Here is a 64311-nt window from a genome sequence, read left to right as displayed (position 1 = left end):
CTGATAACCAAATCTATAAATTTATGATGCCGCCAAGTACCAAAGTCTGCTGTTTATGTTAATTTGATAAAGGTACTGGAGGGCATATTTAATGATTTTAGCTTAGAAAAATACACTTTGAACCTGCTGTGTTTGGAGTATTTAAAAGGATACACGATATTCGTATTCCAACGGCAAAAGCAAAATTGTTTAGAATCTGTCCCCCAGGTAGTAAGAACGTAGCTATAAATAGTTAATGATTTTCTGTGTCAAAAGAATAATTAAATTAGACAGAAATACTGTAAGCCAAAATAGTTCTATCTCAATGTAAAATTTCAAAGAGGATTCAATTGTAAAATATAATTTATAATACTCCTGATACAACAAAATCAGACCATAATATACTATTTTTATCATTCTTGTGTAACATAAATTTGTCTGAGTGTTACTTATACATTTTGAATTTTGGTTTTGTTGCCTATTTGTGTGTTTTTGTGTGTTTTGGTTTTAATTTCACATTGAGTAGTTTTTCTATTTGGTCAGAATGAGTGACCATTTGACTGGTTTTATTCCTTAAACTAGGTTGTTTGCATTATGAAGAGTATACATACGTAAGAAAAGTTGTATACCTTAATCGGAATATAGTGCCCATATTAAACAAATTTGAATAAAGAAACAAACCATAAAATATGTCGGTAGTTAACCTGTCAAATGTTATATCAGTAGTACATGTAGTACATTTTTGTAAATAACTATGAGTGAATAAATAAAAACCAAAAATATGGCATTTACACTGTGTTTGTGTTCTTCTTTAGTTAATAGTCATATATCAAGCCGGCATCTGCCTCATACTTTGAATATTGGAATATAATCAATATAGTGAACAAAAACAATAACATTGGGGTCAGAATACTAAAAAAATTAAGTTTATCCTTCACATTTCTTCATTTGGCCTTTCAAACTTTGTTTTATTGTAACGTCATTGATCATTCGTTTGTATACGAAACGCACATCTGGATGTCTGGAGGACACAATTCTAATAATTGGATCAATGATGAGTGTATTGACTATAGCTATAGTTTATTGTCATAATACCGCTGTCATGGCCAATCAGATAGGTCATATATACTGCATTTAAATACCCCTCTACAGAAATGCAACTTGATATCCACAAAGATATACCTGTATATCCGGCGTCAAAATCTAACAAACAATCATGTACTAGATTAAAGATGTTACAGTGTCACCCTCATGAGAGATAAAAGTAATGATATTAATGAAAACTGAATGAGAAAATTAATTGATAAATTATGAAGTGCAACTATTTGAAGATCATGATCAGTAATCTTTAAAAAGCGTTTCTGCGAACGAACAAATACTTCAATTCAATCTAGTTTCACGACGTTGAAATGTGTGCTTAGTTTGAAATGCTTAATGCAATCTCAGTTTCGCTTTGAACACGAATAAACATAAAAATGTGAACTTCGGTTTATCTGTGTCGCCTTACTTTATAAGACCAAGGAATTATATAAGACTGAAACGGGTTGTACGATGAAAATGAAACGACCTGCTTCATTTACAAAACAAAAAACAAAACAAAAAACAAATATGAAGAAATTGACTGTTGACAACAAATGAAATATAGTTTTCAAACGTCATACCCAATGTGGTGGGTTAAAACATGGTAGGGACCTTTATGAGATGTTGATTTTTCCATTTGTGAAGGGGCTTTCGTTTTGAATTTTCCTTGGAGGTTGGTATATTTGTTGTTTTACTTTTTTTTTTATTATATCAACAACGTGTGGCAGTGATGTCATAGCATTAAACACACAACATGTTAGCATCAGTTGAATTTATTGAAAAGTTTTGACTCATCAGACATGTCAGATAGGCATTAAGGACATAACAACTAATAAAAAAAATAGACAAACAGTTATCGTCTAAGAAAACTCAGCCTCAAAGTTATCATCTAAGAATCTACTCAAAATTATTTAAACATGTTAAGAGACAATAACAATACAAAGAAAGATCATGTATCCAGATTCGTCTTTTATCAGTGACTGTCACATGCTCCTTTAATGAAGTGAAAAGGAAACAGTTCATACAAGCATTTATAAATATTTCGGATAACATGCATCATTTATCGGTATGATTACGGCATGAAACGAAACATATCAACCTATTCTGATATAACTAAAACAATCTTTAACGTTATACTAATTCAAACACGAGTCACGCTTGTATGATTTTACACAGTTTACGTATTCAAAACAGAGACTGCATAGATATGCCTCCCAATAGAACAATCCTTTTGGAAATGAGCTGGTACAATTTCAAAATTTTACAGCAGGGGAAAGTTAATTATAACAACATAGACTGCTGAGACATACATTATCAAATACATGCACTGTACGATAAGAACTGGTATAATTCTACATTTTTAAAGTTGACCAAGTTTAAGTGATTATTATAGAGGCTAGATATCTATATACCCTACATCCGTAATGAATATAGAAATAAGAAGATTTTGTATTTTTTCCAATGAGACAAATCTCAATAGAAGACCAAATGACACAGACATTAGCAAATATAGGTCACCGTACGACCTTCAGCAATGAGCTAAATCGAAATTGTGTAGCACTGCTAGACGTAAAGTTAGACAATGTTTTAACATGTTTCAAGTTTAAAAGTTTATTAATTACATGAGAGGCTGATGCTGAGTATGTTTACATTCAAAATGGATAGCAATCTGCGATATGAAGTAATATAAATGTAAAATTTCAGAGAACGAAGTTAAAAATTGTCAACAGAGACATTTAAGTATGCATAGCACTGAACCATTTAATTCATCCCATTTGGTGCAAAGTTTTAAATTTTTGTTTTCCTATTTTTCATCTATATTTTTTATCTTAATTTTCTTATCCAAAATCTATTCCGAGTGATTGTCTCCTATTTAGACCAGGTGTGTTTTTGTTGTAGTCTATAATGATTGGAACATTCAGTCGATTGAGACCAGCCTTAGTGTTGCAAACTCATTTGTTGTCTAAGAGGAAAGTCCGGCTTACATTCATAATTATTACGTTTATACGATGGCGAAATGGCTGTTATGACTCGCATATATACTGTTTATCAATAGACTTAATTGTGTTTTGAATACCGTATAGCTGTTTATTTAACGGGGTGTAAATTTTCGCTTAATTTTGCGAATAGAACAAAATCACCAAAATTAATTCTGCCAATTTAGAACGGAACATGCTAAGGTATTGATAAATATTTTGAATCCGCCAAAATCATAACCGCCAAAATATTTCGTATACCTTATTCAATGAAAATTGCAAAATTTTACACCCGCGAAAAAAACTGTTATACGGTATTTTCTGTTTGTACAATACATTCATCTCCTCTAAAAAAGCTTTTGTGTAGCCTGCTGATTATTGTTTGATAACCAAATGCATAAATAAATAAATTCACAATGCATGCTAGATATATATGTGATCCGATGGATACATCTGTTGTAAGGTTGTCACTGACTCAGACGTACTTATGAATATAAATATTTTCTGTGACTGTATCTTACATTAATTTGTAGGATCCTTTACTATAGATAATTTAGCTGATCTGTAACAATAACATCTTCATGCCTTATATATCATGTACTGTAGTACGCCGCTAGATTAAAACTGACGTGGAAAGGTAACACATGGCCAGCGAAAGCTCTTTTTTTGAGAGCCCAGGTGGTCGTGTGGTCTAGCGGGACGGCTGCAGTGCAGGCGATTTCGTGTCACGATATCACAGTAGCATGGATTCGAATCCCGGCGAGGGAAGAACCAAAAATTTGCGAAAGCAAATTAACAGATCTAACATTGTTGGGTTGATGTTTAGACGAGTTGTATATACATTATGTACACAGCCATTTATCACCATCAGTGATGGCGATCCGATGGATACATCTGTTGTAGGGTTGTCACTGACTCAGACGTACTTATGAATATAATTATTTTCTGTGACTGTATCTTACATTAATTTGTAGGATCCTTTACTATAGATAATTTAGCTGATCTGTAACCATAACATCTTCATGCCTAATATATCATGTACTGTAGTACGCCGTTATTAAAACTGACGTGGAAAGGTAACATATGGCCACCGAAAGCTCTTTTTTTGAGAGCCCAGGTGGTCGTGTGGTCTAGCGGGACGGCTGCAGTGCAGGCGATTTGGTGTCACGATATCACAGTAGCATGGGTATCGAATCCCGGCGAGGGAAGAACCAAAAATTTGCGAAAGCAAATTTACAGATCTAACATTGTTGGGTTGATGTTTAGAAGAGTCGTTTATATATATATATATATATATAAACGAGTCTAAATTGAAAACTACGTTCAAACCTATGATTGCGTTGGATAAAAACCGCAATTTTTATACGTGTGCATGTCAAACAAATTTCGTTGTAGAAGGGTCTAAAAACAGCACAAACAACATTTTCCAAAAGACCAAAAAAGTGAAAAAGTATATTTAAACAAAACGCATTTGACTAACAGGTCGAACAACTGATGTTCTTTAACCCTGCTGACTGCCATTGACGATTGCCAAATACAATTGATCACAAGATGTAACTAACTGGATCTGAATATAAATTTGATACGTCACAGAAATTTTTTTTTTGTAAACTTGTGGCTACGATGTATTGCCACACACATTCGGTGTCAACATTTCTTTAGTACACCAGATCTAGATTTCGACAATATATGTCTCTTAAGTGATGTTAGGGATCGAAATGGTATTTGGAAGGCCATATAATTTACTCTCAATTTAAGATTGACTCTTGAATTTTAAGAGACAATATATAGGATGAACGGATCATATAAACCGGAGGGAAAACATGATACATGCCCAAACAAAAAAATATAAACGAGTCTAAATTGAAAACTACGTTCAAACCTATGATTGCGTTGGATAAAAACCGCAATTTTTATACGTGTGCATGTCAAACAAATTTCGTTGTAGAAGGGTCTAAAAACAGCACAAACAACATTTTCCAAAAGACCAAAAAAGTGAAAAAGTATATTTAAACAAAACGCATTTGACTAACAGGTCGAACAACTGATGTTCTTTAACCCTGCTGACTGCCATTGACGATTGCCAAATACAATTGATCACAAGATGTAACTAACTGGATCTGAATATAAATTTGATACGTCACAGAAATTTTTTTTTTGTAAACTTGTGGCTACGATGTATTGCCACACACATTCGGTGTCAACATTTCTTTAGTACACCAGATCTAGATTTCGACAATATATGTCTCTTAAGTGATGTTAGGGATCGAAATGGTATTTGGAAGGCCATATAATTTACTCTCAATTTAAGATTGACTCTTGAATTTTAAGAGACAATATATAGGATGAACGGATCATATAAACCGGAGGGAAAACATGATACATGCCCAAACAAAAAAATATAAACGAGTCTAAATTGAAAACTACGTTCAAACCTATGATTGCGTTGGATAAAAACCGCAATTTTTATACGTGTGCATGTCAAACAAATTTCGTTGTAGAAGGGTCTAAAAACAGCACAAACAACATTTTCCAAAAGACCAAAAAAGTGAAAAAGTATATTTAAACAAAACGCATTTGACTAACAGGTCGAACAACTGATGTTCTTAATCAACATATATATATATATGTTGATTAAGAGTACTGAATGATATGGTAAGGTTGGAAACTAAAAGTCAAATTGAAAGAGTAGGTATTGCTTTGCTTCATAAAAAAGTCCAACGTAGTTACGATTTCTTGTTTAAGGGAGGGACAAATCCTACTTTGTAAAGAATCACTATAATTCAAGCAAAACATTCTCTGAAACTGGCATTATCAAGATGTTTGATTTCTTGATTGACAACCATATTTAGTACGTGATGATTGCTTTTTTTTTTCTACAGACTGTCGGCAAATGTGCTCCATTTTTTGCCTCCTTGTTCCTTTATTATTATGAGGCAGTCTTCATACAGGAGTTTCTCAGGACGAAAGATGAGAATTAGTCAATATCCTTTAACTTAACTTTCCGCTATAAAGATGATGTTCACTCACTAAATTACTCCTAAGACAATAACAATCAAAACCAACGAGTAAACAAAGTCTCATAAAACCAAAAGACATTTACATCATCAGTTACAAATAATAAAGAAGAAACAACACGAACTCCGCTAACAACTGGGAATGCAATTGACGACTTTGTTGACGCATCTATCCCGTTGAACTAAGGATAAGAATACAACAGATACAGTTAAATCTGCTTCATATCTTGACTTACATCTAGAAATTGACAATGAGGGTCGGTTGAAAGCAAATTTAACGACAAAAAAGATGATTGCAGCTTCCAAATTGTGAACTTTTGATTTCTATATAGCAACATTCCAACAGCACCTGCATACAGAGTATATATATATCCCAGTTGATACGATAATTCATGGCTTGTATTTCCTATCATGATATCCTTGATAAATGCTTGCTGCTCAAAAGAAAGCTATTAAACCGAGAGTTCATTCCTTCGTTTGTTTTATGGACGCCATCACGAGTTCATTGACCGTTATGGAATAACCGTTTCGCTGATGATATCAGATATGTTCCTTATATTGTAACTACTATCCCATTTCCTTTTTAAGAATGTGCCCTACCAAATTTAGACTACTAACCGGGTTTGTGATCATATGAGCAACACGGCAAGTGCCACATGTGGAGCAGTAGGATATGCTTACCTTTCCAGAACACATGCTAACAGCACCAGTTTTTGATTCGGTTCGTATTATTTAGTCTTAATTTTCTATGCTCTGTCTTATGTACTATTATTTGTCTGTTTGTCTTTTTTTCTTTTTTAGCCTTGGCGTTGTCATTATTTTTATATATGAGTTAGGCTGTCCCTTTGGAATCTATCGTCCCTCATTTCAGGCAAAAGAAATAAGTATAACATAAACTTATTTAAGACCCTTTTACTAATATTCAAGTTTCGAATGAAGGTATAAACATAGTTTCGTTTAGAACACAAGTTATCATAATCATACAGCATAAACATCAATCGAATGTTTAGAAATGTTTTATGCATTCAAAGCTGTAATCCTCAAATAAAATTTATGTAAGAATTTTGGAATAATTTAGTTGTTGACATATCCAAAAACAGGACACAATGATTCAATGAATATACCCATTTCTACATTAATATAAACCGCTAACAAATCCCAGCAGAAACATAGAGGTAAATCAAAGAATAATTGATCATAAAAAAGTGAAAACAACCAGTGAAAAATCCGTTATAAGCAAAAAAATAAAATTAAGACACTGACATCTTTGAACGAATTCTTCAGGCGGGGTATACGAGTAAGATCAAGAACAAAATAAAGTCAGCCAATTGAGAATACTATCTAACCAACGTCGTTGCAATTTATTTATATGATGTTAGTTGCCAGGACTGAGTTGCTAAGGGATGAAATTTTCTACATTGGTTAATTATTATTGCTCAAAACATATACGTTGGCTAAATATCAATATCCACTGTATATATCTAACCAACACAAATCAACCAGCTAATTCTAATCCATTGGATAAATACAATAATGGCTGCAAGGTTAATTGATAATATAGTCATATGACGCGACAAGCAAATGGTTTATCGCCATTTATATTTAGAGTATGATGCCAGGGAGTTTAGAGATAGATGAAGGTTTATGAAAGAGAGTGTGTAATACCTACCAATACTTTTGAGCCACACTTATGCAGAACAACATGATAAATTTCGTATGCTATACCTGCAGAAATCAAAACCCAGTTGGCTTTGCAGTATTATGCAACTAATAGTCCAATGACAATTGATGGTGATCCAGTGGGATACCATATATCTGGTTGTAAACGATGTTTTCACTTTTCACATTGCTAAAAATTACACAAAACTGACTTCTCCTGGCGGGGAGGAATGTAGAATCAAAGAGGGGTTTTACGAGGTAGCACACCTTTCAGATGTTATTGGTATATTTTATTGCACGCATAGAAAAATCCAACCAACAACCGGTGAAAATAATTATGCCTATGTCAATAGAAAAACTAAAGGGGGCCATTTCATCAATGTTCAAGCTATTTGTGATAAAACAGGTACATTTAATAAGGTTTTTTTGTATTAACAATTGACAGTTGGTTGGTCTCTATATGTATATTAATATTCATACATTAAAGTTTATGTAAGCGTTTATTCCTTGCAAATTCCTTGCAGATGCCATTTGTGTACTTTTATTACTTCATCTTGACTTATTTGGAATTCTGAGAATTGTTTTACTGCACTTTTGTATAGACTATTTTGTTTGATATAACAGACATTTCAATCTCAAATTACTCCTCCCATACATTTTCTAGGGCAAATCAGAAAGTCAGATAATTTGCAGTTGTATTTTTGTGTATGGATTTTATTTCAATGTAATAACTGTATTTTTTTGGTAATGGCTTCAAAAAACAAAAATCCACTGCCGTTGTCGATTCAAAAATGCAATAAAATAATAACACAGAGGATATTTGAATTCGTATTGTTCTACCCTTCCGGAGCACATGCGATCATCCCCAGTTTTTGTGGGGTTCCTGTTGCTTAGTCTTCAGTTTTCTATGTTGTGTCTCGGGTACTATGTTTTGTCTTTTCCATTTTAAGCAATGACATTGTCAGTTTATTTTCGATCTATGAGCTTTTGCTATACGCTGAATGACGTATGTTGACTTATAATAGCTTACTTTTATACTCGGTCTCTGGGATAGAGCTGTCTCATTGGAGGTATACGACATCTTCTTAATCTATATTGATAAAACGTAGACATTAAATATGAGTTTTATCTACTCTAAAGCATATAATTTTTTACATTCGACATTTGAAGCAACCCATTTTCGATTGTAACGTGTTGTCGATACGAACCACGAAATCAAACCTATGAGAGTGGTTTGAATGATATGGATCTTTTCTATATATCATCGGAGTAGTACATTTTTCTTGTTACAGGAGTTTACATGTAGAAAATATATTTGTAAATCAGAGTATATTCCAGATTTCAGTATATTTATTTCCCGTTAAATGATTCAGAGCCAAACCCCTTTCTCTTAATCGTAGAGAACGTAAACATGAACATAAGCTTTTTGTAGACAAGACCATATATCATGTGTCTTATCAGTAGCGGATACATGATTTTCAAAAACATAAGACGACCCCAAGCAAGTCAATATTTGAAGAAATTTTTGTAAAAAGTAATGCATTTATCAAATATTTAACTCCATATAAGGGGTCCTGCAACCCTAATCCACATCTGCTTATTAATTTCCAAATTAAGTTCATTGAAGGCAAACCATCGACTAACAAACCAGAATAAAACGTTTAACTTGGCTGTGATATTATATATTTGATATGGATTTAATATTTCATCACATATTTGAAATATTTCAGTTCTTTCGGTATTTTGGATTGAGAAAGAAACTGCTCACATATCACATGTCTTAAACAAATCTGTTGTTGTCGAATTCCTCCTTAAAAAACTCTAATACCAAAGCACCAATATAATTCCGTATTGAAGCGTTGAATGCATACTAACCAAATAAATATAATCTCAAATAAATCACCTTAGCCATCGTCTGTTTGGTAGTATTGACAAAATCAATTATAAATGATGTACTGAAATAAAAACAAATAGTACGGTTTAATCAAGTTTATTCTTGCCAATGCACAATTTTACGATGAAAGCAAGCATTTAATTAATTGTTATTTGGATGGAGAGTTGGCTCATTGACACTCACACTTCATCTTCCTATATCTATTTAATAAAATTGAGAATGGAAATGGGGAATGTGTCAAAGAGACAACAACCCCACCATAGAACAGACAACAGCAGAAGGTTACAAACATGTCTTCAATGCAGCGAGAAATTCCCCCACCCGGAGTCGTCCTTCAGCTTGCCCCTAAGCAAATATATATACTAGTTCAGTGATAATGAACGCCATACTAAACTCCAAATTGTACACAAGAAACTAAAATCAAAAATAATACAAGACTAACAAATGTCTTTTTTGCCATATTTACACTTAAATTCAGTTTGTGCACAGCGTTAACAATGTTATAAGATTTTAAAAAATCCATAATTCTGAACGTCAAGTGAAAACAAACATTGCATTATGATGTCATGCATTAATATGTCATTCCTAAAATTAGATATCTTTAGCACAAATGTTTAGATATTCACATTAGAACTCGTAGACTTTGAAAATTTAAAGAAAACTGAGAACAAGATAATTCATTCGAGGGCCTTCTCCTGTAAACTTGATTTGGCATTGTTATTCGTCTGATTCGAGTGTCATGTGCGTCTGATTTCCTCAATTATTCATAAATACTTGATAAGAAACATTTTTTTTACTGAGATGACAGAGTAAAATTTCTGGTATTTATTCCCATTGTGTAATCTCTGTTCTTTTATCCCAATAAAAATTAACAAATGTTACATGTTGTTAATTGTTAATAAAACAATTATATACTGTGATACGTTTTCACAATTTTACAAACCACCTTATGAATCTTCCAATCATTTTGTTGACATTGTTTGGAACAATACGTGGATATTTTGCAGTTGCTACATTTTTTAAAGTTTTTTTCCTTTACTGAATAACAATGAAAACATAATATGTTGCTCGATGTATTCATTACAAACCACGTTTTATGCAACACAACCAAAGCATGAAGCTTTGCAGCATTGAATTTGTACTGTTTCCGTTTCATTTCCTCTGTTACTATACATAGACATAAATCCAGGGAATTCATGTAGTTCCATGACAATGTTAAAAAATATAATGCTGCTGGAGTTTTAAGAATGGACATATGTATCCAAGCCATCAAGTTAAGAGCTACATCGCGATGCCTGACTTGCTGTCTTGATAACAATAGATTTAACTCGTCATAGATATATGAAATCTTTTCGATCCTCCTGCGTTTGTGTTTAATTAAAAATTTGAGAAATAAGAAATAAAAATTGCAGTCAACAACGGCCCTGTAATGCCATTGGCAAAATGTGTGAGCTCTTTCTTCTTTCGTGACAGATATACCGAAATACCTGAACATCTCATATTTCAATGCATCTGGGGTTATTTGGAGTTCCGCCGACAAAAACGACACACATGTAGACACATATTCCTGTGGTGTTATATTCATACTAGTCTCTAGTACATTATCGTTTAAGATTCTACAACCACAAAAAGATGGGGCATATTTTATATGTCCCTCATCAAGTTGGTCTATGTACCATTCACATTCTTCATATAACCCTAAAGAGTACAGTACGGATATAAATTTCAGTTTTCCAGGTAAATTACCTTTCATAAAGTATGTAAACGATCCGAGTAACAGAAAATCTCTAACCTTGATATTAGTATTCTGAATAGCTATCACAGCAATGCTACTAGCTAAACACGTGTAGAGATGGGGTAACAAAGATGACAGCGATTTTTTTGTTTCTTTTGTTGTGTGTTCAGTAATGGTGCGAGTATCGATAATACGCTTTAACATGCTCCACAGGTCCTGAATGAAAATTAAAACGTCATTATTTGCATGATATATATATCGGTCAAGTATTTTGTGATTGAAAATTTCCAATACTATAACAATGCTATCCCTCCAGCTCTTGTATAGGGCTTTTTTAAATCATGCTCACTATTTGACTGTAGCAGTTTAAAATCTTTAAGCGAGGCTCGTGTCAAATAATATTCGCATATGTTGCCTGCTTTAATTTTAACCAAACAATTTAATCCGTCTTTTAAAATTTCCTTTAGTTTGCTTTCTAATTCAAATTTCTGACTTTCATTAAGCGTTCCAACAAATAAACTGTCATGAGGAATAAATTAATTTGAACAATACTCACTGTTGACCCATGTCAGCATTAACAAGATACAAATATGCATACATACAAATAGTTTTTCCTTTTCCCAAATAATGCTGCTGTTCTGTTCAATCACATAAAAAGACATGTCTTCCAATGGTATGAAGTTATGCAGTCAGATTTTATAATTTCTCGATTAAACATCTTAAGTACAGTGTAAAATTTGTGTTGTACATCTGTAAGACTAAACATGAGTTGTCGTTCTTGCAAAGAAAATGATGCTCTCCATTCTAAATCTTTTTTCTGGTGATAGAGGATGACCTTTTTTGACAACGAAAAATCCAAGTAAAGACAGCTGTTGAACCATACTTTTCGTCGGCCATCCAAACAATCTGTTGCGGGAAATCCATTCCTTTGCAAAAGTAGGCCATGTTTTGAATCGGCAAGCTATATTATTATCTAAAGATGCACCATTATAGTGTTTCGTCTTTATAGCGGGTTTATTTTCTGTTGAATACATAAACGGTGATTCATCTGGCAAATTGAAAATTTCATGAAGAAAAATTCTTTCATGTTTGTCAATTTTACAACTTTTTTTAATAAAGTTTGTCATATCTGAATTTAACGACAACTTGCCTTGCATATCATTTAGTACGAGCTGCAGTTTGACGTATCCAGCAGAGGTTGTTAATTCTCTAATAATTAAAATAATCGTGTCTCTGCCTATTGCATCTCCTTCTATTTTTTCAAAGACAGGATAACTTTGATGATATTCCATTACATCATAGTCATGTTTTTCACCTGTCAATTAAAACATGCTATATTGGTAAATATGTTCGACTTAAAACTACAGGCACAACTAATTATGTCAATTGAAGTAAAATCACCTATTGTTCGAATAAAAAAAAAAGTAATCGGTTAATAGACAATTTCTAGTATGTAAGTTAAGTGTTAATCGAAATGCACATATTTTTGATATCGTTGGTAAGGTTAATTAGAATTTAAAAGAGGGACGAAAGATACCAGAGGGACAGTCAAACTCACAAATCGAAAACAAACTGACAACACCATGGCTAAAAAAATGTAGAAAAAACAGACAAACAATAGTACACATGACACAACATAGAAAACTAAAGAATAAGCAACAAAAACCCCACCAAAAACTATGGGTTTCCATGTTCCATGAAGTATCAATATTCTGCTGGCATACGTTGACAACACCTCGAAATCAAATATCCCCAGTAAGATATTTTCCTCAATGCACTAGAATAGGCATCCACGTTGACAGATGACTCCACAGTAGTTTTTTTATACAACATTTACTAATGAACTCTAAATTCAATGTATATATTTCGATTGCATGTACACCTTGATATAATATAATTAAAGGTTGAGTTGATCAAAATTTCACGTAATGCATATTTCATAGGTAAACAAAGGCAAAATGACTTGGTAAAATATACATCAAAGTATTACAGTTTTGATCCAGTAATGAATACACAAATAGAGAAAAAATTAACAGTTAGGGAAAAACTTCATTTGAATCCGATAAATTCTGATAAGGTCTCACCTGATGAAATTGTGCCTTCAATTGAGCTTCCAATAAAGTAGTAGGTATTTTTAAGGAGGAGAGTCAACAGAATCTCATGCATTATCCATGCTTGTTGACATGCCTTTCTATGTTCCTCGTTAATACCAATAATATCAACGACGTCATAAAACCAAATGACTAATTTCTCGTCGTCTAACAGGTTAGAAACTAATATGTTTGTTGTTTCTGAAATATGCTTAAATATATCATATATACATACTAGTGGTAAACAGAACTTTGTTCATTTAAATTGCAGTAAACATATGGTAAAATTCAAGAATAGTAAAGTAGAAGTAACAAATGTTTTGTATTGCTTCATACAATAGGTTAATTAAAGAATCTTCAATCTTATAAAAAAACACAAATATAAGTATAAATATAACCAGTATGAGTATTATGTTGACTGTAAATTAAATGTTAAGCAAAAGAAAAAGATTTGAAGAATAATTTCTTAAATATCTGGGATTATACAATGTAGGTTTCATTTATTTTAGGTAGTTTTAAATGATGATACATCAAAATAAAATCAGCATATTTTGCACAAATATACACAGCAGGAGAAAAAAGAATATTATAAACAATATTATAAACGTGTACTTGAATATCTTAAAATTAGCTTATAATCAATTTTGGTTAGAATTTTTTTTGAGAAGTTTAAATTACAAGGTCTTTGAATGATCAACTGCAAATGATAAAGTCACGTTTATTTTGCTTGATTTAAATTATACCCATGGAAAAAAGTATTGCAACACCAAATTGAAATTCAAATTAAAAAAACACTTTTAATTTTTTTGTTAAATAATTTGTTGAAATAGAACTAATTAAACATTATTCAAATATCACCTGATTTTAATCAATAAATATCGACTCTATCAGTTCTTATCTGCACATGCAGCTACTGTACTCGTAAACAGCTGTTTTTATCCTCATTGTTTTCAACACTTAAAATAACCAAGTTTATAAATGTATGTGCTTGACAACTTGTAATTGGTCATCAACAACTCATAACTGCAGCAAGATGGCAGATAATCAGCATGAGGGAAGCAGGTACGTCGCTGCGACAATTGCACGTAATGTTGGTCGTCACCCTTCCAGTATAAGTCGTTTTGAGAATAAAAATCAAGCAAGAAGTGATGTTAAAGACCTTCCGTGGTCAAAAAGACCCCCTATAACATCTGTTAGTGAAAATCAAGCATAATGAAGGTTGGTCAGAAGGATATCCATTGCAAACAATACAATCCTAAAGAGAGAGTGATGACCATACAGGAGACTTTAAACAAGAACTATTCGAGATGTCTCATCGCTTCTGGTTATTGTGCGATAATGCGATTTCGGGAACCTTTGCATACGAACAGACATACAGATTACCGTATCTAATATAGTGCATAACTCGCCAAAGTTGGAAATTAGCGTCGTTGAGGAAGATCCATTGTTCCAATGGAATTCGGTTTATCTTCCTTGGCACAATCGTAGTCCGAATTTGAACCATATCGAGCATATATGGGACACGATTGGGCGTAAAGTGCACGAAAGGACACCCCAGTTCGAACACGTCATGAAATAAACAATACCCTTCGTCAAGAATGGTTGCTGCTACCTTAGCAACACATTGGTCGACTTATGGCAGGAATCTAAAGACGTTAAGATGCGGTTAGTCGTTTGAATGGAGGCTGCGCACAAAGTACTAATTCTTTGGCGTATAACGATCAACCATGATGTGAACAATCATCTTAAGATTAATTTTTAAATGTCTGACATTGTAAAGTTCAACTACAGCAATACTTGTAAAATGCATTTTTTTGTACAAAAAACACTTCATTTTGTTATAAAAATTTTGGTTAGATAAAACTTTTTTTTTTTTATGAATTTTTTGTTCGTTTTAATGCTAATGTGATCATTAACTACGTTTCAATATTATTTTACAAATATTTTATCATATTCCATCCAAAATAAGAGAATGATTTTTCAACTTTTAAAAAATCAAGGTGTTGCAATACTTTTTTCCATGTGTATATATTAAATTTTATCAGCATATCAATACGACTTGTTAATACAATGGCGTCTAATCATCCCCTATATTTATTAATTCTGTTTTTTTTTATAAATTTATGTATTCTTCATTGACAAATTGAAAAGTAGGTAGTCAAATACTAAGACATATAAATAGTATCAAATATTCAGTGACATAAATGTTATTGTCATATATGAGTAGGATGTCTTTGATATCCGTACATAAAAGAATACAAAGAAAGAATTAAGTTCGTGTTTGTTTTGAAAAGTATACAAGTTTAAAGCAGATAAATAAAACAGATTACGGCATTTGCTTAATTGATATGTTCAATTGTTAAAACATATTCGCATATTGAAACATTCAATCACGTCTTTGCCTTCTTACTTACAAACCAAAGAATGGAGAGTATATCTCCATTTTCTCTTTTAATTCAAAAAGGGAAGGTGTTGGTATTAACCATACTTCTGTGGAATAACTAAGTTTACGTAGATAAATGTGTATATTCCTCAAGTGTATTACTTTAATACTTAACTGGTTTAAAATTGCATGTTCAGTGACATTTTGAATTCTTATATGACTCAATGGTAAAACGTAAAATCACAACATACTGAACTCTAAGGAAAATTTAAAACGGAAAGTCCCTAATCAAATTGGAAAACCCAAAAGATCAAACACCAAAAACGAATGGATAAAAACGGTCATATTCCTTACTAGGTAAAATGCTGTCATAATAAATGTAAGTTGTATGACCAAAATGAACAAAATACCTTATTGTGGCAATTAAAGTGCTCAAATTTCCAATAAACAAATTTCATCATCTAATGGTGTTGAATATAAACTATTTTCTGAATGTGCTTTCTGGCAATGTCCTTACTAATGGGTTCACACCTAGAGAAACATGAGACAGTTCAACAAAGATATAAAACAATCAAAAGTTCCAGATAATGTAATTTAGTCGGGATTCTTTATCGGAGTCGTTTTACAACTAAGGAACAAATTATTTTCACATTGCTTACCTAAATGTAACCACACTGAAAAATGACCTGAGTTTCTATATTCGTGGATAGAACAAAATCGCCAAAATAAATGCCGCCAATTTAAAACGGCACATGCAAAGATGTTGATAAAAGTTTTGAATCCGTCGATACAAAAACTGCCAAATATTTTCCATACCTTTTTTTAATTAAATCGCGAAATTTTACACCCGCTATACGGTACGTGCTTAGGTTTACCATATGAACAAAGGGTTGGGTGAAAAAGCAACCATTTCAATTAAATAATAATTGAACCATCTCGTTAATAATGAGAGCTACCCAACCAGTTAGCAATTTATTCAGAACGCAATGCCTTGCGGAATGAGCATCACACCTTAACTTAATATAATCACTCTATGTGTAAAATTCATATGTGTTATGTATAACCACAACCTGTAAAGTATGTACCTACCTTCAGCGAAATGTTGTATTAACCATTTGTATAATTGCTGTCTTAAAGGTAAACTTGTTCTGTTTTCAGGGGAAAACATTACTTATGTTATTTCTTCTGATTGAACAGATAACGATTGGCTGACCTCTGCTATGGACATCACACCAAGTCTGCAGTATAAAAGGGTATATGTAGTTCCCGTTAACATGGGTGCCTTTGTGTGATCAACTGATCCTTGTTTGGTGAGATAGTTTTTCTCCTTCTGCCTAATATGTCTGCATGCTCTGAAACGCATAGCGAATTATTATAAATTCACTTGCAAATAAAACATACACAAGATAATGTACAAGGGTATAATTTTTTTCTGTATAAACTGCGCCGGTTGTTGATAACAAATTCTGCTAATCAATTTAGATTTCTTAGTAAAAAGTAAAATCACAAAAATACTGAACTCAGAGGAAAATCAATTTGGAAAGTCCATAATCACATGGCAAAATCAAAAATCCACACTGCAGTTGAGCATAACTACATGTGAATATATAAGATAGTATAAGCATCTGAATATAACGTTGTTGCTATGAATGTTGAGGCTGTCTTACAAAATGACATTATCCCATGTAGAGTTGTTTTTACGTTCAGACTTCCATATTAAAAGAAAACCTGGCAAATAACGATGAGATATTGCGAGTATAAGGCCAATGTTGGTCAAATTCCTACATAGTTCTGACAGTCGTTAACGATAGTTATATTCAATGTGACAATTTTTACGTCAAATGTAATATTTTGAAGATTCCACCATTTAGGAGAAACTCTTCGAAAATTAGTGAAGTTCCAAATTTTGTAAAGTTACATAAAATAATCTCAATACTTAGGTAGAGATATTTGTGAGATCTATAGTCATTGGGTACTTCATAAGACCTTTTGAATTTGCCTTTTGATTACGAACTTTCCGTTTTGAATTTTCTACGGAATTCAGTATGTTTGTGATTTTACTTTTGCTGTTACAGTAGTAACTTTAATTTGTTTAAATATGGTTAATGAAAGTAACGATTCACTTACAATAAAAAAACAAGAATAATTAAACAATTCTAACATATTTCAGGTTAGCCAAATTCTGATCATTAATTCAGAATATATTTGCACTTGTGTCCATTACGTATTCAGTCATTTAAAAAATTTTCTACCGATGTATTGTGTCAAAGTCTTTTGATCGTCTTATTAATGTTATGCCCCTGTATGTAGTTAAATTTAACCAAATAAGACAATTGAGTGTACATATACAATTGACTCAATTCCCAATTAAGTCATAGTAGGTTAACTTAACAATACAAACACGTCAAACGAATTGATAACATTTTATAATGATATTTAAATGATACCAGGTATTCATACAGACAAAAAGACGTATATGTGTCGAAGCAAACAACACAGAACACATCCTTTCTTTATCTGCATCGTCTCGAAATATACAAACATGACATCAATACTACTTGTTATTATGATTGAGAACTACCTGCTATTATAATTAGTTTAAACGTGCGCAAACGCTAGGGTCCATATATATTTCCAGTCTTTGAAATATCACAAGCTGTTATAGACTTTCTCTTTTATAATGAATTTGTGCGGTGAAATGAACCAAGTTAATTTTCAATTCTCAAAAGAAAGAGGTGGTATGTTTTTCACCTTTATGAATTAATAAGCATACACAAATATTAACAATTAATGTATGTTGCATAAGATAGAAATAAAGATAAAAACTATAACAGTACCTTCTTTTGTTTTAAGAGCTTTTTTCTTGAGTGACTAATTCTGAATTTTCTAAGTATCAAAACTTAACATTATTATAAAACGTTAAATGATTGTAGATTCTTCATTTTGGCGGTCTATTGAATATAACAATTATTTTGTAGTTCCTCCAAATGAAAGGTAAGTTATAACACATTTCAACATGAACATAGTATACAGGTAACTTGTTTAAAGTCACGTGACAGTCAATTTATATGTTTAAATTTTTACCCACGTTTAATGGATACATTTTACTATATGATGTTCGTTAAGGTACACGAACGCTATTCATAAAACAAATTGTAAATACACTCTGCATCAATAGCAGGATAATTTAACACAGAAAATAAAGGTACAAATGTGATGATAAAATGCCTTGATTAATATTTGTGTTTTCTTTCTCATGATCAACAGTAAGATTTTTGAGGATAACACACAAAAGAAGGAAAAGGAAATTGATAAAAAAAAAGACAACAACCCGATTAATTAACAAAACAAATAGTCCAACACCACCGATGGGTCCTCAACGCAGTGATATAATCCCACATAGGGTTTTGTGCTTCAGCTGCACGCAACATAAAACCCCAACACACATCGCTGAACAAAAAGAAAAACAAACAGACGAGCCCAACAAGGGTTAGAAGTTCTTGGTAAAAGTCAGCAATAAAAAGCTCCGAAATCACAAATATAAAACAAGAGAAATCTAACGACCTTATTAATGTTAACACAAAGAGAACGCAACACATGTATGTAACACAGCAACAAACGGCAACCACTGAATTATAGACTCCTAATTTAGGACAGGCCAACACATACAGAATGTAGTGGGGTTAAACATGTTAGTGAAATCACAAACCTCCCCTAACCTGGGACAGTAGTGTAACAGTACAACATGTGAACGACATATAGAAATCAGTTGTAAAAGGCTTAGTATTTGTATTTCTATCCATCTGATGAGTTATATGTATGCCTTATTAAACTGATGTTTATAGTTCGTTCTTAGTTTGTACTGTTACACCACTGTTCAAGGTTATGAGAGGGTTGGGATCCCGCTTACATGCATGTTTATCCATTGTACAGTTAGTCGTTTCGGTTAGAAACAGTGACACACTGCTTGTCACATGGAAAGAAAAATGTCATGGTGGTATGCCGTAAATACTTCAAGGATATTCTTAAAAATAAAATTAAAAACTCTTCTACATGCAAGTCTGTGCAATCGACAGAGAATCATAAGGTAAATAATCATATCATAACCATATCAGACCTTAATGCCTCTTCTAACTATTTGAAGGTCCTTACTATGTATTGGTTACCTAAACTATACAAAAACCAGTAAAATATCGTTTCATTTTAACCTCTAGTAAGTTGTATACAGCTAATATTTCAGTGCTTTTAACTAGTACCTTTACTATTATCAAAGAACGTTTCATTAACTTTTGCAATAACACATATTAAAATAGCGGAGTTAACAATTGTTTGGAGTGTAAACAATTTGTTGATGGTCCTTTTGATTCTGGTGACAATTTTGGCAATTCTTCACACTGCACTTTTAGACATACTTATCAAACAACAGTTTTCCTATTTAATTAAATAGTCGTTTGGCAAATCTAAATACAAATATGTTTGCTGCAAGTCATTTGAAACCTTTTTTCTGTAATGAGAGAGGTTAATGTGCGAGACATACTTCTTAGAGGTGCGATAAGGTGATTTAAGCTGTTAATTTTCTGCTTGATTATATTTATGTACGTTAAGGCCATAAACTTTATCAATATGTTGTAGGTATTCCTTTTGGCACCAACTGTAGATATTTTATAGCAGACTTGATCCTCTCTTTCTGGAAAATAAGATCTTAAAGACGCGCATTGTTTTCATAAATATGCCGGTAAAAACCTACCGAAAGAACCACTTATAATCAAAAGAAGCATGACATTCTACTTCAACAAGGAACCAGCTACCTGCTCGGCATGTGACACTGTGTGAATCAATTAAGACAAATTTCAATCATGTCACAATAGCCAGCTGTATAAAATTATAATCCTGGTACTTTTGATAACTATTACTGCCAACTATCCTTCAAATGAGGTATTTGATTGTTTTTTAATAACATATCTGGTCTGAAGAAGACAAAATCAGCTGACTACGTACTTCCATCATAACGTCCACTAAAGTCGTATGTTACCAGTTCTTAAATTTCATTTTCTAATGAAAATAAATGACCTAATCTCAGAAGAGAAACACTCACTCAAAATAGCCGAATTAATTCTCGATCCAACAGACTGAATGTATCAAAATCACGTGAATACTTACGAAGCATCTTTCTCACGTAATACATCGTTAATTGATCGCTCAAACGATCGCGCAGTTCTAGATTTCAATTATTTGAAAATTCAGTTGAAAGAATTGCAACATGTGAAAATTACCACTTGCAGTTATTATACATGTTATATTCACATTATAAGTCATTCACCAATTTAAAATTAAGAACTTGTCTTATTAATAATCAGTTTGAATAGCCAGTATTTGTTGATAACGCAAAAATCAGAATTCAGTTACCTCATTATGCAAATGTCGAAGTCTTGAAACAGTTGTCCAAACGCTCAACAATGAAAAAAAAAAAAGACTTCGTAAAATATCTTCTTCTTCCAAATACTGCCCACATTGAACATTATGAATAGTCTGGCAAGTTGTGAATGATTTAAACCTGGTTATAAACAAATTGTTGAGTTGATTTACTTAGAATGTTTGGTCCATTGAGATTTGGATATCTCAAGAGACTGTGCTGTGACGACACCAGGAGGCAGTTTGTTCCAACCCTTGACGGTGTTTACGTGAATGGACCATTTCCTATAGTATTTAGTGGCTGGCTGTAATATGAATGTATCATTTCTTGTTCGACTAGAGCTTCTTGTTTTTTTTTGTAGGTATTTACTCTTGTTCTATGGCTGCAAGGTCATTTGTTATTTTGTAACACATGATGAGTCGAACTTCTCTTCGTCTAGTTTGTAGGCTTTTCCATCCTAATTAAGGTATAATGTTGCTGACACTTGATCTAGTTCTATGTCTACTGGTTACATTCGGTGCAGCTCGTCTTTGCACTTTTTCAATTTTATCCAAGTGTTTTTGCAAGTACGGGTCCCATACTGTTGTGGCGTATTCTATTTGCGGTCTTACTAACAATTTATTGGTATGCTCTTTAGTCAATTTTGCGCTGATGTTGAGATTTCGATGAAAAAACACAAGGCTTCGGTGGGCTTTTTCTGTGATGGTGTCATAAATGAAGCAATCTGTTTGTTATCAGTATTATTCTTATTTTTCAGCTTATTCTTATTTTTTTTTAATAGCTGAATTTTTCCAATATTTCATTTTTAAATTTTTTAATGCAATGCTTTAAGATTGATTTTTCCATCCATTATTTTTCCAAAAAGACCGCGGTTTTGATAAAAGGAATACTAGAACGGGCTGTTAGTTAAATGTATTTGTAAGTTTTTTTGTTTGTTTTAAAACAGTAGTTTTTGTTTTAATTAATGGTGTATTTTGTGTGCAAATTACATAGTTCTATTTTCAACAACAAACACATTTAGGTACATGCAATATGCACAATATGAAGGGATTCATCTAGATAACCCACAGCACGTTTGCCTGCAGTATTGATTTGTTAATAATTGCATACGATCACCACTTCAGGGCATTAATGTGCATTTGTAATGACAATGAATATAATCTACTCAAGACTGATCAAAGCAATTGCTAAAAGGATGATCTTAAAAAGAACAGTCTGTTCCTTTTGTATATTAATCGTTTAATATGTTATTCTCTCTAAAATAACTACGGCATATTATATAAGAAAAGATTCACAAAATAGTCAAATCACATCAACGACTTAATACAATACTGAAATTTTACTTCATTTATTATTAAAGTTTCATCAGCATTTTCTCTTTTATAAGTATTTTCTCTTTTGTTAGGATTATTTCTTATAAGATTGATGGCAATTGTAAAATGACACATAAACATATTAATAAATCTTATAACTATATAAACGAGCAGATGGTTTTGTGCTATGTTACTGTAACGAAACGGTCCTCTTGGACAAACGCAAAGCTGGAATACATGCAGAGCGTGAACACACGGAAATCCTGAATACATGCAAAAGCTTGTACAAAAGCAAACATTAAACACAGAGGAAGTAACATTATAACTTTCAATGTGTGTGAATTGAAACACAATGTTTCATTTGTCCTTTTTGATAGTTTTTCTTTTCGTGTCGACATTATGTGAAATCATCGTTATCAGAAAACAAAAAGACAAAATATATAGTCGCCACGTGTTGTTTGAGGTATCTATGCCAATGTGGTCATTATGTGCACAACTTTGCTCAAGAATTAAAATATGTAAATCGATCAACTTTATAGCACGGTCTTACACTTGTCAGATAAATGATGCTGAACCCGTAGGAAATAAGGATGAATTCCTTAAGAGTGTTGGAAATAGCTTTGTTGCGGCCTCGAGTCTTCAAAAGGTAAATACGATAAAATAGTTGTTCAACACTATCAAGTGAAAAAAATCACTTACTATCAATATTTGTCAGTTTAAGTTATGCTATACACATCGCAACACCAGATGTATTTTGAATTGGCCTTTTATAATCGAAATGCAGTTTTCCGTAGGTTGTATAGGTATTTTGGATTTTTCTAGCCTAATATATATGTATTTCGCAAAACCAACGTTTTATCATTGTACACACTACATCATTTAATCAAATATACGTTGAGAAAATTTAAATTAAAACTGATACAGCATATATTTATTTTTATCTATACATGGACTCGGACTTCTCTTGAACTGAATTTTAATGTGCGTATTGTTATACGTTTACTTTTCAACATTGGCTAGAGGTATAGGGGGAGGGTTGAGATCTCATAAACATGTTTAACCCCGTCGCAATTTTGAGCCTGTCCCAAGTCAGGAGCCTCTGGCCTTTGTTAGTCTTGTATGATTTTTGATTTTTGATTTTAGTTTCTTGTGTATAATTCGGAGTTTAGTATGAATTCCATTATCACTGTACTAGTATACATATTTTTTAAGGGGCCAGCTGAAGGACACCTACGGGTGCGGGAGTTTCTCGGTACATTGAAGACCCATTGGTGGCCTTCGGCTGTTGTCTGCTCTATGGTCGGATTGTTGTCGCTTTGACACATTCCCCATTTCCTTTCTCAATTTTATGCTACATAGAGCAATCAAATATGAATGTACAAAATTGGCTACGTTTTAAATTGGTCGCTGTTATAATTATTTGTTGATTTTTTTAATGTGACTGACTTTTTACAAGCTATGACTAGTCAAGTTTTAACACCTTAGACTAATTTCAGTGTAAAGGCATTTAGTGTATTACAAGCTCCGTGGAAACCACCTACCGGTCCCATGAGAAGCAAATTCCTCTGTACTATATCCAAATACATATTGTGATCGTCATATAACTAGCACTGTTATTGTATTATCTTTGAAAATTTCAATCTGTTTTACTTCAAAATTATCTTAAGCTTCTCTAATAAAAGGCAATAACGACAAATGTTTCATGGGCACCCTAGTCGGTATCACACATGTATATCAATGAATGTAACTTATTTAGACAAAACAAAATAAATAAAGTATCTATACAATGACAATAATGCGTCATTTGCTATTACTACACCTAATCAATATAAAATAAACCCAAGGTCATTATTGTTTTTATCGTTTAACGATCGAATAACAAGTTTTAAAGGAATATTGGAATATCAGCTGTGTTTCAATAACATTACCTGAATGGTGACATTATTAATATACATGTATGTCTTTTTGTTATATATGTGTCTAGAGACAATCAATACCATTTATTGTTCGACCAATTTAAATTTACTGTGATTCTCAAACATATATCCATTGTGTCTTAATAAAAACTGTTTTTGTGAAAGATATACCATAATAATACTACAAAGTCAAAACAGTTCACCAGTGCTGAAACAATATAAATTTGGGTGGAATAATAAAAATACAAGATAGAAAATATAAGCATTTATGTAATTTTTTTCTTATCATTTTTCAGGATCTAGCTGGTTCGTGCAAAGGCCATGCCTGTACCGTCAGTGAAATATGTATTCCACAAAGTCAGACTTACACATGCGTTCTACTGTTAGAAGTCTTTGTTCAATGGAGAACACGTAGGTTTCATATAAAACTACATATGCACTCAGATAATAGATCAGATTATGTGATAAACATTTACCATAATTCCCTTAAACAAGACCTTTTAGATCATCTTTTAATTTCGATGAAACTATTTTGTTATTATTTTTTTTTTTTAAATCATGTTACAAAACCTATCTTCTCATATTTATTTTTATTTTCATGAACAATCTATACAAATTCGGACATGAACAATCTATACAAATTCGGGCAATTTTGTACGACTTCTAGCTTGATAAATAGCACAGCTACCAATACTTATATTATATTAAAAAAAAAAACATTGAAAATTCTTCATTTTGGCAAAGTATAAAAAACTCTATATGAGGAAATATATACCGATGATCCACCATGATAATAAACTGAACTAGATAGTTACTGTCATAGGAATACAGTTGAACGACGTTAGAAATGATTCAAACCTCTACTGCCCTTGGTGAAGTGCTTGTTTAAGGGCGGGACTTTAACAGCTAATCACAAACCTTTTTTTATCTGGTGATCATTTAAATATACTTCTCCCGAAAGGAGGCAAATTTATGTTCTTTACTAAAAAAAAAAAGACAATAATTATGGAGACTGTTGATATACGTCGATTGGAAAGCACCAGAAAACAAGAACAGTATCAACAGGTTAAAATATGGAAACAACCAGAAAACAAGAACAGTATCAACAGGTTAAAATAGTGAAACAACCAATAAACTTATTCGTTTGTTTTATGTAATTGTTTTAATCGTTATGTGCACTAAATCAAACGAGTAGATCGGAGATATGCTATCTACAACACATGTATTAAAGTACGAAAAATTTCGAACTCACTGAATACAGGTAACAACCTCTGATTGATGGCATATTCTAAAGTGTTGTATAATATGTTTGTCTCGTCAATCATCAGTACCGAGTTGAATATTTCCACGACTGATGTATTGCTGCGCCTGATATTCATTTCATACATATTTTACAAAATAGACACTACATTAAACGTTTAAATCGTGCAGCATGCTCGCACAACTGTAATTCAATGTACAAGACAACATTTTATGTGTGTGTCGCTAATCATTTTGGTAAATGGCTGTCGCTCTTATATGGGAATCTTTTATAAACGCAGTTTTCTTCATAACAATCATGTGCATCTAATTTAGGCTCAGATCGATTAAAAACTGTCCGTGTTGTTTTTGAGTTTACACATAATTGCTCGACATACGATGATATACTTTCTTCGTTGAAGACATCACCGAATCAATTTAACACCAAGGGAGTTTTACTTGTCCTTAGCCATATGACGGATACCACTAGTGGGGTAAGAACTATCTATCCTTCCTGAACACATGAATTTATCCCCGATTAAGAATTGAATTTCGTAGTGCAGTGGTTGATGACTTTTATGGTCTGTCTCTTTATCGATTTTGTTTTGTTTTTATGTTTTCCATCCACTTAGGATTTTTGATTGGTCCATGGTATTCTCTTCGCTTTTTTTGATAAATATATGTTTATATGTCTAATTTGACGTTGTAGTATATTTTTAAACATTTTATTGCAAACGGTACAGTATAGCCTGTTTTCAGCACAAAAAAAGCATTATCATAGGCGATATCATATAATCAAAAATATACGAGTATTTCAAAATACATCTTATTGCATAATTTATAATTACAAATGAAATAATTATCCAATTAGACAGGCTTATAGTTTAACATTTCGCCCTTTTTTATTGGTAATTCAATTTGATTGACATTTTTCAATTTAGTTCGATATCAAGTAAAATCGATATAACATCTAAACATCAATTTTGCAAGATCATTAACATGTACTCAGATGGCTAGTAGTCAATCGTACAATGTAGCTCTGTCGAAATTCAATCAGATAATTGTTATGTTAGTATTTTTAAATGATGTGTAATCATATGTATTGACTATTAATATAGGAAAAGCATCTCTTGTGTCTCAAAACAAAGGAACTGGTCAAAGCACTCCATTTGACTGTCACAACGTTGTCGTGTGCAAACCTGGAGCAGGGGTTGACGGAATTAAAGAATTTAACAACATGTTTCATACAAATACGGAACGCGAACCTTTCTGGTGGGTCAATCTCGGACAAGTGTACAAGATACAGAAAGTGGTCAGCACAAATCGGATACATTGTTGTGGTAAGTAAAACTATTATGTTATAAGACAGGTGTATAAATATAGATATACGTACAACGAGTACAAATAAGTACATACAAATAGCAAACGCGAACCTTTCTGGCGGGTCAATCTGGAACAAGTATACACGGTACAGAAGGTGGTCAGTACAAATCGGTTAGATGCATACGGTTAGTAAACATATCATGACATAAAACAGGTGTATAAATATAAATATACGTACAATAATTTGCAAATGAAAATATTAGGGATGTCAACGAGTACTCGAGTACTCGAGTATCGCTCGGTAGTACCGAGTATCGAATACCAAAAATGATACTCGACTAATCGGTTTCCTGTTAGAATGTTGTTGCCTTCTTAAAGAAATAGTATTTTTTATTAAGAGCACCTCCCGGGGAAATTAAATATTAATCAAAATTAATCAAAATTAAAATCCGTTTCGAATGTTTGCGTTTAATTGTCATTTAAAATTCCTGCGACGTAGGTAGGCTATGAACAAGAGCACCTTACCAAGGCTTACACTTTTAACTTATCGTGTCATACTTAGTCATTCCAGTATATCTGTACCGTCAGAGCAAATATTTTCATCAGCAGGACTGTTAAATACGTAACAAAGTTGAGAAATCGACTCGTCACAGAAAAAGCTTACAGGATTATACCTCAAAAAATGGTTAAAGGCATCAATAAGTTCTAATCAACACCTCTTTGTTGATCATTAAATGTGTTTTTTACGATTCCCATATACTATTGTTTGAGTAATCATTTTTCTATAGATGTTTATTAATTAATTGATCAGATCATTGCCAGTTTACAAAATTGGTACATGTAGTAAATGAACTATTACTTATGGTATAACTTCCTGGGACTATTATTTATTGGGTAATAATGTTAATAGTTTTACGTCCATAAGATAGCGTCCCATAATACGTAAACTGGGTATAATTTTGTGTTTCCATTTTAAAGATGCTTTTCCTAGCGAGTACTCGAGTATAGCTCGGTAAATCCAAAGAGTACTCGATAACCAAATCTTCAACGAGTTGACATCCCTTGAAAATATAAATACTATATCAGATGTGTGCGTCGATACCGCTTTCCTGTTTTTCTCTTTATCAGAAACACTCAAACTGAAGAAAACGAGGACATCCAACTACTCGATTACAACAGGATATAACCAAAATAACCTAAAAATAATAGCCAAATCAATTTTAGGTTAATTTTGCCAGAGGATACTGTAACCTTAATTTTTTATAATTTCTAAATTTGTCAACGGTGTATTAAAAAAAAGAAATGTGTGCTAAAAATTATGTCAGGATCGATAAACTGACTACTGAGCTGATATCTGAAATTTGAAATTAATTTCAATTACAACCTCTTCGCTAACATATTTAATAATACATATCGTGGTTACCCTCTATCGATAATTGTCATGCATAAAATATCCTATTGAACTGAACTTACATACAGCTAATACTAACAATGAACACTGTGCTTTCCAAAATTTATGATAAAAGAGATGATTTTTCATTTACTATTGTTGATTATCCATTTTAAATGTTGACGTTCCCTTGTCAGCATCTTATGGTGTTTATATATCTCAACTTGTTCGATTCGTTCGTGTATGAAACAACGAAACAACGTATTTTTTTTAAACGAAAGAAATCTCTGTAATACTAAAAAAGTATTACAGCAGAGTTTTCGATAGTCAAAACATTTACTAAATTTTATCATCAATACAAGGACATTATTCATAAAACAAATCAACATGCAGATACCTTATACGTTCAAATATTTCACATCCAATCTTTTATGGCATTATTCTATACAAAGCAAAAATGTCGAAATGTCGGCATTCACCTCAAAAGCTAACCAAACCTTTAAACAGACTTATTCAAAAGGAATATAGTTACGATACTGTTGTCATGTCATTTTTTTTTAAGATGACATATGCTGGTATTAATATTGATTCACTCATAGGGTCTTTGCATCGGAAATAAACACATTTGTTCTAAAACAAGTTGTTGGCATGATACGGGTTATGTTTTTGACTTCTCCTATGTTTTATGATGGTATGATAATAAACGCCTAACGGGAAGGATTGTGCTTGCTTTTCATATGATGAAGACGTAATCTTTCATTCAGTTTAATTGAAGTCTGGAGCTGGCATGTCAGTAAGAAGTCCTTTGTTAATGAATGTATCATTGTCCTTTTGCTTAGTTTCTTTTGTTACCTACTCTGAAATCGGAATCGGATTTCTTTTAAACTAAGTTTTACTGTGCGTATTTCTGTGTGTTTGTTTATTCTACATTGGCTAGAGATATAGGGGGAGGGTTGATATCTAAAAAAAACATGTTTAACCCCGCCACATTTTTGTGCCTGTCCCAAGTCAGGTGCCTCTGGCCTTTGTTAGTCTTGTATTTTTTTTACTTATAGTTCATTTATATGCTTGGAGTTTAGTATGACGTACATATTCACCGAACTAGTACACATGTTTATTGAGGGGCCAGATGAAGCCCGCTTCTGGGTTCGGGATTTTCTCGTTTTCTTGAAGACCCATTGGTGGCTAGGCCTTCGGCTGTTTTCTGCTCTTTGGTCGAGTATTTGTCTCTTTGACACATTCCTCATTTCCATTTTCCATTTTATATTTTGAATAGCTTCATGCATATTATATTTATGAACAGTTTTTTAAGGGATAGAGAAAATACGTTGTGTACAAAATCATAATGTCGATTCATACTTAATGAACAGCTTTTAGTGATTATAAGATACACCAAATAAGCTAAGTCAGTACCCAAAGTCCCCGCCAAAGGTGTTATAAGTTCTCTTGAAATATTAATTTACTATGATACAAAATGTGTGAGGTTGAAATGCCATTTACATTTTAAGTATTTTGATAGAGTTATTTTATAGATATATTTGAACGGAAGTAAACTTTAATTTTTAAATCAGTATCAATTTTCATTCTTTGTTGTAGGTGATCGGCTCACAAAAATGCTCATTCATGTGGGCACCAGCTTAGATACTTCTCAAATGGAGCTATGTGGTCAGTTCATTGGTCCAGCCGTTACTGGACAGGTCATAGTTATACTATGCAACACACTACCAGAAGGACAAGTAGTAAAGTTAACGAGTGTAAATACCGCATCAGAGGTCTTTCATCTTGCTGAAGTTGAAGTGTATGCTGTTTAGTGCCATTGTTGACATAAAATGGATTTTGTTTGAATTACACTTAATAAGAACTGTAAAATAAATAAACAGACATCATTTTGTACATATACTAACAGAATCTAAATTTAACAAAAAAGGTTATATCGTTTTAAAATTATGCAATATTAAAACAAGTGCTCACACATATATATTTATGGATTTCAACTTAAAACTGAATTTGAAGCTACCGTCGAATAGATGTTTCTCCGTCACTCCAGTCAGTGGATTTCTAACCTGGCCGTTGTCATTTATTTTTATTCCGTCAGCGACGTCATTTGGAATTAAGATAAATCTTGTGTAAAAATGGAATGGCTCAAAAGATTTTTTTTATTGGCGAATAAAAGGGTCATGCATCGCTTATTGTTGATTTTAATGGTAGTTCGACATTCCTTGCATTAAAACGATAATGAATAGTCTTCCTTCAGTCATTCTTATCCTCAGTCATCTTCTGGTGATTATTTGAAGTCATTAGTTGATAAAGGTGTCATGAAATGGGTGTTTAAATCGTGTAGTATGTCCTTGTACAGTCGTATTGGATCTCGATCAGCTGTATTGGCGCTCGGCTATGCTTCGAAACAATACAGCCTACCTCGAGCCGGTACGACTTTACTTGTTCATAATACATGATTAATATGAAAAAATCCCCTATATTAATTCATCTAAAAATTCCAGTTTTGTTCAAATATGCTTTTTTATCAATTTTATTGATAAACAGATCCTCTGTCTATGCTTAGCTAACAAGCATCCGTCAACCTTCGTTCTGATTTCTGTTCTTGTATATATTTCATCAGTCAATGCAATCTTAGCTTTCAAATCTCCAAGCTGTGTATCACTATGACAAAATGAGAAAATCTTCAAATGTCACAGAAAGAAGAACATAGGTGTGCAAAACATTATAACAATATTTGAAGCACTGCTTTAATTGCAGATACCATTGCTGTTAATAATTAGAAAGAGTTTTGTAGAGCATATCGCAGACCACGCAATAAGCATTCATTTACAAACACACTTATGTAGTTTAGGTATCCAACACAGTGATTGAAGCTCAAGTTCTGCATATTTTATTGAAATTCCAAAAGAACGTTTAACAGACCTTTATTTATCCATGATTCTGATTCGGTTAGTGTGGAAGAGAGGCTTTATATTGGGGACACCAACGTATGTTTCATGCGATCGGACAATTGATTTGCGACTTTTGAGTCTGTCAAGATTGTTTTGACATTGGTATTCACAGATCCATTTTGTCCTTTGCATCTGATTTGTTTTAACGACCTCGCATCCTTCATCCAATATGGAACAGGTATCTACGTCGTCTTTCCTGTGTTGAATTCGTTGCCTGGTAAAAGCCTCGACTGAATCCATCAGTATTTTGAAGTTATGTTTCCAATTGATGTTTTTAGGCTTACGATGTGTCGGGCCTTTGAATGAGCTGAACTAAGGTTTCATCCCATATATAGAAATTCGTTTTTATAGTACTGTACATCGGTTTGATATCTGTCACGTTTATATTTTCATTTATGATTAGTATATGTTGATCCAATATTGACAAATCATTCCTTTTGCCAAATAATTTTAATATGTTCTTGGTGTTTATTATCGACTTACATATGTTCTTCATGAACTTGATCTTCAAATGACATTAGTCAAGTAGAAACACACTCATACTAACAATGGGAACACGACGCTATGTATGTTCACCAATAATATCAAATCGTATACTCAGGTTTAGAACGATACGCTATGTATGTTCATCAATGATATCAAATCGTATAATCAGGTTTAGAACGATACGCTATGTATGTTCATCAATGATATCAAATTGTATACTCAGGTTTAGAACAATACGATATGTATGTTCATCAATGATATCAAATCGTATAATCAGGTTAATGTTTACACCATGTATCAAATCGTAAAGTCAGCTTTAGAACGATACGCTATGTATGTTCACCAATGATATCAAATCGTATACTCAGGTTTAGAACGATACGCTATGTATGTTCATCAATGATATCAAATCGTATAATCAGGTTTAGAACAATACGATATGTATGTTCATCAATGATATCAAATCGTATAATCAGGTTACACCATGTATCAAATCGTAAAGTCAGGTTTAGAACGATACGGTATGTATGTTCACCAATGATATCAAATCGTATAATCAGGTTTAGAACAATATGCTATGTATGTTCACCAATAATTTCAAATCGTATAATCAGGTTTAGAACGATACGCTATGTATGTTCATCAATGATATCAAATTGTATAATCAGGTTTAGAACAATACGATATGTATGTTCATCAATGATATCAAATCGTATAATCAGGTTAATGTTTACACCATGTATCAAATCGTAAAGTCAGGTTTAGAACGATACGCTATGTATGTTCACCAATGATATCAAATCGTATACTCAGGTTTAGAACGATACGCTATGTATGTTCATCAATGATATCAAATCGTATAATCAGGTTTAGAACAAAACGATATGTATGTTCATCAATGATATCAAATCGTATAATCAGGTTACACCATGTATCAAATCGTAAAGTCAGGTTTAGAACGATACAGTATGTATGTTCACCAATGATATCAAATCGTATACTCAGGTTTAGAACGATACGCTATGTATGTTCATCAATGATATCAAATCGTATAATCAGGTTTAGAACGATACGCTATGTATGATCATCAATGATATCAAATCGTATAATCAGGTTTAGAACAATACGATATGTATGTTCTTCAATGATATCAAATCGTATAATCAGGTAAATAATGATACGATATGTATGTTCACCAATGAGATTTAATCGTATAGCAGGTTAATTTATACACCATGCATCAAATCGTATAATCAGATTTAGAACGATACGCTATGTATATTCACCAATAATTTCAAATCGTATACTCAGGTTTAAAACGATACGCTATATTTTTTCATTAATGATATCAAATCGTATAATCAGGTTTATAACGATACGCTATGTATGTTCACCAATGAGATCTAATCGTATAATCAGGTTGTGATCGATACACTATGTATAAAATCGTATAATCAGGTTTAGAACGATACGCTATGCATGTTCACCAATGTTATTAAATCGTATAATCAGGTTTAGAACTTCCTAAATGTTTAATTTGATTCCTGTTGCTTATTCTTTAGTTTACTATGTTGTGTCATGTGTACCATTGTTTTTCTGTTTGTCTTTTTTTCATTTTTAGCCATTGCGTTGTCAATAATTTTTTGATTTATGAGTTTGACTGTCCCTCTGGTATCTTTAGTCCCTTTTTTATGTCAATATGTCCACGTTATGTCCAATGAAAATGAGTTTATTTGAAAAAAATATGATTATATCATAGATTGGAAATCAAAGTAAAATTAAATTTAAAAAGTATATTCTGACACCATGTGACGAGTATTTCAGTATTTAATCTATATCGATTGATGTAATAATGCATTTCTACGTTTGTTTTCTCGATTTAATATAATATGTATTCTGATATGACGTCTTTTTACGTCTAGTAAACAAAGCCGTGTTCTGGGGTTGAAGTCATAAAACTTTGCTCAGTGCTCGGAGCACAACAATCATGCTCAAAACATGAAATCAAGCATTTTGATTGGTTGAATCTTGAGACTGAGTACAAAAATCGTGCTCGAAAGTTTTATGACCACAAGACCAGATAAGCACAAAATATATTTGACACATGCTAACAAATGTAGTGTTAATATTCTCGCTGATATACTAATAAACTGTATACATTTCAGCAGCTTTTATCAATTTATTTATTCATTGTTTATCAAACAATATATATTTATCATGCTTTTAGTTTTTAAACTTACAAAATATGAAATAGACTCCATGGGGAGGAAAGATGACAGTTAAAAATGTTAAGGTATTTTTTTGCGCTTCGCCCTATGAAAATACTGTCCTATTAGAATCGAAACGAGCAGTGTAAAATATCGACAATATAAAGCCGATCCATTTTAAAATGATCATATAGCATGACATGAAGGAATTATTTATTAATGGACAAACCGTTTTATAGTAAACTATCCGTGAAAGTACATTGCAATTATGTTCCACCTGGGAGATGTATATCATTCAGATATTTGTTAAAACACAAAACAACTCTATTTAACATACGCTTTATTTTATTGAAATTAATATAACACTTTAAAGTTGTCTAGCATAATGTTACCATTAGGGAATATTGAACAAATAAGCCACTACAACATCAATGGGTTGAAAATAGTTTTCAAATTGTTAAATATCGGCTTACAAGAGTACAACGTGAAATAACAAAAATACCGAACTCCAAACAATGTGTACTATTAGTGTATGACACTTTAATACATTATTGACTCACTTACTTACTTACTGTAGATGTGCACCATAGACACAAGTGTGAAGCAATATGTTTTTTTTTAAAACATTCATTAGAAACTATAGCCTTATAATCCGCGTGGCGATAATTGCCACAACTCACTCTTCATATACGTATAAGTATCAAAACATGCCAAAAACAAAAAAAAATGTAAAATTACAAAAATACTGACCAAATGTCATATGTCTGACTCGGAACATGTATTTTTTGTATTTAGAAAATGGTAATTGAACCTGGTTTTATAACTAGCTAAACCTCTCACCTGTATGAACGTCGCATTATATTCAATTATGTTGACAACATACTCTTCATATGCGTACTAGCATCAAACAGATAATTCTGCTAATTATTTTTTGGACAGGCTAACTAAAGAAAGAATTATCAAACATTAAAAAAAGAATGAAACTCGTTAAAATGTGACGGCATCATGACATTAATAATGCTTTTGTATCAAATAAATCATCGCGATATTTAATCAAAAACTTTATTGTTCATGCATTTTCTAGCAGTAGTCCCTTTGAATTTAACGTTGTTTTTAAAATGATTATAAATTTGAATTTGCATCTCTTTTCCAAATCAAAAATAATTCCTTTTGATAATTGAAGCGTGTATTAAAAAAAACGAGGACACCTACGCTCGTAATAAAATAAACCAGCAGAGTTTGTAAGTGATGAGTTACAGCATTAATAAGCATATTGCTTATTTACAATATAAAATGTGCTTTTGTCAAACTTATATTGCTTTACTTTTATGTTTAACAATTCATCTTGAGACATAAACATAACTCATTTATCAAACTGATACAATAAAATTGAGTATGGAAATAGGGAATGTGTCAAAAAGAAAACAACCCGACCATAGAAAAAAAAAAGTGTGTGTAAAACGTACGATCCTGAGAGAAATAAGAACAGGCTTTAAACGCCTTGAAGAATATTCAGACAAAATGAAAAATATTGCACACTTTTCTGAAATGCAACTACACCGTTTGCATATTTAACTTCAATGTCTTCCCTTTTATGTCTCACAAAATAAAAAATATCAGAATGTTCATTTGATACTTTCGTTTCCGATTTTAGTCCGGTCATTTTAAACTTGTCTCAAGTCACATTTTCGCAAATATTGGTTTGGTTATTTTTGTTGTTTTATTTCAAATCATTTAAAGCCATTCCAATTTTACACAGGAGTATTCTAAATTCAAAATGACGTCACTGACATCATAAAACAAAATGACAACGCCCAGCTTAAAAATCAATTGGCGGAGAAATATCTATTTGCAATCCATCTCGTACTGACGATAGCTTTCACGAATGAACCTTTTTTCGGGGCCTATAATACTTCACAGAAATAGTATGTATCTGTTGTACATATGAGACAGTTCAAATCTCAAATTAATAATTCTGTGTTTTGATAAATTATTTGTTAATAAAGTCACAAATGAACAAGTGGTTATTTACATATATTTTCAATGGTTTTGAAGTGCCCTTTGGTTTAATTAAACAATAGTGTCCCTATTGTTCTCAGTCTGGACTGCGCATTCAATCAGACAAATGATCGTTAACGGTTGACAATTATGGATAATCACCTTTTACCTTATACGATGCAGGATATGTTTACCCTTCCGGAGCACCTGATTTCACTCCCGGTTCTAAGTGGAGTTCGTGTTGTTTCTTATAACTGTTGATGTAAATGTCCTTTCGTTTTGTAATTCTTTGTTTATTCCTTGGTTTCGATTGTTATTGTTTTTCTCTACGGTCCATAATTATATAAACTCATTGTATATACTCAGATAAAATAATTATATAACATATGAAATATAACAATAGCTGTAGGATTAAACTTGTTTTATATCTAATATTTCGAGTAATACAAACATCAATTTTCTGATACCTTTTTGAACCAAAAACTGGAAATTGAAATCCTATATTAAGACCAGTTAAACTTCTGATATAATCGGCTTTTCTACCATAGACCAGTTCTCAGACACAAGCTATTGTAGTTACTTTCATGATGTATTTTGATTTATGGGTAATACAAGTTCTTAGTATATCGTGGTTTTGTAATGTATACAAAAAGAAGATGTGGTATGATTGTCAAGGAGACAACTCTCAGCAAGAGACAAAAATGACACAACTTAACAACTATAGGTCATCGTACGGATGTCAACAAAATGAAAAAGCTCATACCGCATAGTTAGCTATAAATGGCATAAAATCACAACATAAAGCAATTTAAACAAGAAAATTAACAACTTATGGTAGATTCATGGTAAACCGCCATCTTGGATTGTACAATCCCTATACAAATTCGGTCCAGTAATTTGACAAAATCTGCAAATTTAGAGACAGATTTGCAATTTAATGGTTACACTGTTGTTTATATTAAGAAAACTTGATGATTTATTGTATTATCCAGAATATTTTTATAAATATCATTTTTTTTTTGTTTTTTAGAATCATTTTTTTAAATGAGCGATTTAAGGGGAGATAACTTTTTGTGTAAAAAACTATACTGGACTTATAGAGAATTCTTGTATTTTCACTTGTAGCCAAAAAACAAGTTCGGTGACATTTTGTTTTCTTTTCTTAAAACATGTAATAAAACCTATCGTTACACAATTTATTTAAAAATTCTATCTCATAGATTTTTTTTGTATGCACACAAATGTGTTTTTTTTATGAACAATCTAATCAAATTTAGGCAATTTTCAACAATCCATAGCTTTAAAAATAGCACGGTGACCCATAAATTTTATTATATATTTTTGAAAAAAAGCATAGTAAAATCTTCGTTTTGGCAAATTATAAGAAAACTCTGTCTTAGAAAGTATATACTTATGATCTACCTTAATTGCATAAAAAATTAACGAAAAACCCAAATATGTAACACATTCAAAAACGACAACCACTAAATTACAGGCTCCTGACTTAGGGCAGGCACATACATCTAGTATACATTTAACGGTAAAAGGCTGTTCAATACTGGTTTGATTGTTTGAATGCGTGTAATTTGATGAAGGATGCATGTATCTACTTATTAAACATGCTGATAAGCCCGCTGACTTTGTATGCACCTGCCCTAAGTCATGATCCTGTTGTTTAGTGGTTGTAGTTTGTTGGTATGGTTCATATTTATTTCTCGTTTCTATATAATTTAGACAGATGGTTTTCCTGTTTGAGACGACAGAGTATAATTTTTATGACAAAAAATATTTCCATTCTGACCCTATTGATGACTCTTTGAAAATGTTTAGTTGACGTTAATGTATCTAAATCTTTGAATGGAATTATGAAATAAACGGACTTTGTTAAACATGAAATTAAGACATTTAAACATGAATTCAGTTTAAGATAAAATCAATCAATATACTTGGGAGCACTTGTCTTTCTATTGTATAATTTTAAAACCTTTTTTGTTTAATTGAAAATCTGTTAGTACCTGTACAAAATCATGTATGGCTATGTATTTTACAGTTTTGATTAAGGTAATGCAAACAAATTTCATTTCATGTCAACAACGGCACTAAACAGCATACACTTCAACTTCAGCCAGATGAAAGAACTCTGGTGCGGTATGAAAACTCGTTAATTTTACTATTTGTCCTTCTGGTAGTGTGTAGCATCGTATAACTATGACCTGTCCATTAACGGCTGGACCAATGAACTGTCCACATACATTCATTCGTGATGTATCTAAGCTGTTGCCGACATGAAGGAGCATTTTTGTGAGCCGATGACCTAAAAAAAAAAGAACGATAATTGATACAGAATTAATTAAATCTGTTATTTAGTTAGTATATAGTAAACATTCTAACTGTAACTGGAATTTCAACATCACACACTTCGTATCATTATAAATTATTAATTGAAGAGAACATTTTAAACCTTGGCAAAGACATGAGCTACACACTATGATATATTTAGAATAGGCTTTATTAATTTTTACGCAAATATATCGTATAAATGTCATTTTTTTTCTCTGTCTGTTAAACTTTTACTATATGGAAGCTCATTTAATGCCGTGTTTTGAAGCCAAAGTTTACCGATTGTCACCTTATAGTAAACAATCAACAAAGAGCAGGGGTATTGCGCACGTGTTCAACATGTACAATCAAATAATTGTTAATTTCAATGACAGTTCCATGCGTATTGCGATTGCTGGATTTTCATGAGGTTCATTATGAAATATTCGAAATTGTATGTTAGAATGTTCAATATATAATGATTAATTTATAACATTTTTAATTGATTAATTTTTTTTTTTTCGTGAATACATATAATTATTTTCTATGGCTGTATCTTGTATTAGTTTGTAGGATCCTTTACTATAGATAAATAAGCTGATCCGTATAAATATCATCTCCATGCCTTATCTATCATGTACTGTAGTACGCCGCTAGATTAAAACTGAGGAGTAAAACGCATGTACTGTAGCCGTCCGACTAGACCACACGACCACCTGGGCATATATATAGATAAGGAGATGTTGTATGAGTGTCAAGGATACAACTCTCCAACCAAGTGACAATTTTTAAAAGTAAACCATAATAAGGCAAAGATTGATACATTTTTGAAATTACTGAAAAGCTCTGATTCAAACTCCTTCTGAAAAAAGGGACTTGAGATTGATTCAGTTATTATTATTTCGTTAAGGTTGGTCTTAAAATCTTGGTATGTTTCAGTTGTTATATATCTCAGTTTTCATGACGCTCATAACTATTGCAAATTAAATAAATCACTTTATAATTATGAATGTCTAATGCGCTTTTTCGTATTAAATTTGATTAGGAACGATGTAGCCGAAACGCGCGTCTGGCGTACTAAATTATAATCCTGATAACTATTAACACCACTGGGTCGATGACACGGCTGGTGGGTGTTTCGGCTGTGGGGGAACCACCAGCCCAGTTGTCAACACTCCAGTGGTGACATGAATATAAATAATGAGGTCATTGTTATAAATTTCCTGTTTACAAAACTTTGAATTTGTCGAAAAAGTAAGGATTTTCTTATCCCAGGCATAACTTTTCTTAGCCGTAATTGCACAACTTGTTAGAATTTCGAATCCTCAATGCTCTTTAACTTTGTACTTGTTTGACTTTATAAATATTTTGATATTGGCGTCACTAGTGAGTCTTATGTAAACAAGTCTGACGTACTAAATTATAATCCTGGTACCTTTGATAACTACTATAAGTAAAGTATAGCTACGCATAAACCTGTAACATGGTCTGCGTAGGATATGAATCGACCTTATGCAAATCAAAATCAGAATATATTTTAACCTATTTTGAGTTGAAGTAGTCGCTACTGAAAGTGTGCAACTGTTTAAAAATTGAGAAATGATTAAAACCTTAAAAAATACTACACACTTCATTTTTCATTCCACATTTGAATTAAAAAAAATAACCTAATTCGTATACATGTACATGTAAACGTGCATTTGTATAAGGTCGATTTATATGTCTTATTTTACTAACCATAATTATCCATCCGATTTGTACTGATCACCTTCTGTACCTTGTACACTTGTCCGAGATTGACCCACCAGAAAGGTTCTAGTTTCATACGTGTATGAAACATGCTTTTAGGTTCCTTAATTCCGTCAACCCCTTTTTCAGCTCCACATGCGAACCCATATTCACAGTCATATAAAGTGCTCTGGCCAGTTTTCTTAAATTGAGACACAATTGATCCTTCTCCTATATGAATAAAAATACACATAATTAAAAGTTCATCGGAAGATACCCAGAACTCGTTGATAAAAATTCCGTATCAACTTCACAAATAATACAAGATGGTCTTGAAATATAAATTTTGCGTACTGACGTTGGTTATCATCTTAATAACCTGTTATAGTATTATTTTATTAGTCTTAATTAATATTACTTGTACTGTTAAGTCATTTTTTGAGATATTCTTTTGAATTGACTCTGTGGTTATATAAAAACATCACACTTTGAACGACAAAATAATTTCATTTACTTAAATTACTCTTACTTATGGATCTTGACATACTATGAATGACAAAATTATTTTATTCAATAAAAATACTTTTTCTGTTAAGTCTGGTTTTGTTATGTTATACATTTGACGTGATACTGTACATATGTATCCCGTCATACTTTGAACCACACATTATTTATTTATTACTATTACATTTACTGTTGAGTCTGTTGTTTGTTATATCAACTTTATCTGACTATGCATGTATGTATGTCTTCATACTACAACAACAACAACAACAACACTACTTTAATTTAAGAGGGTTACACAGTTAGCTATATAACTAATCTTCCCTGAGGCCCTCGTAATGAAAAATCAAACAAAACACAAATGTATACTAGTACATTGCATACATACATTAGCATAACAAGTCAAGTGTGATAATAATGTTCAATACAACTTGATAAAATGTGATGAAAAAATAAACATGATGACATAATCAGTTTTTAATATTATTTATACAGCTAGGTTGATTTCAATAAATTATCTGTTATTTTGTATTTGAAAGAATTAATATTTGTAATATTTCTTAACGGTATTGGCAAATTATTCCACAAGAATGGTCCAGAATACATAAACGATTTTTTGAATAATTCTGTTTTTGGTTTAGGGAGTATGAGGTTTCCTTGAACAGCATTTCTCAAGGCAAAATGAGTATATTAAATTTGATGTATGCCTTTTTGTGATTCTTCGTTACATTTGTTGTTTTTATAGTGATATTAAGATGATAACAATATTGACTGCTGCACCCCTAATTTTGACATTTTTACTCTTTGAGTATGTTTGTTTTGTTTATACATCGTTGACAATGTAATGGAATTTGATGCGACTGTCATACAAGAAAGAGGTTTAGCTAGCTATAAAACCAGGTTCAATCCACCATTTTCTACATTAGAAAATGCCTATACCAAGTCAGGAATATGACAGTTGTTATCCATTCGTTTGATGAGTTTGGACTTTTGGATTTTGCCTTTTTATTTTGGATTTTCCTTTTTGAATTATCCTCGGAGTTCAGTATTTTTGTGTTTTTACCTTTTTACACTGCGTTTACATTTACTGAAAATCAATTATCTGATTGAATTATGATACAGCTACACGGTACGATTGACTACTAACTATCTGATTGAATTATGATATAGCTACATGGTACTATTGAATACTAACTATCTGATTCAATTATGATATAGCTACATTGTACGATTGACTACTAACTATCTGATGCAATTATGATATAGCTACATTGTACGATTGACTACTAACTATCTGATTCAATTATGATAGAGCTACATGGTATTATTGAATACTAACTATCCGATTAAATTATAATATAGCTACATTGTACGATTGACTACTAACTATCTGATTCAATTATGATATAGCTACATGTTACGATTGACAACTAACTATCTGATTAAATTATGATAGAGCTACATGGTACTATTGACAACTAACTATCTGATTAAATCATGATAGAGCTACATGGTACTATTGACAACTAACTATCTGATTAAATTATGATATAGCTACATTGTACGATTGACAACTAACTATCTGATTAAATTATGATATAGCTACATTGTACGATTGACTACTAACTATCTGATTAATTTATGATAGAGCTACATTGTACGATTGACTACTAACTATCTGATTAATTTATGATAGAGCTACATTGTACGATTGACTACTAACTATCTGATTTATTTATGATATAGCTACATTGTACGATTGAATACTAACTATCTGAGTAAATGTTAATGATCTTGTTAAATCTATTAATGGATGTGACATTTCACGTGCAATTGAGGTAGACAAAACTATGTCAATCGAATAGAATTATTTTTCCTCTTACCAATTAAAACAAAGAGATATATTAAACGATACAACAGATAAAAGGTTTTCATTGGTAATTCTAAATTTATGCAATTAGGTCCACGTTAAAATTTTTGTGTGATATAAGTTGCATTATATCGACCGTTTGCGATGAATTTGGGCTGGTGGCTTGACTTATAACAACATCCTCAATTTTGGTTAGTTGTGTTGAGCTAGGTTAAGTTTTGAAAGGTTTATTGTAGCTTATAAAAAGTAGAAGGGGATATCATGGATCAATCAGATAATTTAAAAAAAATATTTGTATTAAAAATTCTTAATTGAATGCGGATGAAAGGCGACTTCAGATGCATTGCAGATAAATTAGACATTGAAAAAGAGCTTTCAGTGGAAAATAGAGTATGTAAATTATGCCACAATGAAGTTGAAGATGAAATTCATTTTCTTCTTCGGTGTCATGTTTTAGAAAATAGAAGACCTGAATGTATAAATTACTTAAATAAAATTACCAAAAAACTTTAAAAGCTTCCCAAATAAATCAAAATGTATATGGTTTATGTCATCTGAGGATAAAGTTATATCTAAAAAGTAAGTTTATTATAGTGTACTGTATTCAATGAGAGAAATTTAATTCTAGAAACATTTCGTCACCGGTAGTTCGGTCCATCTAAATCATATTGTAAACTATACATATTAATTCTGTAAAAATTATTCTACTGAGAAAGACTTAATTTTGTTTAATTGTTAAATAACCATTTTAATCAATATGTTATCATTTGTATGAAATTAATTGTACTGCTCAAATTATTGGACGTCATAATTAACGATAAAAAAATGTGTTGTTGTCGTTACACATTATGCACGATTTAATTTTATTTTGAAAAGATGAGCGAAAGATACAAGAGGGACAAACTCATAGAACGAATGTTTTTCCTTTATAACATTAAGAAAGGTAATGGGGAATGTGTTGGAGAGACAACAACCCGCACCTTTAGCTGGCCCCTTAAAAATATTTATACTAGTTCAGTGATAATGGACGTCACACTAAACTCCGAATTATAAACAAGAAACTAAAATTAAAAATCATACAAGAATAACAGAGGCCTCTGACTTGGGACAGGCGCAAAATTGCGGCGGAGTTAATATTATGTTATTGCTTTTCTTGTTGCTTCCCAGTTATAACGATATTGTCTTCAAGATTTAATAAAGAAATATAGATTGCCTTCTATTGGGGAAAGTATCTTTAAATAATGATCGGATATAACAGATTTCTAATTAGCTGTTATAGTATTGATCTTCAACAAACACTGCTTAAAGGACAGTAGAGGGTTTAACCAGCTTAAGTAGCGATGTATAAGGTTTAGGTCAAACAAACAAAAATAATAAAACAATTCATGATGATAGTTCTTAGATTGGTTCGTTAAAATAATGCATGATGACTATTTGTTAATTTAATTGAAAAATCGATTTTAAAGTTCTTGTTTTTATTTTCGCTTTTTATTTTATCAAATATAAGATTTGTATTATAAGAATGAAGCGTCACTAGTGACAATATCGAAAAACTATAACATAATAAAGGTCAACAATCAAATACAGTGAAACCTGTTTAAACCGAAATTCTTCGGGACTTTGTTCGGTTTTGGCCAATGTTCTAGTTATAAGGTTCACAGCGCATAAAATTTGATATGACCGTATACTCCATGTTTTTGGTTCATGCATTATTCGGTTTAGTTAGGTTTCACTGTAAAAAGCTTTAAAACCAGACTATGATACAGAAGGTATTTTTCAAGTCATCTTATATATGTTTCACAGCACATTTATATTATATGAAACTCACTGGTTCTCCTTTCGAAAAAGATTTCTAACATATTTACGCATGCGTAAGTCGGACTTTGTGAAATGCACACTTCAGTGCCATTGCAGTCATGGCCTTTACACGGACCAGCTACCTCCTGAAAAGTTAAAATACAAAATTAAGTAATGCGTATATGTTTAATCTTGTTTTTCTACAATCTCCCTTGAATAACTATTGTTTCATTGCTTTTGAACCTAATAAGTTCTATGGTACTGCAGTCGTATTTTAATAATAAAAATGTATAAGCAATAGTTTCGCGGAAATTTATTTTTATCTCAAGAAAAATAACCTATATCTTTGACGATAAGCAGTTCATTTTAATAGGCGAATGTGTGTTTAACAACTACAAACAGTTATGATATGTTTAAGCATTATTAAAAATGATAATTTAAAAAATAAACACTATTTTATTTTTATGGTTTCAAATCCATTCAGATACATTTGTTTTTATGTGTTAACATTCTAAACACAAACATAAACTAATTGAAAGAAGATTGATTGCAATTGTCCTTTTTCTGTTTGATTTTTTAGTCAATATAAGTAAGTGTAATTTATGTTTTATCAATCATTTTAGTATGCAAATACATAATATGAATGTTCTATGGGTATGTCATTATTTTACAAAATACAAATTCGTTTATTCAGTCCAATGGAAAATCTATACTACATTTTGTTTTATAAGAGGAGTTTATGTTTTTTGTGGTATTGAAATTGAACATTCGTCTTTCTTTTGATTTTATTTTTTCCCTGTAAATGTCTTTAAAAAAAAACACGTCACAACATATATATACTACAAATGTAATCTTAAAATCTTAACCTTCCCCAATTCCTCTAGTCAATGTTAGAAAAATTAAAACAAGCGCATGCATCTGTGTTTTGTATTTACTTTTTTCTTTTGTAACTATCTCGGAAAACAAACCACGTCATAGCATACTGCAAATGTTATCTTTAAATTTTAAAGATCATATTGCACTAACTGTTTTGCATATAAGTCAGGAGCATATAATTCATTGATTGTGTTCTTGTATATTTTATCTGTTTTTCGTTAATTGTACTGAATATCGATCAGGCTGCTTTTTTTTCGTGTAAATTGTTCTATTATCAACCTTAAACTGTGACGGTGATGTATCTATAAAACATAAGAAAAGCTATAAAAATCAGTTGAAAAGGGCTAAGGTCATCAGATTGATACAAATCAGAAATGCATCCAACAACAGAGAGAACTTAGCAGGGTACTTATGAATCCCCTCAAAAAGACAATAATACCAGATCTGAGAGTAGCCGCAGTTACTGGCAGATGGTTCAAAGCAACTAATAAAAAGAAATATGCATCTAACATGTCTAAGACTAAAATATAAATCAAAACACATCCAATGTTCAATGGATTTACTGTAAAGACGTCATTAGCCATGACATTTTCGCTGATTTTTTCTGCCGGTACAAACACAAACCGCTGTACGAGTACTTGACGTTTATGTTAAGTTTAGTTTAACTCAAGCAGTTTTGGATCTTAATACAAATTCAAATATTATGTATAGTACACACAACAAGCCAACAAGGCAATTAGCCTGCACTATTTTGTTCTATGATGATATGTTGTTGGCTAAACAGTTAGAGAACCACAATTTGTAAGACCTTACAAGCAGGTGTAACTGTTATTTAAATGAAACTAAATATAAGATTTTACAACCTTCCCATAGATAACTTTAGCTGAGTGTTATTTTTTTATGTTATCAAGTTCCCTTAAATATAGCATGTACAATTCAGTGCATCATAATGGCAACAGTAGTATACCGCTGTTCAAAATTCATAAATCGATAGAGAGAAAAACAAATATGGGTTACGAACGAAAACTGAGGAAAACGTATCAAATATAAGAGAACTACGACACAACAGAGACACAACACCGAAATGTGACACACAGAGAAACGAACTATAATGTAATAATGGCCATGTTCCAGACTTGGTACAGGGCATTTTATGGAAAAACGGTGGTTTGAACCTGGAACACACGTTTCGGTGTATAACATTGTCAGCTGAAGTTATCTATGATAAAGTCATAAATTCTTATATTTAGTTACAATATGCTGTTTAAAATGAATTGCTTCTCACAAGGAAAGACAGTGGTTAGTAAGGATCGTTCAATGAATTGATTGCTTTTTATACTGTTAATAGTCCAATGATTTACAGGATATGAGTATTCTAAGCCTGCAAAAATTCACAACCCAACACATTTAACAATAGTAATAGCGACCAATTTTAGACACATTCGATTTGGAACTTTAGCATGTGATTGCTATTTGTAGGTTTAATACTAGTACCACCAAAGCATAGTACGTCAAATCCGATTACATACGAAAATAGGTCGAACAAAATCAGTCCCTTGACTTTGACATTTGTTTGTAATAATCCTATATTTCATTGCAGTGACACATTTCTGGGTTATAAACATATAACCTAGGTATTTCAAAGACCATTATGTTTTTTGGGAGTTTCTATTGAATATTTTGAAAACTTTGGGTTACATGGTTACTAAAGCTTGTACACATTTCAAAAAGGGGTAACATGTGTTTGTTTGACTTCAAGTATTAATGGTTATTTCCTTATATGCAATGAAATATTATGTAAAATTTTGTCAATAGTACTGGACAGGATATAACGTGCTTCATGGCAAGTACTTTATCTTTATAACAATGATAAATTTTGTACAGTTTCTTGAAGAGTGCAAATTAACAAATCCTAATAGGAAAAATCAAAGGTGGTATTACCCATCAATTTCAAAGCAAACATTTGCTGTATCTGTCTTAATTTTTATTTTAAAGATTGTTGTGTAAGGTAAGCTTATAGAATAATGAAAAGTTGGTTTGGAGAAATATACATTTTTTATGTTAAATATGTCAAACAAAAACGGACAGCCTATTGACAGATACATTTTAAATACGGGAAAAGAGTTTCTGTAAACGAAAATAAAAGGACCATTCGACATATATTTAGAGTTGTGTACATTATACAGTGGATTCATTGCTATACATTAGATTACATTGAGAATGGAAATGGGATATGTGTAAAAAGGACAACAACCCGACCATAGAGCAAACAACAGCCGAATGCCACCAATGGGTCTTAAATATAGAGAGAAGATCCCGCGCCTGGAGACGTCCTACAGCTGGCCCTTTAACAAATATGCATAGTTCAGTGAAGATGAACGTCAAAATAAAACTAAACTAAACTAAATACCAATGAAACTCAAATTAAAAATAAAACCATACTAAAGCAGAGGCTCATGACTTGGAACAGGCGCAAAATTGTGGTAGGGTTAAACATGTTTTTGAGATCTTTTTCGATGATATCATGGTTACATGTACAGGGATATCACTAATTTAAATGTTCAAAGAAGTATGAATTTTCTGTAGGAATGTATGCAAAGTTTGTCAAAACCAAGAAATTAAATTGCCACGAATATGGAAATATTCCTCAATCCACGAGCACATTCGTATCCACGAAAATGAATAAATTCACAACTGACAACTATTCCCTGTGAGTGAATGTTTTGACATTTTAGTGTTATGTCGTTGTTTTCCTCTTATATTTAATGCGTTTCTCTCGGTTACAGTTTGTTACCCCGATTTAGTTTTTTGTTCATGGATTTATGAGTTTTGAACAGCGGTATACTAATGTTGACTTTATTTGACAGTATAGTGTTTAATAATATTTATCATAATTACCTTTGGTAGACTCGAAGCAGCAATAAAGCTATTTCCAACACTTTCAATGAGTCCATCCTCATTTCCTGTAGGTTCAGCATCATTTATCTGACACGTATTATTCAATGCTATAAAGTTAATAGATTTGCATACTTTAATTCTGGAGCAAAGTTGTGCACATAATGACCACATCGGCATATAAACCTCAAACAACACGTGACCACTATATATCTTGCCTTTTTGTTTTTTGATAACAACTATTTCACATATTGCCCATACCAACAGAAATACTATTGAAAAGGACAAGCGGAACATGATGTCACAATTCAAAAACATTGAAAGTAGTTTGTTTTTTCTCTTTGCTTTGAGCGGACCGTTTTATTGTTGTAACAAAGCACTTACACACTCTGCTGGTTTATTTTAGTATGAGCCTGATTTACGAGTGTGGGTACCGTGTCCTCGTTTTTTTTAATACACGCTTCAAATATCACAAAAGAATACTTTTGAATTGAGAAAGAGATGCAATTTAATTCCATACTCATTTAAAAAAAAATTAACATTCAAAAGGACTACTGCTATAAAATGCATGAAGAATATGAATACAGTTTTTGATTAAATATTGCGATAAATTATTTGATATTTGATTTTGCTATTCGATAAGGGACTTTGAACTTTCCTTGGAGTTCAGTTTTTCTGTTATTTTACTTTGTACTATTGTAATCCGATGTTCAGCAATTTGAAAACTATTTCCATCTCATTGATGTTGTGGTGGCCTTTTTGTTTTGTATTCCCTAATGAAACAAGTATGCTAGATAACTATTAAGTGTTGTATTATTTTCAAATGAGAATAATAAAATAAAGCGTATGCAAAATACATTGATATTGTATTGGCTTTTTTGTTAATTATTTCCTAATGGAATAACTATCAAGTGTCAGTGGCGGATCCAGGGGGTGGTCCCACGGCGCACCGGACCACCCCCATGACGAACCTCGATTTTTTTTAAAGTGTCTTTTTTCAAAAACAAGCTAATTAACAAATTAACACTTAAGATTAATCCTTTCATCGCACTAATTGGTAAAGGATTACCTGGATACCTGGAGGTGTCACAATGATAGAATACGGATCAATGTGTTTCACTTGTATACATGTAATTAAATTGTCAAAACAGCTCGTCAATATGAACGAATTAAATTAAATTTGTTTATCTATCTCTTTGAGCCCCCCCATCTTTTTTCCCCAACATCAACAGCAATTCAAGCACTGAAGTTGGTACCGGCATTTGTACAAAGCGCAACATTTGATGAAATTAAACATTTTGTAGACTTTTACCATACTGATTTGCCGAGTCCATCTACAACGCCTTCCGTACTGCGTTTGCGGCAAAAGACTTGCGAGTCAATGCTTTCAAAACCAGAAACTGTAGCCGGTGCTCTGAAAGAATGTTACAAAACCGACTTTCCAATTATTCCTGCTATCTTAAAAATCATAGCTACCATGGGGGTGACGAGTTGCGAATGTGAGCGATCCAACAGTGAGTTATCACTTCTAAAAACCTACCTGAGAACAACTAAGGGACAATCGCGTTTAAACGGACTTGCGTTGATGCATGTGCACTACAGTTTAGAACTAAACATAAAACAAATTATAGATAACTTTGCAAGGAAATTCCGCGAAGCATGATGTTGAATGACCTGATAAACGACTCTTAAGTTTGTTAAATTAGTAAATTTTGAACAATTTTACGTAAAACTATTTTTACCGATTCGGAACATTTCAACTAAACCTTTTTTACAACTTGCCTTATTCATATGAAAAAAATCATATGACAGTTGTATGTTGTGCTATTTTAGATTGCAAGATATTGTATAGGGTCTTAAATAAAAATCAGTTTTACATGTCTTTAAATTCCGTTACCTAGGAATATATGCATCGCATGGTGTTGTCCAAAATTAATTCATGATCTTCCATAATGTCGAAGGTATTTTTTTACCTTTTTCATACCATTCAACATTCATTTGGGACCACCCCCAAATTTTTTTCTAGATCCGCCACTGAGTGTTGTATTATTTTAAATGAGAATAATAAAATAAAGCGTACGTAAAATACAGTGGTGTCGTGTTTTAACAAATATCTGAATGATAGACATCTCCCATGTAGAACATAATAACAATGTACTTTCACAGATAATTTACAATAAAGCGGTTTGTCAATCACTAAATAATTCATTCATGTCATGCTTTATGCTCATTTTAACATTGGTAAGCATTACACTCGTTAATATTTTTCACTGAGCGTTTCGATTTTTATAGGACAAATACAGTATTGTTATAGGTCGAAGTGAAAAAAAATATCTTAGAATGTTTCACTGTTCTCTTTTCCTCCCCATGGAGTCCGCGCATCACTATTTCATATTCAATAAGTTTTAAAACTAAAAGCATGATAAATATATGTTGTTTGATAAACAATAAATAAATAAGTTTATAAAAACTGCTAAAATGTATATAATTATAACAACGATAATAACATCAGTGAATTTGTTTGCATGAGTCAATCATATTTCGTGCTTATCAGAACACGGCTTTGTTTACTAGGGGTAATAAGGGGATGTCATACCAGAATACCTATTATGTTAAAACGGCAGAACACATTTTAAACTTTATAAAGTTACCAAAATATATCATTTGACAAAATATACCAAATGACTGTTGCAAGTCGGTTACTAACAATAGAACAAGGCTAGAGATTCGTTTATCTTCGATGGGTACAAATTGTTCTTTATTGAGAGTAATTTGCATTTCTGTCTTAATTTGATTCTGTCGATTTTTCAAATGTAAGCCTACACTATTAAGAAAATGCGCACTTTTTTTACACGTAAACAATTAACACTCATATTCGAGAAAAGAAATTGATCGTTACGTTTTATAATAAGTTAAATGTTAATTATCGGTTTTAGTTCAATTAATATCAAGGGAAGTAAGGTCATCATATTGATGAGCATTTTATACAGCGGTATTGTTATAGTTAAGTTAAGTCATTGACTGTTTGTTTAGATACCTCCCAGAAGAAGAAGAAGAATAAACCAAAAAAAGATGTTAGAATCTTGTTGTTTTTAAGAAATTAACACAAAATAACCAACATATCAAAATCGATATGGTTTGGTGAACCGATTAACTTATTGTTTTGTTAATTTTAGATTATAGAAATTCGTCATTGTTTTGATCAAATTATTCATGGTTCAGATCCAAATTAATATATATTTCAACTTTATATTGATAATATTCATATTTTGTTCGAAGGCCATGGTAAACATTGGAGTTAAAACAATTTACCAATTGATTATGAGGAAAATATTTTTTTTTTGTGCGTTGATTCGACAAACCGTACATTTCAAATGTTTTACTTTGTCCATGTGTTTCCTTTTATATAATAAATTTCGCCACTGGTCGTTTTCACTGGCATGCAATCAAATTAGTTACTTAAACTTAACTACCTGTGAATATAACGTATTTTGTCTGATTATTAGAGTCAAATATATTAATTCATATAGCAAGTTTATATTAACAGGAGAGACACATTACGGTGATGGGATATGATGCGATGAGGGTTAAGATGTCTTCGAAACAATAAAAGACATTGCATTATCCGGACCCTAGTTTTTAATTTTAAGAGACTAAACTAACCCTGCTGGATACTTCAAACTGCAGTTCGTACTACATGACAAGCCGTCAAATATTTGGGGCATGTCAGCTGATATGAACTTTATTAAAGTAAATCAATATTGTAAAATTGACAAATGTGGAAAAATTGTTCTTAAAAAAATTATTAATATGTCATATAATTCACAATATACGAGTATAACTGAAAATAAACCTGCTTTAATAAAAGCGAAGAACTTTTATGGTGCATCCCTAGCACGGGTGTCATTCGGTTTATCGAGATAAATGAGCGTGAAAGAATATCTAACGGCGGTCAAGTATTGAGCGACGATCATGAAAGTTCTGGTAACGGATCGTGAAAGAAATTTAATCGAGAAGACATATGAAAGGTCAATACATATTCTAATTTAATTAAGTACCGTATTTTTGAAGATCGTGAAAAGGATCGTGAAAGATCTGATCCTACGAAGACGTTCAATTTTTTCTTCAATTATATCATAGTTAATATTGTATTGAGAAAAGCTATATAGGTCAACAACCTCAATAGGTTTAAGCTTTTCAAAGTATAAATATTTTCAAAAAATGAAATGTAAAATAGTTGGATGATTGTAGAATGAAGCTTTAATTATCATGTGAAGTACTCACTTATCACGAGTTATAGGATATCCTCATTTGGCATATTCGATCCTAAAAACTACATGTCCGTCAGACAGGATTCACCTGACCCCGAATTTGCCTTATTTCATGGATGAAGATTCATTTTTGTGGTCAAGTCCGTATCGCGGATTCGTTAAGCTTTATGATAAGTGTCTGTTGTTATGATTGTGAGGTGTACATTTTCGACTTTTGCAAGGTTTTAACTGAAATTGAACCCATTGTCATGCATCATTCGTCAATGCTCGTTTTATGTTGTCTAGCCTTTGGATATATACCTGTATGCTGTAGCGCCATGGCATTTTGTGTACGGTATACATGTCTGTTTGCATGTTTCATAAATGACCATAATGACGTCAATTGTATTTGATATATTTAATGATAGAAAGATGTCTATGTCTGGCTGTCGGTCAGGGTTAATATACTTTTGACCTTATTTTTCGAATTAATTGGCCAGCATAACTTTTATATTTGTCAGTTTCTAAGGCACGGTAAGGATCGGAACACATTTATTTGGTCTACGGGATATTTGTAGAGATCTGTATGTCATGGTTCATCTGACCTTGCATTCTTTTTATTAACCATTGACAATCATAATTTAAAAAACAAATGTGGTATGATTGCCAAAGAGACAATTATCCACAAGAGACCAAAGTGACACATACCTTTACAACTATAGGTCACCGTACGGCCTTCAACAATGAGCAAAGCCCATACCGCGTAGTCAGCTATAACAGGCCCCATAGTGACAATGTAAAACAATTAAAACGAGAAAACTAACGGCCTTATTTGTATTAAAAAAAATGAACGAATACCAAATATGTAACACATAAACAAACAACAACCACTGAATTACAGGCTCCTGACTTTGAACAGGCACAAACATTAATAATGTGGCGGGGTTAGACACGTTATTGAGATCCCAACCCTTCCCCGAATCTGGGACAGTGGTATAACTGTACAACATAAGAACGAACTATAGAATAAAACCCTTGATATTATAGATGTTCCATAACATTAACTATCATAAGTAACGCAGACGAGACATTACAGCATTTGCGATTTGGTATTCTATAGTCTGTAGTATATAGTTAAATCAATCCACATCTGCGTTGTATATACAGAACTTAAGAAAGTACTGTTGCACAAAATGTTGGTTATCGATCAATCTCAAATTACTCATGAAAGATGCTGTTTTGCTGTAATTTTTTGTTTGATGGATATCATTTTGGTTTAAACGTTGCATATCCATATTATTGGCTATTAGTACACAGTGTCAGTCTGCATGAATTGCACTTGACCGATTCTCAGAGCTGAATCTTTCAAACTTATCTAGAGATGTTTTAGTTGTTATTTTTTTAACTTTCGAGGTAAAGCGTTGAATAAAAAAAAAAGCTTTAATGTTCATCCTTATCAAAATAGTTACAGGCTTCAACCAGTTTCAGGTTTATCAAATGGTAAAAGAAATACTGATTTCTGATTACTAGTAATAAGTCTGGTCACGCATTATCTTTCACGATCAAAATAATGCGTTGCCTGATCTTTCATGATCAAGTTTGATGGATATTCAACAAATTCAAGGTTTTCATATACAAATTAATGCTTTTAAGAGGAGAACATACCTTTATTTTACTGTACTATCAGATACACCAAAGATTACATTTCAAATATATCACGATGAACTGAAACATGACCATTATAGTAACAAAAAGCGTGTTATTTGTAATTAATTGCATATACATGCATTGCGCCTTTTGTGTTTTTTTCATAAAGTACTGCATATTTTCTCTTTCTTATTTCACAGTTATGTTGGGAAAGTTAAACCATTTTGACAGACATATTTTTTTATTCGGATTTGTTCCGCGTTTAGAAAATTAAGCAATAATTTTAAAGATTCTGACCTAGAATTCCCATTTAATGTCTTTCATCTCCGTTACCAGAGATTTCACGATCGTCACTCAATACTTGACCGACGTTAGATATTCTTTCACACTCATTTCTCTCGATAAACCGAATGACACCCGTGCCTAGATGATAATAGAGCTTATCTATGCATGAAATGGCCTACGTTTGCACAGGAATGGATTACCCGCAGAAGATTCTTTGGATTGCCGACAAATAGTATGGTTCAACAGTTGCCTTTATGTAGATTATTCGTTGTCCCGAAAGGGCATCCTTTGTCACCAGAAACAAATTTAGAATGGAGAGTATCGTTTTCTTTGCAAGAAAGGAAACACATGTTTAATCTGACAGATGTACAACATTAATGTTATAATGTTCTCAAGATGTTCAATCGGGAAATTATTAAGTCGAAGTGTAGAACATCATACCATTGGAAGACATGTTTTTTTTGTGTGATTGAACAGAATAGTGGAACTATTTGGAAAAAGGAAACCCTATTTGTATGTATAAAGATTTGTATCTTGCAAATGTTGACATGGGTCAACAGTGAATTTTGTCCAAATTATTTTATTTCCAAGGACAATTTGTTTGCCGGAACGATATATAAAAGTCAGAATTTTTTTCATTAGAAAAATGCGGCGGGGTAAACATATTTATGAGATCTCAACCCTCCCCTTTACCTCTAGTCAATGTAGAAAAGTACACGCATATCAATACACACGTTAAAATTCAGTTCAAGAGAAGTCCGAGTCTGATGTTAGAAGATGTAACCAAAAAAAAATTAACAAAATGACAACAATAAATGTCGATATGTCATAAATCATTTGGTGACTCCTTGTACAGGATTAACTTAAGGATGAACACCTCTGAGAAGCCAAAAAATTCTAGAATTAAACTTTTTTTCTTAACCTGATTTTTGGGTTTATAAGCCTTTAAAAAAATAATTGGTGAAGAAAAAATCATATGGTGGTGCATTTCTTTTTTTGCTACGGCCTTTTGAAAATGCCCAAGTTTGATGATTTTCCCATTTTTCATCGATTTTTACCTATTTTTGGGCTATTATCATGAAAAAAAATCACAGTTCCACAATGCAACTTTTTTTCATACTTTCTATGAAGATGAAGTGGACCAATCTGAATAGATTTTACCTAAAAATACTACAGGTAGGTGTTGATATAAGAAAGTTTATCATATTTTGACGCTTTTTTGTGTAAAATTTACCATACTGTCAATTTTGTATTTTTGTGATTTTTCTCAATTTTAAGAACAAAATGCATATTATTTCAACTTTTTAGTTATGAATGATTGAAAAAATACATATCTAAGAAATTTGAAAAGACAAAAATGATATGGGATGCACTTGATTTTGGTAAAATCATTTTTTGTATCCCTAACCTATTTTCTCAAAATTTTGGCTAAAAATACTGACTTGATTGGTCATAAAATTTGAAAACTGGGTTACTCAAAAACCATTCATAGTAGATACACAATTTTTTCACAGAGTTATGTTTGATTATAATATTTTTAAATTTCATTGATATTATTCACTTGTATCACATGTTTCGGAAATAATTCAAGAACGAGATTTCAACGAGACTGAACGAGACTGAAAAGTCAGAAGAATACATCCTTAAGATACTGTTTAACTTATTTTTGTTTCTTTTGTATTCTTTCCGCAAACCTAAATTAGGCCGATACAAAGGGTAAGTAGCAAACATGATCGGCATTACAAGGTACCTGTTTGTTTTGAACGATGTAATGTGATTTTTGTTCCCACACGAAACCTTCTTTAAATGTGTATGCAGCTTTCAACCGTGGTCAGTTTCTAGGCACAACAAGCATTGTGTATTTTGCAACAGTCCAAAAATTGGTTCTGCCTATTTGCATCAGCCGTTTTTGTGAAAGGAGATCTCGAAAGCTATGGTTTGTGTAGGCTGAAATATATACATTTACCTAAAATTACTTTCTCTGCAAAAAAGGCAACAGAATGATAACGCTGTTCAAAAGTCATTAATCAATTTTAATAGAAAAAAATCCGGGTTACAAACTTAAATCGATGACAACACATGTATAAGAGAAAATCAACGAAACAGCTGAAACACCAATGTGAAACAAAACCTGTAATATAACAAATGCCAATTTCGTTATTGGTACAGGACATTTTACGACACAAAAAAACACAAATAAACAATAAAATAATACAATTCGACATGCTACCCATGTACTAACAACGAATACGTGAAACAACATAGGACATAAAAACAGCACAACAGAACCACGAACTGTCCGTCACACGACTGTCCCGACGTCACAAAAGTCATGTCACTGGTTAATTTAAAACAAAATTACATATAAATCAAGATTAGGTTTGTAATAATATTATTTGATATACAAAAAAGTTAAATAACAAAAATACTGAAATCGAAAAAAGTGACAAATTTAAAACGAAAAATCATCTATCAAATGGCAAAATCTTATGATAAAACATACCAAACGAACGAACAACAAATGTCATATTCCTGACTTAGTACAGGAATTTTCAAATGCATAAAATGGTGGATTGAACCTGATTTTATCGCGTTAAACTTCTCACTTGTATGATCATTTTACATTATTATAAGATTATTGATAAAGAATTGTTAGTAATTAGATAATTAATAGTATTATTTAGCTTTGTCGGTATTTCTTTTAAATCGAACTATAAAACAAATAAATCGTACACAAATAATGTCATGCATGTCTCTTATCCTGTATATTGAAGATACATGCCATGTATTTATAGTTGGTCTATGCGGTGTGGATCTTACTTATTGTTAAATGTCGTACGTTGACCTATAGTTGTTAATTTATATGTCACCTGTGTCTTGCAAAGAGTTGTCTTATACGCAATCATACAACGTCTTCTTAAATTTTATGAATTAAATTGATTTACTAAATATAAAATAGATAAGCGTAAGGGAAGCAGTAAAACAAACGTAGGTGTACTGTAATGGTACATACATATACCAATATGTTCTATAATAAAATCGCGGATTATCAATTATTAAAAATTAAGAGATATTAGATAACATAAAGTAAGCAAAATATTACAAAAAGACAATCAATAGTTTATCAACTATTAATAAAGCGATTTAATAACTGTACTTAACTGCAGACAAAGAGGGTGTTAATCGAATCCAACAAATAACAAAATAGCATTTAGTTTATGTAGTGCATATGAATACACTTTGTGTTTTACCTTCGTGGATAAACTCAAAACCAAACATTTGAAATCCAGTGATGTTTAAAGTGTTTCAACATTTGGAAATAAATTTAAAATTAGCATACTATTATGAATAGATATTACAGGTAATGTATTAAATGAAAGCGAGACAACATACTCTTATAGATTTTTAATACAGGTAATGTTTTGAGTGAAAGAAAGACAACGAACTCTTATAGATTGCTATTACAGGTAATGTTTTGAGTGAAAGTAAGACAACAACTCTAATAGATTGCTAATACAGGTAATGTTTTGAGAGAAAGCAAGGCAACATACTCTTATAGATTGCTATTACAGGTAATGTTTTGAGTGAAAGTAAGACAACAAACTCTTATAGATTGCTAACACAGGTAATGTTTTGAGAGAAAGCAAGACAACATAATCTTACATATTGCTATTACAGGTAATGTTTTGAGTGAAAGCAAAACAACATGCTCTTATAGATTTTTTATACAGGTAATGTTTTAAGTGAAATTAAGACAACATGCTCTAATAGATTGCTATTACAGGTAATGTTTTAAGTGAAAGTAAGACAACAAGCTCTTATAGATTGCTTATACATGTAATATTTTGAGTGAAAGCAAGACAACATACTCTTATAGATTTATAATACAGGTAATGTTTTAAGTGAAAGTAAGACAATATACTCATATAGATTTTTAATACAGGTAATGTTTTAAGTGAATGCAAGACCACATACTCTTATAGATTTTTAATACGGGTAATGTTGTAAGTAAGAACAAGACAACATACTCTTATAGATTGAATATACAGGTATTGTTTCGAGTGAAAGTAAGACAACATACTTTGATATATTTTAAACACAGGTAATGTTTTAAGTGAAAGTAAGACAACAAACTCTTATAGGTTGCTAATACATGTAATTTTTTGAGTGAAAGCAAGACAACATACTCTTATAGATTTTTAATACAGGTAATGTTAAGATTGAAAGTAATTCAACATGCTCTTATGGATTGTTAATACAGGTAATGTATTGAGGGGAAGTAAGACAACAAACTCTTATAGATTGCTAATACAAGTAATGCTTTGAGTGAAAGTAAGACAACATACTCTGATAGATTTTAAATACAGGTAATGTTTTAAGTGAGAGTAAGACAACATGCTCTTATATATTGCTATTACAGGTAATGTTTTAAGTGAAAGTAAGACAAAAAACTCTTATAGATTGCTAATACATGTAATGTTTTGAGTGAAAGCAAGACAACATACTCTGATAGATTTTTAATACAGGTAATGTTTTAAGTGAAAGTAAAACAACATACTCTTATAGATTTTTAATACAGGTAATGTTTTAAGTGAAAGCAAGACAACATACTCTTATAGATTTTTAAACCAGGTAATGTTTTAAGTAAAAACAAGACAACATACTCTTATAGATTGAATATACAGGTAATGTTTAGAGTGAAATTAAGACAACATACTCTGATAGATTTTTAATACAGGTAATGTTTTAAGTGAAAGTAAGACAACATACTCTGATAGATTTTTTATACATGTAATGTTTTAAGTGAAAGCAAGACAACATGATCTGATAGATTGCTAATACAGGTAATGTTTTGGGTGAAAGAAAGACAAAATATTACTGTAGATGTCGTACAGAGGTAGTGTATTGAGTGAAACACAAGACAAGATGTTTTTACAAATCGTTCATTAAAGTTAAGTTAGTATATGTTTCTCACATACGTATTGAAGCACCGATGTGCAAACCTGATCATTCCATCTGTACAAAGCTTCATCCCACATTTCTGCACAGTTTTCGTGTCCTTCCGCATGCTCATAATTATTAGGCTCTCCTTCAAGCCAGTTTGTGTAATTAACAGTTGTATTATCGTAACTCTTGACCTGATTTATTATTATTTATTTATTATTTGAATTGTTTGTTGATTCATAGGCCAATCGGGCAAGAAAAATATAAGATACCTAATAAAATGTTTTACAAAGTAAGTGGTAAACATCTGTCTGCTTTCAACTTGTTTCAAATTATAACATTTTTTATTCGGTTAATTGCACCTATATGACATTTTGGATCTATATTTACCGTATTGAAAAAAAATATAATACCCCACAAAAAATACTATAAAAAGCGAATACAACAATATATGAGTTATCCTTGCTTTTATCTGCTTATATGAGATATTGCACGATACTAATCATGTTTAGCTATGTAGGCATTTTTATATATCATTAACAAAACTATGAATTGTTTGTTATATATCAAAAGGTAGGACGCAAAAGTTTGAACCAATGTATTATGTATATTGTTCTCATTTTCTTTAGTATTTTAACTATAACGTTGATTTTTAATTTGGGGCGTCTTAAGTGTGTATTTGAATATCTGGTTATTCATGATAGCTTTTTTTCCCAGTGTATTTGTGTAGAGTTTAACACATTAACATAGACAACAGCGGACCAAGTTAGGGTATATTATGTGTACTAAATTATGTTTTTTGTTGAATTCATGATAACATGGTGTGACAGTGTATCATTTTACAGGATTTATTTGGCCTCTAAACAATTTTTGATTCGGGCGTCACTGATTAGTCTTATGTAAACGAAACGTGCGTCTGGCGTAAAAATAAAATGTTTAATCCTGGTATCTATGATGAGTTTATTTGCAACCACTGGGTCGATTCCACTGCTGGTGGAGACTTCAATTATCATCGATATGTTCATAATCATAAATCAACTGTAAGCAAAACATAAAATGTTCGAAAAACTAAGTTTTGTTTTACCTCAAGTATTAATTACCTTAGCTGTATTTGGTAAAACATTAAGGAAATTTTGGTCAACTTGATCTTCAATGATCTTCAACTTCGTACTTTTTTTTGCCTTTTAATTTTTTTTTATCCGAGCGTCACTGACAAGTCTTACTGTATGTATAAGTTTATTCACATTCAACAAATATTAATACCGCTTTACGCTTAAGGGTTGTCAAAATATTCCCACACATGACAGAATTGAATGAGAGAATTTCAAACAACCAATTCAGAAGTTTTTAGAAGTTTTAATCAATGAAAATATTGCGACTGAATGAGTGTCGCAATAACAAAATTAATTGCATTCTTATATCATGGTTATATAATTTATATGACTGTTTAAAATTTTACAAAATTCACAATAATTTGTGCACGCAGGGGGATGGATACTTTTCTAAGGGAGAAAGGGGAGGGAACCCCAAAGCTAATATAATTATTCATTTTGTAAATATAAATACAACATCATTTGTTAGATGAGTAATTCAGAAAGAATATCCAATAAACTCACCAATCATAACTTTTTCCAGCCAGTCATTTTCTGCTGCATGATCTATTTTAACCAAGTAAGAACCTTTACTAATGCAATCAGCCTGGAAAAAAATGCAATCAGCATGTGTGTTCAACTTGCTTATTACTAGTGCAGCAGTAAAATGTGTTTTTTTTTATTTCGTGGTGCCTATGAGATCTGCATTGAACAGTGGTAAAAACTGAAACGTAACTTAATTACCAGCATCTTCTAATGGAAGACACGAAGAATGCGACTGCGAAAAAGTAAGAGGTTCAGCTAGCTATAAGGCCATATTTATTTCACCATTTATAACACGAACTAATGCTTTATACAAGTCAATTGCTTTCTATTCGTTTGTGGCGTTTGAACTTTTCACTTGCCATTTTAATGACGAAAATATCGTGTTGAGTTTTCCATAGAGTTCTGTCTATTTGTAATTCTAAATTATTTTTATTTAGATACATCAAAAACCATAAAAACTTTGTAAATGGTGTGATCCTATTATATGAATCATTATATGATATAAGAGAAAGCCTTAAACCATATAACGACAATTATCCGGCTAAACAAAACAAAAACAACCAAAGAACGTGTAACTGAAATATTGTGACAACAGTTACATTTTTGGCCATACTTATACGATAACAGTAACTATTTGTATCTGATCTTAGCTTTATCAAGTGCCACTTATCTTATGTATTTTATACCTATAGCATTTCTTATGGCTCGAAAAAGGTCATACTGCTATCGAAAACATGTAGCAATTTGTAAGGATAATGTGTTTTGATATCGTCAATGATAATTCAGGAGACGTGATAGGAATGTTTATGAGACAATAATAATAGTTTAATTAAGTATTGGTTTTAAAGATATACGTTCTGTATTTTGAATACATAAGAAGCACCAAAGAAATTTTTATGCACAATATAAAGTAGCAATACATTTATACACATTTTAATTGCCATCCTTAAAAATATGCTTATTTTAGTATAATGTTCGCCATATTGGAGTTTACCTAAAGTAGGGTTTTCAAATACATATAATTTAGATAATGTTTGCAAAATTATCACAGACCTAGGGTTTGTGTTGAGTATAATGAAATTAGCATGATTATATCCTCTTTTCACATACCAGCCTTCAATATTTGGTCGATTTAAGTGAAATGTCCGCCATATTTAATTGATCGGAAGTCATGTTTAAATATTAAGATTGCCTCCCTACTTGCAATCAAAGATAACTAGTAGAGGAAGCTTGTGTCATATTGCATGCTTGTTAGAATAATTTGTCACGTAGCTAGCGTAATATTTTGTCACATACTGTTGAGTCGTTCCACGTTTTGTTATCAGGTCCGATGCAATAGTTTTGTCCACCACTTTGTATCCATCCTTTCTCACATGGCTTTTCTGAAGAGAAACAAAAACTAAGATAAACTAAGATAATTAGCCCTTATGACCTTCTTGTTTATATAACGCTTATCGAAAATGTTTCTAATGTTTACAATATCATTCCACCTACAAATTTATATTTTTACCGGGTTTGTAATAGAAATTAGCATCACAACGAAAGCCACATTCGGAGCAGGATTTACATACCCTTTTGGATCAAAACAATCATATATATGTTTACCTTTAACAGATGATATCTGTTCTTTCTTTGATAGATAATTGAATCCTACACATAATGGGTAATAGTATTAAGATATGCAGGATGTAGACATTCGTAGTCACTACCAGAAAGGTTTATCACGTTAAATCAAAAACATTGTGTAGAGAGAATGTCAGGCATTTGTCACGTTATGATTCCATGTACGTCTGAATTTCGGAGCACTGTTCTCTTTTTGTCAGTTGCATTATATATGCATTGTCATTCAACCGGTCGAAAAATTAGGGTATTCTGACTTTTTTTTTTTCCAAATTACTAGTACTAGTTTTCAGATTCTACTTCCAGCGTAGGTCTGTTAATTTGTAATAATTGTACTGTTCTGCCTTGATATTTGGTATATAATAATATCGTAGGAAGTTCCTGGGCAACTGCGATAAATCTAATATTTCACTATTCAATCTTATTGTAAAAAAGAAATTAAAAATTGTTTGCAGATCTATCATTAAAGCACTTTTTATTATTTTAGGGGGGATTTTGGGTCAACAATGCTCTTGAACTTTGTAATTGTTTTTATTTCTAATCATTTCCATCTGAGCGTTACAGATGAGTCTTATGTCTTATGTCGACGAAACGCGAAACAAACACTGAACTGACGCGACCCCTTAGTATCTTAATGACTTACCACAAGTAAAAATTTCCATATTCCTGTGTTGCGACAGACAGCAAAATGTTTGCCCCTCAATTTGAACCCGTTTTCACACTTATATATCATACCGCGTCCCAGGTCTCTAGAAAGTCCAAATGGTTCATACAGTTCAGCATTGGCAACACTTGGTCTTTTACTACAATCTATAAATTTTTAACAACGTTTCAAATAAACAATCATTGTATGTACTAAACAAAGGATTATATAAAATTCTGTAACTATTTCATTTTGTATAAAGCGTTTCATTCTATGCTCGAGTAAATAACAACAGATCTTAGATTTTATATTTGTATTTCCAATCAAATAGTTTTGTTAACATGAAAATGTGAACAAAATTGTAGGTAGTTAAGCAACTTCTTTGGAAATGTTTCTTATATTTGCTCTAAATCAAATAAATATGTAGCATTTCTATAAACAATTATCACAATGAATGAGCTCATTACTCAAATTAAAAACTAAAAACTTTCGAAGTTTTACAGTAAATCCGGTAACCAAACAACGTTAAATATCGCTGTTATTAAATACTTACACGCGAGTTCACATCTTCTACCACCTCTTTCCGAAACACATTTGTATCCTTCCCTACAACTATGATTAGCACATTCGCCGGCTAGTGCCTGAAATAAGATATTCTTTAGAAATGATACGAAAATCAATTACTATGCAAAACACAAGCCTTATCAGAAAATAGTTCGAACAGGTGTAAATCGGGTATCATGGCGGTCAATTATTGAAAAAGAAAGACGAAAGACACCTGCAGAGGGAGATTCCAATTCATAGATAGAAAATAAATTTACAACGCTAAAATTAAAAAGACAAACAGCCAAATAATAATACAGAAACACAACATAAAAAACTAAAGACTAATCAACATAAACCCCATCAAAACTAGGGATGATATCAGGTGCTCTGGGAGGGTAAGCAGATCCTGCTTCACGCGTGGCACCCGTCGTATTGCTTGAAGGTATCCATACAATAGCTGTAGTGTCGGGTTGTCCGTAGGATGCATCTTTGTCCATGAATTGTTTATTGTAGGAAATTATTGTATTCATTATCAACGTAATATTGTATATCTGAGAACGATGGTGATTTGCAACACTAGCTAATAGTACTTTTAAAGTACTGACAGATGGGTCTTTTTCAATCGTGTGTGCAGCTTCACGGTTTTTTGTGTTAGGTTTTCCATTGAGATATTTTACAGACTATTAAGATATCAAAGATAT

The 64311-nt window shown here is 31.8% G+C and overlaps 2 protein-coding genes across 2 annotated transcripts; one reads left to right on the top strand and one right to left on the bottom strand.

Moving 5' to 3' along the window:
* Positions 1-14463: 14463 nt before the first annotated feature.
* On the top strand, positions 14464-30303 carry LOC134718228 (fucolectin-1-like). Its single transcript, XM_063580722.1, has 4 exons — positions 14464-14622; positions 24752-24866; positions 26813-27034; positions 30004-30303. The coding sequence occupies exons 1-4, from the start codon at positions 14464-14466 to the stop codon at positions 30216-30218; spliced, it is 711 nt and encodes a 236-aa protein (XP_063436792.1). The 3' UTR covers positions 30219-30303.
* Positions 30304-38148: 7845 nt separating this feature from the next.
* Positions 38149-48218, bottom strand: LOC134718227 (fucolectin-4-like). The gene is made up of 4 exons (XM_063580720.1): positions 48042-48218; positions 44299-44413; positions 40106-40327; positions 38149-38363 (listed from the first exon to the last, which is right to left on the bottom strand). Exons 1-4 carry the CDS (start codon positions 48216-48218, stop codon positions 38149-38151), a joined length of 729 nt encoding a protein of 242 aa, XP_063436790.1.
* Between the last annotated feature and the right edge of the window lie 16093 nt (positions 48219-64311).

This window comes from Mytilus trossulus, chromosome 5 (assembly GCF_036588685.1).
Source record: "Mytilus trossulus isolate FHL-02 chromosome 5, PNRI_Mtr1.1.1.hap1, whole genome shotgun sequence".
Taxonomy (NCBI): domain Eukaryota; kingdom Metazoa; phylum Mollusca; class Bivalvia; order Mytilida; family Mytilidae; genus Mytilus; species Mytilus trossulus.
This window is presented reverse-complemented; position numbering and strand designations above follow the sequence as displayed.

Excerpts from the sequence above, each read along its gene's own strand:
- LOC134718228 (XM_063580722.1), top strand. The coding sequence starts at position 14,464 with ATGGCAGATAATCAGCATGAGGGAAGCAGGTACGTCGCTGCGACAATT. Across the intron at positions 14,623-24,751 it reads AAAGACCCCCTATAACATCT|GATCTAGCTGGTTCGTGCAA; the intron begins GTTAGTGAAAAT and ends ATCATTTTTCAG. Across the intron at positions 27,035-30,003 it reads AAATCGGATACATTGTTGTG|GTGATCGGCTCACAAAAATG; the intron begins GTAAGTAAAACT and ends TCTTTGTTGTAG.
- LOC134718227 (XM_063580720.1), bottom strand. The coding sequence starts at position 48,218 with ATGCCGATGTGGTCATTATGTGCACAACTTTGCTCCAGAATTAAAGTA. Across the intron at positions 44,414-48,041 it reads CTGCTTCGAGTCTACCAAAG|GAGGTAGCTGGTCCGTGTAA; the intron begins GTAATTATGATA and ends TTAACTTTTCAG. Across the intron at positions 38,364-40,105 it reads AAATCGGATGGATAATTATG|GTCATCGGCTCACAAAAATG; the intron begins GTTAGTAAAATA and ends TTTTTTTTTTAG.